Source organism: Sturnus vulgaris, chromosome 22 (assembly GCF_052056855.1).
Source record: "Sturnus vulgaris isolate bStuVul1 chromosome 22, bStuVul1.hap1, whole genome shotgun sequence".
Taxonomy (NCBI): Eukaryota; Metazoa; Chordata; class Aves; order Passeriformes; family Sturnidae; genus Sturnus; species Sturnus vulgaris.
In genome coordinates, this window is record NC_142264.1 from 1,161,046 (window position 1) to 1,232,710 (window position 71,665).

General features: G+C 44.8%; 1 protein-coding gene and 2 long non-coding RNA genes across 6 annotated transcripts; 1 reads left to right on the plus strand and 2 right to left on the minus strand.

Moving 5' to 3' along the window:
• Positions 1-27,257: 27,257 nt before the first annotated feature.
• On the minus strand, positions 27,258-57,909 carry LHX2 (LIM homeobox 2). Of its 4 annotated transcripts, none has more exons than XM_088177325.1 (5): positions 57,889-57,909; positions 43,490-43,692; positions 42,477-42,859; positions 33,792-33,997; positions 27,258-28,057 (listed from the first exon to the last, which is right to left on the minus strand). In XM_088177325.1, the coding sequence occupies exons 2-5, from the start codon at positions 43,687-43,689 to the stop codon at positions 27,770-27,772; spliced, it is 1,077 nt and encodes a 358-aa protein (XP_088033451.1). In that variant the 5' UTR covers positions 43,690-43,692; positions 57,889-57,909; the 3' UTR covers positions 27,258-27,769. The 4 variants fall into 4 exon arrangements, with proteins under 4 accessions (XP_088033451.1, XP_014735493.2, XP_088033449.1 ...); XM_014880007.2 differs by lacking the exon at positions 57,889-57,909 and adding an exon at positions 46,432-47,277; XM_088177323.1 differs by lacking the exon at positions 57,889-57,909 and adding an exon at positions 46,432-47,272 and having other exon boundaries at positions 43,490-43,695.
• Positions 40,601-41,449, minus strand: LOC148221402 (uncharacterized). The gene is made up of 2 exons (XR_015808020.1): positions 41,289-41,449; positions 40,601-40,731 (listed from the first exon to the last, which is right to left on the minus strand). It is a non-coding gene; the product is annotated as an uncharacterized LOC148221402 (long non-coding RNA).
• LOC148221403 (uncharacterized) lies at positions 52,392-57,756 on the plus strand. Its single transcript, XR_015808021.1, has 2 exons — positions 52,392-54,316; positions 57,494-57,756. It is a non-coding gene; the product is annotated as an uncharacterized LOC148221403 (long non-coding RNA).
• Positions 57,910-71,665: the final 13,756 nt, after the last annotated feature.

Here is a 71,665-nt window from a genome sequence, read left to right on the forward strand (position 1 = left end):
CAAACCAATAAATCCCCCCTCGCTCCCCAACAGCTGTAGCCCAATTAAACTCAACAGTTCACAGGTGTTCATGTAATGACTTTAACACAAAAAAAGCACCGCTCCCTTTAGGGGCCTTTAAAAAAATTTAGAGCTCTTTAAATTTTATATACCAACAACATCAAACCAAAGTAGGAAATAATAAAGAAGGAATGGAGATAGAGCAAAGAAAATACACAGTGTCAGCATCAGCAACAGCCTAATTAAACAATAGCCAACAGGAAAATGCTTATTCTGCTCACCCAGCCATGGTCCTTCTGGAGTTGTGCTGGACGCAAAAGCAGTTTCCTTATATTCCTTTCAGCATGGCTGCACCAGCCCTCTCCATTCATGCAGTCCCTCAGCCTCCCCGGAACAGAGCTGTGAATGAGCTCTCAGTAGCAGAGCCAGGCCTGCAGCTATCACTTCTCTCCAACGCTTTGCCTCCCTCCCTACCACGGGGTCGAGCCCGGGCTGGTCTCCCTGGCGCGCAGGGGAGGCAGAACTGCTCACCTCTGGAAGTGACAAATGACCTCACTAAGCCCCGTGGCCTTGCAGCACACGGTGGCTGATGCAGGGAGCCCTGGGGAAGCTGACACCATGGCTGGTCAGGTTGTCTGCACCATCTGTTTGCTGTGTGCCAGCAGCAGGCTCTTGCTAGGTGCCTCCTTGTTCCTGGGTTTCTGTGCACCTGGCTGGCAGCTCTGGCCACAGCATCGTTATTTGCTTTTGTAGTTTTCCCACTGTTAGCAGGTGTTCCCTCTCCTTCTCACTCACCTTCATCCCCCTGGTGCCCACAGACCTGCAGGCACAAGCCCCCAGCAATGTCAGGATCACAGCTAGGAGCTGCCACATCTACTCACTGCAGGAGGGATGAGGAAACAGGAAACACAATTCCCATAAACCCACGGAAGGCTGGAAAAGAACCAGTTCTTGTGGGACCCTGCAGGGGTCTGAAGAGGCAAAGAGTTTGCAGTGCCTCAGCTTTGGGGGAAGCCCAGCACAAGGTTTGTTACTGCCCCTGCTTTCGTTGTGCGTTTGTTTCCCATAGTGAAATACTGAAGCCAAAGGGAAGCTTCTGCTTCTGCTTTGAAGCAATCTTGGTTTCAGCTCTCCATTCTTACATAAAAACATGATGTCTTCTTACAGAGGAACATTAGTGTCCAAAAGACATTTTTAAGACAGGTAGTGGAAAGATACTGCTCTATCATAAGCCAGAAGGTTCTGGGAGGGGAAATCAGTTTCCTTCCATCTTAAGAAAACCTGAGACCTGTGAAGCCAGGAATTTGGACAGGAGCAAAGGGGTAGTCATCCTCCATCCCCTCTGCTTAGTGGGTCTGCAAAATGTGATCTCACTACAAAATAGAGGTTCACAGAGCTGTATGGAGGTCTCTGCTGCCCACGTACCTCATTAAGGCACCTACAGCACCTGGCACACAGGGCCCAACCTGGGAGATTCCTTTAGGAATTACTGTAATATAAATAGTAAATAAGTATGAATAATTATGTGAGGATCATAACCAGTGATTTAGCTATGAAAAGGCCCCAGGATGCAAGTGCTAATCTCCTGAGATACTTAGCCATCCATTCAAGATGCATGAAGACATATAAGTAGGCTAATTACAAAGGAAAATGTCTCTTGTATATAAATCTCATCTAAATTCAGATGTGATGCAAAAAACAAACTGAGAAGATACCCAGGAAAAGTTCAATAATGTTGCTAGGAAAGGTTAATTTTTAGAGATTTTTTTTAAGATAACCCAGAAGATCCTTAAATACAAAAATAGTTAAACCTTAAATAGCAAGTGTAAGTATCACACCAGAAAGGCACTCTAAAATGAATAGAACTATTGAACTGTGGAAGCATCATGGCAAAAAACACAATTTCATTTTCTTAGTTTAGTTTCAATTTATAATTCACACAAGTAGCTTAAACACGTCGATTTGAGATCAAAACAGAACTTCAGGTTACATAGCATCTGTTCTATAGGAGGGTGCTGTGTGCACTGAGATAATTTTAGATGAATGTGTTATAAACAAGATCTGTGGAACATTGCAGAGTAGCAAGTTTTGAGAGAGAAAAACATACAAGTTTAAATGCATAAATTGTTTAGAATGTTTAGCATGTGGTTGTAAAGCGACCAACCAAGTGATGTGTTTCCCAGGGTAGGACAGCTTGCACAGATGAAACAGCCACTTCCTCAGTATTTAATGTAAGACTCGTTCAACACTCAGAGGAACAGCTTCTCACTCTGCAAACTTGGTGATCATAAAGCCTGAGTTTTTAGCCACGCTTTTGCTCTTTCCCAACACCTCCCCAAGCTGTGTATATAGAAATGTAAATCGTGTATTTCTTTATAGTTCTTTTTTCTGCTATGAGAAAAAGACCATGTGTATGTGTAACACAGGAATTTCTGTCATACTGTGCATCAGTTCATGGATACAAAAGTACTCTACATTCCAGCTCCTCCTTAAGTCAAAACTACAAGCAAGTTCATGGTAACGGTGTAGTTTTGGGTAGAAAAGGCATTTCAGATGTTAATGCAAATGATGATGCATGAAAATATTTCTCTTTTTAGAAACAAATCTGAGATTTAAAACAATGGTGTGAAGCAACCTACAAAACAGAAGACAAAATCCATTCAGTTGGTAATGGTAATCCTCTTCAGGCTGCAGTGGAACACTTCCCTGAAATGTCTCCTGCTGCACTTGTTTATTTATGGTTTGCTTTCCAGCCTAACTGCAGCAACTGACACCCTGCCCAGAACCAGCATCAGCAGGAAAGCAGCTCCCCCAGAGACAGCCCCGCCTTCAGGCATCCCTTCCCCACCCATCGCTACCAGGCACTACAGGAGCCCCAGCCCGCTGTGGTGCTCCTGACGAGCTCCAGCTCACAGCGGACCCAGGGCCTGAGGAGAGGGGAGCAGCTCACGGGGGGGCCTCGTTCAGCTCAGCACCTGCACCAGGTGGCTCTGGACACCTGCTCAGGTCTGAGACCTGTGCTGGACTGTCACATCACCTCCAGTGGGTGTTTGCAGGTACCCAGTGGCTCAGAGAGCAGGCTGTGTGAGTGTAAGGTGCTCACCTGCTGTTTGCACTGGCTGCTCCCAGGGCACGCTGTGACCTCCTCACACCCTTCTCCAGACACCAGCCACTTCCATACATCCATCTTCTTGCATATTGAGCCAGTGCACTGTCACTCCCAAAATTTATATTTAAATAAGCCCTTCTGTTGAACTCGAATTAAATATAGCCCTGTTGAATCTGATACCATGAGAGAACCAAGGTTGGAGGCGAGAGAGAGAATGAGGAGGAGATCACAACTGAACAAATACATGTAAAGCTGTGAAGTTAACACTGGCTGCACATCTGACTCCAACGCACACCGGGGCTGCTTCTTTTCAGTTCAGCTATCGTATTAGTTGCAGTGAGGTCACCCTCACATGTCCTTCTGCTTTATGTCTCTTACTAGGCAGACACACACAAATCTTCAAATTTTACAGACAGAATGAAAATTCAGACCAACATTTGTCTCCCTGACCTGTCAGCACTTACAGCAGTGTCTGACTGACAGAGGTACGAGAGGGCAAGTCAGAACCTCTGAAAAGGCAGGTGTCTCAGGACTAATTTTGGAGCCTACTGACAACAATAACAATCAGCTCTTAGTTAATGTCAGAGAGCAACAACAAAGCCCGCGGCAGCCTGTGCTGCAATTCCAGCCAAGGGCTCATTCTGGGCTCTCTCCTGATGTGGGTGGCCCTGCCAGCCAGTTTTCAAACAATGCTTAAAATGTGGTTGGGGAGAGTGGCCTTGGTGGCTGGACCTGAGAAAGGATCAGAACTCGGTATGTGCATATTAGCAAAACTGTAATTAAGGAGCTCAGGCATAAAAAAAATTACCAGAAAATGTGACCATTGCAGTAAAGGAGGCAACTTGTACCATTGTGCTAAGAGAGAGAGTTCACAAGAAGTAATACAATAAAGATAAAAAACATATTTCCAGGCCTGCAGGACTCAAATCCACTGGGTTGTGTCCTTAATGCCTAAAACTTTTCATTAGGCTTCAGGATGAACAGTTTCTAGCAGCAGCAGAGATTTCATCCAGGTCAGTCAGCCACAAAAAGACCCATCAATTGTCATATGATAACCCCGACTAAACCATCTATATATATTTAAGATACCAGTCCCATTAGTTGCACTGTAAGGAACCAAGGCAAGTTGTTCCTATTTCTGTCCCTGTATCCTAAAAGCTAACCCTAAAAGCTAGTCCAGCCCTCCTTTGCTCTGGCTGACTGACTTCCCTTACAGCCACTCGTTGTCTTAGACAGAAATGAAATCCACTAGGCCCAGTTCCAAACTGGGCCAGGGCAAGGAGCAGCAGAGGGAAAAGCCTGTGGAGAAAACCAGCTGGGCTGGCAAGAGTTAAAGCTGCTGTGTGCCTATGGACTGTCTGCAGCACAGATAAAACACTTTGTGGAAACATAGGATAGGCAAGCCCTGCTTTGTCCTGATGCAATCTCTTCAATTATTTTTTGTGTTGTGTATTTTACAAAGGATAAATCAGGGAACATTTCAAGAAATGTTTTCTCATTCTAAAACTTATCAAAATATTGCTGACACTGATCCATGGCTGGGAATGTCATTCCTGAATAAACATGATGTCATTCTCATTCCATTCATACTTCTCCTGGACAGCTGCTGTCAGCCTCAGTGAAGAAAAATGCCACCTCACCAGTGACAGCTGCCACTTGAGGTACTTTGTATATCAGCCTCCATAGGAGTAAAAAAAAAAAAAAAGAGTCAGTCATGAACATGCTATTTAAAGTCTGTTGCATCTTGATGAGAAATGCAAAAGTTAATATGGGGCAGGTTGCTCTGTGTCAAAAGTCTGGACAATGAAGAATAAGCAACTTTTCTGGTCTCACCTTCCTAAGAAGCAAAGCTCAGGCAAGGCCCTCACACCTGTGCTGTATTTGCTTTAAAATAAATTTATATTCTTATATATCATATTACCACAAAACGAATGAAACGATCATAGTAATCCCAGAATGGTTTGGGTCGGAAAATACTTTATAAACCATCTCGTTCCCCACTCCTGCCTGGGCAGGGACCAGGTCACTCCAAGGTCCATCCAGCCTGGACTTGAACACTTGCAGCGATGGGGCATCAACAATTTCAGTTCCAGCACTGGAACTTCCTGCTTTTTCCAGTAACCCAATCACATTTGCAATTTGTTGGCACCCAGCTCTCCTGCAATTGTTGTAGGAATTGTTCTGGGCTGGGGTAGCTCTCCAGTTGCTTTCCAAGCATGGAGACAGACAATCCCTGCCCCAAAGAACAGCCCAGACTAAATCTGTTTTCTGTTCCTTCTGGCCTCCAACTTGCACTGCTGCTTCAGTGTCAAAGGGGCAGATGTATAATCTGGGAAGCTTTCCAGATGCATCTTGAGCAAAGCAAAGCATTGTGAATCACTGGTACTAAGCAGGATCTTTCCATCTGTCACAGTACCCCTGGCAGCACTCACCATGCACTCACAGTACACACAGGATGACAAGCACCTCATGGAGGGGACACCAGCATCCACCAGTGCCAGATTCTCAAAGAACAAATAAGTAAGTGCTCTTGTCTTGCACGCTGTGGTTTTCATCACACAGACTGTGCCCCAACAGCACTACTCTGTCCCCCAAAAGAATGGCAGCAAACCCATGCAGGGCAGGAGCACCTTTGTAGCCATAAATGTTGCATTAATATGTTTCTTTCTAGTACCGGGCCATCACTTTAACTTTTATTACTTCTCCTGTCCCATAAATGCTCTCAAGGTGCTCTTCCAAGGAATCTGAGCAGATTGCCAAACAGAGAAGAATGACAATGACATGGCCTCTGGCTCTCCCCTGAAACAGCAGCTTTTCTGTCATCCCCTGGAAATGCTCCAGTTTCTTTACAGCTCTGGAAACGTGGCTCAAGCAAGGTTGCCAACACATGTTCCTCTGTGTCAGACATGACTCTGATTCTGGAGCTGTGAGGAGCCTGTCAGCTATCATTCTGCCAGGAATACCACAGCCCTGGCTCCTCTGCTTTCAAATTCAGTCTGTGTTAGGTTGAGTAAGAAGAGCTGACAGGTATCTGAAAAAACAATAGCAGCTCTTGCTTTAATTTGCATGCCTAGCCTTGAAATCCTTTGTCACTAACTCAAGCGGGCAGTGGATAAAAACTAAGTGAAATATAATGATGCAATTCACTATACTATACATCTCTGCACCTACCCTCACACTTTTCGATGCTCTGGTGCAGATTTGTCGTGTGAAAGCATCAGAAAATAAGTGGATATCCAGCATACTGGAGTCTCCTGGTCAAAATGAGGTTTACTGAATCTCCTGACAGGCTGTCCAGCTCCCCGGATTTCAGAGTGACATCTCACCAGTCCTTTATTTAACCTGCTCAGCCCCAACCCCTGAGCACCCCTGACCCTGCTGGACCTGGCCAGGCGGCTCTAGCATTTAAAAGACGGAAAGAAAACCTCTGTGCAGGCTTTTTTCGTGCGTGCCTGGACACTGAGATCCTCTGCTTCTTGCCCAGCTCTTCCTGACAGCCGGTGTACGCAGATATCTCCCTGTTCCCTCCCCGTGCCCCGGCACGGCCGGGCGGCCCCCGCACACCTCGGGCAGTGCCCTCACACCCCGGGCAGTGCCCTCACACCCCGGGCAGCGCCCTCACACCCCGGGCAGTGCCCTCACACCCCGGGCAGTGCCCGCACCCCTCGGGCAGTGCCCTCACACCCCGGGCAGTGCCCTCACACCCCGGGCAGCGCCCTCACACCCCGGGCAGTGCCCGCACACCCCGGGCAGTGCCCGCACCCCTCGGGCAGTGCCCGCACACCCCGGGCAGTGCCCTCACACCTCGGGCAGTGCCCGCACACCCCGGGCAGTGCCCTCACACCCCGGGCAGTGCCCGCACACCCCGGGCAGTGCCCGCACCCCTCGGGCGGCCCCCGCACACCCCGGGCAGCGCCCTCACTCCTCGGGCAGGACCCGCACACCTCGGGCGGCCCCCGCACACCTCGGGCAGCCGAACCCGGCACCTGCCAGCACTGCTGGCCCCTCACACCTTGCAGCGGGATGGAAACGAGGAGTGCCAGCACCTCCACATGAAACACAGCCAAAGCCGACCCCACCTCGGGGAGCCACCGAGCATCCACCCACCCACACCTCCAGCCGGTTTCCCCTCCAGCCTTACCTGGTGTCGGCTTCTGGGCTCTGTTTCCTCGCATGGTGCCCACCGCAGGCCGCCTGCTGCTCGGCTGGGTCCCCGCGGCATCGCCTGCGCTGCCCGGTCGTGCCCTCCATGGCACGGGCGTTCGTGAGGGCTGGCGCCTCACGGGGTCCCCGGCACTGCCGCCGCGCGAGCGGTCACTGTGCTCAAGGGAGTTCTCACTGTTCCCCTCAAGCGAGTTCTGGGATTTCCTCCCCTTGAGGATAAATCACTGCCTTTGCAGAGGCCGCAATCTCACCCAAAGCCCCTCGCACCTGAGGAATGCCGCGTCTTCCTCCCGCAGCCCCTCATGGCCCCGAACGCTGTGGGACGCTGCATATCGGAACATGGCGGCCTCGCCAGTGCCCTCAGGAACGCGCCCACAGCCCCGCTGCAGCCGCTGTGGGCAGCCTGTGCTGGGCAACGGCCGCCGGCAGGGCACGGCCGGAACCCTCACGGGTACGGCTGAACCCTCAGGGCACGGCTGGAATCCTCACGGGTACGGCTGAACCCTCAGGGCACGGCTGGAACTCTTCTGGGCACGGCTGAACCCTCACGGGCACGGCTGAACCCTCACGGCACGGCCGGAACCCACACAGGCATGGCTGAACCCTCACGGGCACGGCTGGAATCCTGAGGGCAGGGCTGGAATCCTTACTGGCACGGCTGAACCCTCAGGGCACGACCGGAACCCTTCTGGGCACGGCTGAACCCTCACAGGCACGGCTGAAAACCTCAGGGCACGACCGGAACCCTTCTAGGCAGGGCTGGAACCCTCATGGGCAGGGCTGGAACCCTCAGGGCACGGCTGAGCCCTCACGGGCAGGGCTGGCCGGGGTCGCCGCGGTGCTGTAGGAGCAGAGCGGGCCCCGCAGCCCCCGGCCTCGCAGCGCGCTCTGCCCCGGGGGTGCCCGGATCGGAGCGGCCCCAGCTCCGAGACCCGGGGGGGACAGGGCTCCTCCATCAGCAACGCTGGGCCAGAAAACCTCAACAAAGGAAAGCTCTAGAAAGGAGTTAATTAAAGAGTTCCAGTTCCCTTCGACGCAGCCCCTGGTCCTTTGTGAGCACAAAACGAAGCCTGGGCATTCCCACTGCTAATTATGAATAAGTTGAAGAGCTCTTTGATATTACTGCTATAGTTCAGGCTGGTGCCATATAACACCCACAGAAAACCTCCGGTGTGTTGGCTGCAGCCTCTCCCCTCCCCTGTTCTGGTCATTTACATTGTGTTTTGTTTATCTATGTAGTGTTTTGTTCATGGACTTTGTTTTCTGTTCAGTTTCATGTGTACTGTTCATGTCAGTTGCTTGCAAGTTTCAGCATCAGTCTGTGTATTTCTGGAGCTAAAGCTGTAACTGTTTTCTCCAGAAAATTCTTCAAATTGCTCCAGGTGAAGTTAGCCCTGTACTGGCAACAGGGAAATTACACAGATTTTTTTCCTGTAGAAGGTTCCTGTATTTTTCCCTTTACCAAGTGATTCTGCAGGTGGAATACAGAGCGTGCAAATCCATGTAAGGCCGTGGCTGCAGCACGTGTTCCGTCTTTGGCCAAGGTTCTCCAGAGGCTCTCCCAGCTCCCGGCTGTTCCAGCACAGAGCCAAGTGTTTGAGCAGCTGCTCGGGGATGTGTGACCATGAGGAAACTGCTGCAGAGCTCAGAAACACCGACTGTTCTTCCAGAGCTGCCCCTGCTCCAGGGCTTACTGATACGTGCTCCGAGTGCTGAAATATGCAGCCACCTGCCAGAAGGGGTGGCCAGGTGACACTGGTCACACTAACGCTGCCCCTGGCTGCTCTGTGCCAGGGCATCCAGCATTGCTGGCTAATGCCAGGTGTGTGTGGTATGTGCAATTAGACACGGTGTCAGTGGCCTGAGATGGAAGTCAGCTCAGTACATGGTCAGAGTCACAAAAAAACAGCATTCTGGACTTATTGGACGAAATATTGCAAACACATGATAACCGTCAGCTCCTCTGCAGGCTGTGGGGAACAGCGGGTGACAAAACCGTGTCACAAAGGGGAGAATCCCGAGCTGTTTCCTCAGTGCCATCACACTCAGGACTCGCCCCTTGCAGCCAGACTTGGCAGTTTGTTACAGAGCTGCCCTCACCCCCTGTGGTGAGGCTGACCAAGGGCATGGCTCCTGTTGGGCATTGATTTGCCCTGAAATTCCCCGTGAGAACCCCGGGAGCAGCTGTGAGATGTTCCTCAGGTCTGCTCCGGAGAGGTGACACTGTCCAGCTGTCCACAGGCCACACTGGGCCTGACCTTCCCAGCTCAGCTAATCAGGGCCAGCTGCCACCAGCCCCCAGCGTGAGGATCCCACTGGAGCAGTAAGGGAAGCAGAGAGCGATATCTGTGCAGGGAACGACTGCTTCAAACAGGGACAAAGTCAGGAAGCAGAAAATAAGAGCTTCAACCACAAAGTTCAAAGAACACGGGGAAAAAAGCATGAAAAATAATTTTGACACTTTGAAGTAGAACTCAATTGTTCCATTAAACTGTATTTTTAATAAAAAATAACAATAACAGCATTCCAAATATCTATTTTATAAGCTTTACTAATGTATATTTTTTTAATACATGTCAGAAATTCTTACTTGAGGCAAATGCAATATTTATAGAAAGCAAGAGACTTCAAAACAGCTCCAGAGACTTTAAGCTCTCGATTTATTCACAGATTTAGAATAACTCAGGAATACAAAATGACAAAATGTACATTTTTTATATTGTTTACTAATGTATTGTCTCTTGTCCCTGATCCGTCATTTTCCTGACTGGAGGAAACACATTCAGCTTCTTCACTCCCTTTAATGCTACACATTTCTGGAGGGAAATATTCCCATTTGGTGGAAATCTATCACAATTCTGTCTTGCAGAATATCACTCCCAGAGAATTATGTGAAGATCATTAATAAATACGTTTTTGCAATGACAATCATTTCTTCTTTGGTCATGATTTGTATCTATTATTCGCTTCAGCCTCTCCAGCTCCCAGAGAAAGTGCTGGCTGGAGTGAGGAGGAGCAGAGGCAGCAGGCTCCGGGTAAAGCAGCAGGGCGGTTCTGCAGTGGCTATAAAGGCGAGGAGATGTCGGGTGAGTAAAGGCCCAGGGGTCGCCGGGGTCGGGACAGCCCCGCGGGGCTGGCTGGGCTGGGCAGGAGGAGCGGGGCTGTGCCGGGAGCTGCCTCTGCCCCGAGGGACCGCAGCTCACGGCACCGCGCCCGAGGTCACCTCCCCTGCCAGGGCTCACAGCCTCGGGCCACGAGAGTCACAGCAGCCCTTCTGGCACATTTGTACATCCTTCGTTCTCAAAACACACGATCCACAAAGGGACGCTGCTTAATAAGTACATCTGTGTACAATAAATACCTCCTTCTGTATCCTTGGGACATTCTTCAGTCTGGAGGCACCTCTGCAAGTCCAGAACTTCTGCTGGCTCCTTCTGCCCTGTCAGTCGGAGGTGACAGGTGACAGCTTCACTGTGCTGCCAGTGCTGTACCCAGGAGTGGCACTGTCCCTTCTCATGGGTCTTTTCATGATGTGACAGTGCACCTACATTTTTACAGCCAAACCTAAACACTGCTGGAATGGAGCACTGAGAAATTTTGGAGCAGCCTGTCTCACACCCTGTACACAGCACAGCATCACTCCAAGGAGGATGAAGGGAAAAGCCTCCAGGAGCCTTGCAGCACAAGCTGAACTCTGCTGTCCTGAGCTCTGGTGGAACAAAGCTGTGATGTTCAGTAGCAAATACCTTACCAGTGAAATTTCCTAGCCAACACCCATCTTGTGCTCAAAACCCATAAACTCTTTTTACTTACTTCTTATTTCCACACCATGTAAGTTTCAGAATGAAAATTGTCTGATGTTCTTCGAAAAAGTAATCTGGCTTCTGATTTTGGGGTGTAAATTTATTCTACATACTTCACTGTGTGCCTACCAGAGGACATTGGGAAGCAAAGGAATTTGACCCACATATACAAATAACTACATGTGCAGCACAACACAGATCTGGGCAGACACGGAGTTATTTTTCTTTTCCAGGAAAATCCTAGATCAGAATTAGTCACAAAGACACGCTACCCTGGCAGAAGATAAGTCCAGAGCTCTCCCAAGTGTGCTGCTGCTGAATCAACAGCGAGAGCACTCAGGCAGCTCTGGGCTGTGCTGGACACGCAGCAATAAACTCTGGGTGTTTGCTCCACACCCCACAGCAGCCACGATGTGCTGTGCAAGGTGTAACTGCAGGAAGATGAGCAGCACACACTGCTGAGAGTTTCTAGTCTCATTAGACTTTCCCTAATGTTTCTAACTTCTACCACTGTGTGAGATTTCTTTTACTGTTAGAAATAAGAGCTTTTAAAACTGATGCATTTGCATTCACAAGACCACAAAAGAGTTAACTCAAAGCACTAAATATCAACAACTTAAAACTAAGTGCTGGGATTTTTTTTCCCCATGCTGTCTCAACTACAATTCCTCACACAGTGTCTTGAGTCCAGCAGTTGGGCTTTAAGAAAAACCAGAAATTGCCCAATGGCATGTGACAAAATCATGCAAGTTGTTAGAAGCAGAGCCAGAGGGGTGGAAGAGACTGGTGAGTCAGCTTGTCACAGAAACATGTCTAGGGTTTAACTGGCTGTAAAATCCAACAAGGGCTGTGTGTTCTGGGGCACCAGGCCAAAACATGCCCAAGAGCCTCCAGCTCTGGATGACAGAAGCTCCATCACGCAAACAAACCAGGGCAGTTTCCCTACTAGCACCTGGTACACTCTTTGACCTGAGTTATTTGATTTTTTTTGTCCCAATATACACAAACCCACTGTTTTTCACAAAACCCAAGGACAAAGCCTTGCTGCCACCACAAACACTCCCCATGTTCCCAGCAGGAGCAGTGCTGTCATCAGGTCTCAGTGCAGTAACTGGATGGGGGAGTGGGGCAAGGCTGCTCGTGCTTTGGGCATGCAGGATGAGCAGCTCCTGGGCCAGGGGAGCTCCTTTCCCCCCTGCTACTTTGTCTGAGCAGGAGCTCACATTCTCACATCTTGCTCCAGCGCTCATTCACAAGGCTGACACGTATGGCTGTACCCTGTGTGGCCCCTGCTAATTCATGACAACACTAGTGACTGACAAGAGCTGGCACCTTCCCCATCAACACACACTCTGGGCCAGCATGAGCAGCAAATCTATGGTCGAGGAGTCTCTTAGAGAAAACGCTGGAGTGAGTGCTTGTGGCTGCATCGTGCAGGCACTGTTCAAGAGCCTTGGCTCCTGGGGTTGGAGTATGTGATCTGACATTAATATTAAAGTACAAATATTAATGCTCCAGCTAACACAGCCAGCAGCTGCGTGAGGCCAAGAGGAGAGTTTAGAGCAGAGAAGTCCCTGCAGCCCATTAGTTCTCTGTGAGGAGCCAGCCTGGTCCTTCCAGATGTGTGCCCTGGCTCAGCTCCACACATGTGAGCACTGCAGGCTGGCAGCTCCTCACATGCCAGATGTGTCACACACTGCTGGGAGCATCTGCACTACCCACCCTGCCCTGCCCCATGCTGGGGTGACAGACCAGCCAGGTGCCACAGGGGCACAGCCAGAAATGCCCTGGAACTGCTAGTGGGGAAAAGAGGTCAAGCAAGAAAAGTGATATTTCTACATTTTAGTGTGTACTGATAACCAATAATTAGACCTCTTGGTGTGTTATATATTATCTTCTCTGATGTCACTGTCTGCCCCTAAAAGACCAATGTTTCCTGCTTTTCCTCTCTTTCCATGGAAAGCTGTAAGTGACATCTGTGCAGGTGGGGGACAAATTTTGTTCCACCAACTTCTGATACATCAAACCTGACAAATATACAAGAGATGCAAGAGTAGCTAATGCTGTGTGCTCATTGCCTTTGTGCTACATCACCACTAAGGAACGTATAGAGGGGGCCAGTCCAGAGCAAAACTATTGTTTGCAATTGCCTTTTCCTTTTGACATTTTCATTGTATGTTCTTTTAGGATTGTAAATCTCCTGCGATGTCTTTACAACACAGCTGCGAGGAGGCAACATCTAAAAAGCTGAGGAAGAAAATGTCCTGCCACCTGGGAGCAGCACTCTTCATCTCCCCAGTAACATTCAGGAGTCTTGGGCCGCTCTGGCTCTCTTCTCTTCCACTCTGATATTTTTCAGTCAATGCCTGATTCTTTTTTTGTTCTTTCCTGAATTGCAGGTAGCTTTGAAAAAACACGCATGAACCAGCCCTGCCAGGTGAAAAATAAAGGCTCCTGATTGCTATCATTATTATTATACCACTAGACATTTTATTAACACTAAAGTGTGACATTTCCCTCCAAAGAAAGGCCTTCTCCTGCCCTTCTGCATGGCTACTTTATTGAATCCAAACTCCATTTCCGAGGATCCTCACCTGTTTAAACGCTGCTGTATTTCTAAAAGCAATTTAACCTTTCATCTTTTATGGATGGATCCTTTTTTTAACAAAAATCCTATAGGGCCATTTTTCTCCTCATCTCCTTGTGATCTCAGCGATATTACGTGATGTAGCTTTTGAAGAAGAAATGCCGAAACAGCAGCTTCACCACCTGCAGCTAATGCAGCAGGAAGATGGAAAAGGCAACCTGGAAAAATCCCTTTTCAACATTTCTCTCACAAGCTCCTGGTAAGAATCCCCCAAACCGAGAATGTCTCTTGCATAGAAATGAAGGGCAAGAGCTCAGGAAGGCGAGAACAGCCTGGAGATTTGCCACTTTGTAAAACCCATCAGCTTGTTTTCCAGCCTGCATCCTCTCAATACCTCGATGACTCAGACACTACCCAGCTTTAATTTTTTATTTTTGGCAATGGCTGTGTGTTGTCCAAGGTAACAGGAACTCCTGGGATGAAGAACACAACCAGTGCCCAAGAGGTGCAGTGCTCAGAGACAGAACAGTTTTCAAGGCATTGTTGGATGATTTTACTGCTTGCTCACTGCATGGCTCACATGGGACCCTTGGTTCAATAAAACACCAGACAGACTGCAGACACCAGGACGTATTTTCCTCCACAAAATCCTCTAATCCTGGTTCAGTCCAGAGCACTCGGAGAGATTCAGCCTCTCTCCATGCCAATACCTGTTTCTCCTTCTCCCCGTGCTCTCTGCCAGCCCAGCTGCCCCTGAGCCCATCCCCCGGGCAGGGATCCACCCTGGGGCCATGGAGCCACAGGCAGGTCCCTTTTTCCAACCCCCAGGTTGTCCCTGCTCCTTCCCTCTCCCTTTCCTGTCCCTCTGCACAGCAGGTGCCAGTTTGTAGTTTTGGAGCTTTTGCTTCAGTAAAGCTTCTCCCAGTCACACCTGGGAACATCTTCTTGCTATGGAAGGTGTTACTGTGCCTTTCACCCCCAAATAAAAGCCTGTGCAGCCTCACAGATGTGCCACCTCTAAGCTGCAGTTAAAGCCTACATTTATCTGTAATTTACTTCATAAAACACATTAATAAAAGTAATTAAAGCCACATAGCCAGAGCATCCACCAGCCAAAGAGACATCATTAAGATTCCCCACACCTGAATAACAAGCAAGGAAAAACAACACGGGGATTTAGAGTTCAACTTGCAAAAGATAACACCATGCATTAGAAGCGAATGAGCCTCCCAATGGGAGCAGCACTAGAGAATGGAAAGAAAATAAAGTAGGGCAGTGTGCCAAATTCAGGAGGTTTTAAAAAAATAAGCAGCACAGCCATCACAAAAGAATCCCCATTTCAGCCCAGCATGGGAGGAAGTATGAACTGAAACCCAACGAGGATTTCCATGTTACTGTCTTAATTTGTAAAGGCTTTGAAAAATAACACAATGCTGAGCTGGTCTTTCTTTTTTGGGAAGAGGGGAGAGGGTCAAAGGGAACTGTATTGGTTATCAAATAATGACAGAAAAAGCTATTCTCTCTGGCTCTCCTAAACTCCCAAGTGACTTGAAGGGACACAAAACACATCCAAAGAAACCCTCAGACGGGAAGGCAAAGCAAAGCCCGCACCTTTCCCCAGCGTGCTGCTCTTGTGTCGCCGTGCCCGGGCTCCGTGCTGCGCTGACACACAGCAGCCGCTCCCACAGGGCCGGGGCTGCACCTTGAAACGGAGCCGGCCGCCTTCCCTCCCGCAGCACAGCGGCTTTGGCAGCTACAAAGCACAGGGCAGGAATGGCAGCATCGCACCTTGTGCATTCAGAGCCGCCTCTGGCCACTCACCGCCGCCGAGGGCTCGCACTTTTCATTACTGCTCCAAGCTGGAGGGAGTTTTTGCTCCTCACACCCACAGGGACTGGACACGGAATCTTTTTGTCCATATTGTTGGGAGATGCCACATTCATCTCTAACTTTTTCTTTGCCTCCTGTTTTCAAACCTGTTCAGGATCTTTGCTTTTCCCCATTCTTACTCTGACAATTTTAATTGTACAAACCTAGCTTTTCACCTTTTGTTGCTCCACAGATATAGGAGAAGGCGAAATGCAGGTAGAGCACCACAAAAGCAAAAGGCAGGTGAGCTTTGAAGGAAAAGGGATCTAGGAAAGGGACAAAAAGGAGCATAGAAATGGAGGGTTGATCTCTGTTGTACTCACAGCATGGAGTAAGCCAAGCAACAGCTACTGTACCTTAACTAGGCAACCGGTAGAAAATCAAACCTTCCCTGTGATCAATAGGATAATGGTGAGAGTTTGATTAGCCTTGGAAAAATTACAATAAAGAGAGAATTTTTTTCTCTCCATGGGTTGGGTGATTTCCCTGTGAAAGTTTTTACAAGAATGAGGCTGCATATAATGCGTCTTGTTAACCCAAATTACATGCACTCGAATTCCCTCTCTTTCCCCAAAGAAATCAGAGAAGAAATCAGGCGTGAAATGGCATGTGGGTGGGGCTGAGCCGAGCCAGCACCACTCTCATAATTAAATGAGACTCGCTGAGCCCCCACTTCTCAGAGCCTTTCAGTTCTTCTGCTGGGCTTTGCTCGGTGCCTACAAACACGGGGCTGTTCTATTTGTGTCCAGGTTTTACACACCCTGTGCTGGCAGGCTGTGGGAAAGGGGACCCTCTGGCCTTTCTCCAGGTCAGGGAACCCTCAGACCTGCACGCACTTCATGCTGCACAGGGTTAAAGTCTGCAGGAGTTTTGCAGAGCCCTGGCCGAGCACACAGAGCTGTCACCCCGTGTGGGTGTGACACCAAAACGGGCAGAGCCTCCCGGGAGCCTCCCTATTGCAGCGACACATTCAGAGCTTCCCTTCGTGTCTTTCCTTGTGCGATGAGGCTGCAAAAGCCACTGGGGTTTGGGAGGAGGCAATCCCAGCCTGACCTTCCAGAGAAATGGGAGCATTTTCACCTCTGTTCTTGCAGAGCAGAGAGGGGCTGCATCCCATACTCAAAACTCCCTGGGCTACAAGGAATGGTGATCAGGAGCCACAGCAGTGAGGCTGTGCTATTCCTGTACCCCCCAGCTCCCCGGAGGTTGTGCACTGGGCACTCGTGTGGGCTTGGTGTCAGGTGTGGCTTTAGCTGAAGAGGCCCCACGCTGGCCCAGCACACCCAGACCCCTGCCTCGACTGCTGCAGTTCACTGCTGAGGTGTCTCTGCCTGTGGCAGGGGGTTACAACTATGGACTTGGAAGTCCCTTCCAAGCCAAACCATTCTGTGACTCTGTGATTATAGTTTGAACCACAACCAGATGCACTTGGGAACTGTAATTCCCAATCCCTGGTATAAATCCCCAGACAGCACAGAAAACAGTGTATTAGGTTGCTACTATTACTAACAACAGTAATGGAACCCCTACTAATGTAAACACTACTGGTGTGCAGGGTGGTGGTGCCAGCAGGGCTGTGTGTCACACTGGGGCCACTGGGCCTGAGCACACAGCACAGAAACCTTCACAATCCAAGGATACTCAGACAAATGCAGTGGAAGGAGAACTTCAGCCCTACTCATACAGCTGACAGTGGAGCTGCCAGTAGAATTTAATGGCAAGATGGATGTTTGGCTATCAAAAAAAGATGTTGTGACTCTTTAAAGATGTGTGGCCTGCACTGCTCTGGCTCTCTGGCTCTGCTGGTCCCTGGAGCCCAGAGAGTCCTGCAGGGCTCTGTGTGTTTGTGTCACTGCTGTGCTGGATCCCCGTGAGCCCTGCAGGGCTCTGTGTGTTTGTGTCACTGCTGTGCTGGCTCCCTGCCTGCTGGGGCTCTTTCCTTCCCCGGCTTTGTCTGTGCCGGTGGAGCGGTGCCGGTGCCCTGGTGACGCGAGGCGAGGCTTCGGTTGCAATAACGAGTTTGCAAGAAAAGCCCCGGGGGAGCAAGCTGGGACAATGCACCCCCGGTGCTGCCTTCCCCAGGGAGCAGGGACAAGGGACACGAACAAAGGAGCCCAAGGCACAGAGGCAAGCAGGTGGCACCGGGGAGGCGGCAGGTGGAAGCGAGACAGCGGCACACAAAAGATGAAAAGAGGAATGTAAGGAGAATATGAAGCTCGAAGAGATGCTCGATCTGGGCCAAGGGAACGCTGGAGAAGGAGCCACGTTTTAGGCCTTTGCAACAATAGGTTGTGAGGAGTTCTGCTTAAGAGAGGATCAGCTCTCCTCCTTGACTGGCAGCTGCTAAATGTGTCAGTAGCTCAAAAGGAGATGTTTTCAGTGCGTGCACCTCAGGCTGCCCCTGCTGATCCACTGCCTCAGGTCAGGTATATTTTATACACTATAAAACAGCAGAATTTCCAACAGTTCCTGAGAATCTCTCCTCCTCGGCACTCATCAAAATGCACTCCTCATTCACAGTCTCCTTCTGACACTGGGAATATCTCAACCCTTAGCAACAGGTGATGACAGGGCAAGACATGTTGTATCAGTGTTTCACTCTCTAGAAGATTAGGATTGGATTTTTCCCACTTTTGCATTAATGTCCTGTGAGATGCACAGGGCTCAGCTTGCAAGGAAAGTGTTGTGTTCCCTACACACAGATGTATGGCTGAGCTCTGTACCAACACAACTGATCTGCTGGTAATCCTTTTATGTCATAATTCAGACCTTTATTCGGGGTCGGCAATGCAATGCTTTGACAATCCAGATGCCATGCCAAAAGCACATAAACTCATTTTTCATTCATGCCCCCTTAAAACAGCAGAAATGATCTTGTGGAAAGCACAGGCAAAGCTGCATTTTTAAGAGATATTTTGTACAACGGAGCAGTTGTGAGATGACGTGGGGGTGGGGACCCCCAGCTCCACCTGCCTGGCTGGGGGTCCCACCGTGCCTGGGGCTGGGGGCTGTGGGCCAGGGGCTGCTGGGGCAGCCTGGAAACGTGGCCTGGCTACTCCACTGAACTGATCAGGTGCTCACCTGATAAACCCCCACAACTGTGTGCTCCAGACTACTGCTTTTAGTCTTGGTCTGTGTCCAAAAGCAGTAAGGAGAATAAAGCAGGTGTTTTTTAGGTATTTACTTCTTGTTCTTCCTGTATCCCAAACGTTCCTAGAAACTGTGAGGAAGTCTGACCAGCAGCTTGCTCCCTGGTGCTGTGCCTCTGTGTAGAGGACTGTAAACCCAAAGCAGGAGCTCTGGGAAAGACTGTGTTCAGTAGCAGGAGAATCTGGAGGTTTAGTGTTAATCCAAAGCCATTGCTGCAGCGGGGCCCCATCAGGCCATTTTTGGAAATTAATGGAAGGATGGGGACAGACAGGTTTGGCACACAGGACCCAGACAGGGGGCTGTGTGTGTCCCACCACAGGAGCTTTCCCAGAGAGGTGCCAGCTCTGCACACACTCTGTGTTCCTGAGCACTGCCGATCTTATCCTGCAGAACCTCAGCCTTGCAGCATCCCTGATGAATCCTTAGCTGGATCATTAACAGTGATCAGCCATGCAAATGGCAAAAGAGTAACCAGTTATTAGCAGAGGGCTCTTTTATTGTTTCTAAAAATAGGCCTGTGCAGTGAGGTGTGTTCTTGCTCTCTGTGCACACATAAAGAGAAACTGCAGAGCAATAAACGTTAGTATTTAAAAACACCCAACTTAAGAAGGGCACTTTCACTATAACTTTCCTCTTTATGGAGGAATAACAAAGGATCCCTAAGCTGCTATGGTTCTACAGAGACTATAAAACAATTGTGAGTTTAACTGAATCTTTCCTGGGTTTGAAGGTATAAGATTAGTGTCTGTCAAGGGAATTGGCTTTGTTAATACTTGAGGTTCAGTCCAGCTGCATTTTCCCTGAATTTTATGACATCTGGTTTTGTCACTTTCAACAGTTTGGTAATGCACCAAGATAAGAAACATACCCAAAATTCAACTCTGTAAAAGGAGAAATTGGGTTTAGAGCTTCCTGTTCCAGGCTTTGTAGTGTTGGAAACTCAGCAGCCAGAATCGTGCGGCACCCGTGCAGTAAGTGACATTTTCCTTGTCAATTATTCATATGTAACAACAGATCTGCTGCTAAGTAAATACATTTAATGAAGAGAGCCAGCTTACAGCAGCAAAGAGCAGTTTGGGGTACAAAGGCAGCATGTGCAATAGCTGGGTTTCTCTCCTTCACGTTTCTGACAGAGCACTTGGCAGTGGGAGAGAGAGCACACAGCCTCTGACACTCCTGCACCTCTTCCCTTCCAGAGCTGCCAGGGGAGGGTGGGACAGTCAGGTATTGTTACACACACCAGAGCCAGTTTTCTCCCCGACCTGTGCAGAAGGAGTCTGAAAAACCAAAAACCTCCCTGGAGACCAGAGTTGACTAACACAGTGACTTCTCCTTACCCTGGCAGTGCTCCACTCCTGACCTCCAGGCACACTGCTCTTCCCAAACACTGCTCCCTGGGTTTTGTACAGAAATGGGTCTTTGCCTTCTTTCAGTTGTAAAGCTGCTTGGATTTACCTCTCAGGGAAGGGAGAGGACAGACTGCTCATGCTGTCAGGCATACCTGTGCTGGCTGTGTGCAGTTTCCCACAGCCCTGCATCACAGGTCCCTGCTTCCTCATCTCCAGGTACCATAGTTATGATCTAGTGCCTCCTTCCTGAAAAACAGAGATCCCCTTCGGTACCTTCCAGTATGAATTCCTCTGAGTCTGTTGTGTGGGATTGATTTGTGCCTTCTCACACATCTTGCAAATCCCTGAAGGGAGGTGCAACAGTTTCTGGTTTCTGTTCTCCAAAGTAACCTAACCCAGGCCCTCCTGTCGTCAGCAGGGCCGGGTCAGCAGCAGTCAGGACTCAGAGGTGAGACTGGAGCTGCACACGTATGGTCACACTCATCTGCTGCAGTGCCATTTTCTCATGGCCTCCCATGGGAAGTGTAATGACTTCCACTTTGCCTTTTGCTCCAGTTTGGCACTGCTCACTCAAGGACTTCAAAGCACTTTCTCAAAATAACAGTAAGTAACCTCTGGCCAGCCTCCCTGTGCTGGCCACAGAGCGTCTGTGGTGGAAGCAGGAGGCAGGAGTGCTGCCCTGGCCTCTGCTCCAGCCAACAGGCAGAAAAAGAAAGAACAGAAATACCTGGAGTCCTGCCAGAAACACATTCTTCCCTCTAATGCCTGGCATCAGCTCCAGTATAATTCTAGAATTAAAATGGATTATATTTTTATGCTGATCTCGTAAAAGCAGCCCAGCTTTTGTTCCAAGGCAGCTGATAATGATGGTACCTGTGTGTAAGGCTGCAACACACCTTGTGTTCCCAACACGGAGCCCCGGGAGCTGGAGCTGTTTTGTGAGGAGAAAGTAGTTCTACAAATAGCTGCCAATGTCTTTTCTGAGACTCCTCTTTTGTGCTGGAATAGCCAGAAGGGACTCAGGAGAATCCTGTCAGTGCCAGTGAGTGTTGGTGTGCACAATCTATAATCTCTGGGATAAAACAGAGTGATAGACAAAGAGAGCATGGACACAAAACATGGGTAGGAACTGTCTGCACTCAGGGAACTGAAGAGTAAAGAATAACAGAAAATAGCATTGTACAGCTTTTAGATTAATCTAACATGGACTCTTGAATTCCAAACGCACAATAGGGGCAGAACTGGAAAAGACATTCAGAGAAATGAAGGCCACAAATGGCCCTCGTTCCTTTAAAAAGCCTCTCAGAGTGTGGGTGGCTGGGTTTATTTCTGTACATGAGTGACACTGGCTGTGCTGTAACCTGTGCTGTCATTCTGCATGCTGGGTGAGGAGTCAGCACCAATGGGGATGAAATGGAGAAACTCTGGCTCTGCATTAACCAGAGATGACTGAACGAGGTGGTAGGAACACCCATGACTGATTTTTTAAAGCATAACATCGGCTCCAAAATGCATCAGCAGCTGGCAGGGCCCATCCCAAGGACTCTCCTAGAAGCCCTGGCCAGGTGAAGGTGAGCACTATGGGAAGAGCCCCTTTCAAAGAGAAGCACAAGCTCCTGGCTATGGAACCTCTCCTCACCCAGTCCATGGGCAGCTCACGCTTGTCTGCCAGCTTCTCAAAAACAGTCAGATCATACAGGAACAAAAATGGATACAAAAGCTTTTGGGCTGATTCTAAGGGATCTGTGTATGTGAACTAACAAAGGTGAGTCTGTGGTCAGCAGGGTTAAATCCACCAGACACAGCCTGTGCTCCAGTAGGAAGTGGGAAAGAGCTGAAACTGCCTGTCTGGGATAATCATAAAAGCAATGGTAAATAAAGTGTTCTTCTGCCTCAAAATGCTTCATAGGACCATTAACAAATACTGAGAAGGTCTGGGTTCAAGAGGTGAGATATCTTGGGAGACTTGGTCCAAGCCATGATGTCTCTTTACCCTCTTATCTGTCTGTGGGTGATAGACCAGCCTCTCAGAAAGTGCTCTTCCCACATTCCCAGAATCTCTGCCCAGACTTGGGCGAGACTTGGCATCAGCTCCTTGCTCAAACACAGCCTGCAAAGCCATATTACAGAGTATCTCTTTTGTTAGTCTTCATTTCCAGAGGAAGGACAGCAAAAGTGACTGATGAAACACAAGGAAATTATGGGGGAAGGCAAAAGTAGTTGGTGAAAATGCAGTTTGTGTAGGCTGGAGATTGAAATCAGAAAAGAATACTTGGAACCTGTGCACTCTGCTAAGAACATGAATATGTCCCTTAGTCTCGTTCCTTCCTTCAGCCATCAAGGAGAGCTGTAAGATCTGTGTCTGGAGAGCCACTGGGAGAATTTGGGGGTCAGCTGTGTGCAGGGAAGGATTCATCTCTGGCTGTCTGCTACAGGCTTCAGCCAACACAGCCAGTCCATGGATTAGAGCTCCTTACCACTGATACTGTGTATCAGACCAATATGCCCATGGAAAATCAATACTCTTTTCTAGGAACACTAAATTACCAAAGCCTGAGGATCTTCTCACTGGTTTTGAGCAGTAACCAAGGAACATTGTATTAATTACTGTGCCATGGACAGATAACAGCCTCGATAGTTTTGTGTCACTGCAAGAGAAGCACGCGGTTGTTTCAGTGCTGCAGGTCCACTGTGGCTTTCCAGCACCAACCACCCCGGGATGTGGGGGCACTGGAGAGAGGCATCCAAGAGTTATCAATTAAAACAGGTCACCACATTGTGAAGTCATGCTTTCCAAATATTTGTGTCCCTCTTGGTTTGGTTGCTTTCCTCCCCCCACCCCCTCGCCCATAGTCACTGGGCTGAACTCTGCTGGGGAAAGAACAGATTTCTTTCTTTAACAAAAAGCTTAATTATTTCCTATTTTCTAGATGTTGTTGCAAATGTAACTTCCTGTTAAGTGCTGAATTTTACAATGTAATAAATTGATATAGTGGCATGTAAACAAGCTGTGTAAATATATGTGCAGAGCCATGCCTTTTACAGGGTAAAGAAGAACTTGCACAGAAGTAGTTTTCTCCAGAAATAATAATTTGCACAGTGTTATGCATTAGTACAATAAATGATTTTGCAAGGTCTGAATTTACTGACAGCAGGTTGTGTATTTTAAGTACTATGTTTTTCTCAAATTAAAATAAAAAAAATATTTACTGGCTTTAGTTGCTACAAAAATCCAGTTATTAGGCCAGAAAGAGCTGCTAACATCATACTAATAGGAGCAGAAATCCATTAAATGCCCAGTGAATCTTTTTACCCAGTCCTTGAGAAAAGGAACTGTTGAATTGATAAATGCTACTCACCCTGGTCCAGCTCAGCTCTGGTTTTCCCAGGTGGAATGCTGGTGTGGAGCATTGTTTAATGAGTCTGAAAGGTTGGGAGGAGAGTACAATTGCAGCAGAAATGGCAGTAATATAAATTTCTATCTATTAGTCAGTATTTGCTGCTTCAATGGAAATAATTTTTGGGCTGGGCTCTGTCTCCTGGACATGGACAGGTGTGATGAATTTGCTGGTGCCTGCTCCCCTCTGGGTGCAGCAATGTTTCACCTGCAGCCTGTGCAAAGGCAGCTGAGAGGGACCTCAGAAAGGCACAGGCCACTCCATTTGCAGACTGATCCCAGCTCTGCACAAATTAGCTGCTGCCAGGGATGGTATAAATCCTCCTCACTCAGAAGGGGAAAATCCCCGTGGGAGTAGGAGAAACTCCACGGAGTGTTGAGTGAGTGAGGGGTGGCAGTGCTGGAGCTTGGGCAGTGCCACCGTGGCAGGCACAGAAGGGTCAGCAGGGCAGGGAGCAGGGACAGAGCCATCAGTAACATCAGCTCAGCCACTGCCAGCAGCTCCTGATGCAGCCTGGAGAAGAACCAGGGTTAAAGACGTGGGAAATGGAGAAAAGCAGAAAAAAATCCTCCTTCCAAACTCTGGGCTTACCTCTTCACACTGATGTTATGACCCTTCCTAATGGTAATTTATGTCAAATTGCATTTTAAGAACAGCGACAGTGATGTAATTAGCTCTGGCTTACTGAGGTTAGAAATAAAAAAAATCATAAATCACCTACTTTCAATTCAAATCCCTCCTCTGAGCATTATTAAGTCCCTGAAGACATCAGCATGAGCACACACAACTTCTGCAGTCGCCTGGGTGTCTTTGCCATCCTCACACCTAAGGACGAAGCCTGATCCTTGTTTGGATTTGTGTCTTTTTCTCCTTTTCCTTTGGATGAAGAGTGTTCTCACAGGTGCCTAAGCTTCCTTCCAACAGACAAAAAAATAGCAAACGTTTATAGGAAAGCAGTCTAATTATGTGGGGTTTTTAAACAGCCAGGAGGAAAAGATAGTTTGAAAACCAAAATATCTTGGAGGCCCCTTCTGCATCCATAGTATATTTGATAAATTGACTTTTGCTTCCAGGGCACACATTCAACTTCTCCATTAGTATAATGATCCTTGGTCTTCTCTTCCCAAACTTAGATAATTTGAATAAAAAATAAGTTTTATGAAATGTAGCAATTAACAGAGTCAATACATTTTAAACTGTGCTTACATATCACTTGCAGCAATCTCATCCCTCTCTGCTGTAGATCAAAATATATTCAGCATTATTAAAATACATTGTCCATTTTCTGTTTGACAAGAATAATCCAGTGTGCTGGTGAGTACCAAAGTGACCTGAAAGTTTTTCTAGTATGTAATCCCTTCTTATATTCTGTATTATCTATGAACTCAGACAGAATATCTGCATTATCTTAAATAAATTAGGTAAAATGTATTTCAAAAAGCTTCTTGAGTCAAAAAGTAGCAAATCATTGTATGTATTTCCATATTTGTATAGTTTCATTATATTCTTGTTCTAAGTTACTATTGTCTCTTTCATATTTAAAAAATTAACTACACACCTATCATGCAAAATGTAAAGAAGTATGTTCAACTAGTTCAAATTAGATATACAGTAAAAATACACTTCCAAAGAAATATCATTTCCATTTTTGTTCATGTTTTTAACAGAATTTCAGACTAATACATCAAATGTGGAACTGTACAAGAATGTGAAGAAACATTAGGATTGCAGTAGTAAAAAAATGTACAGCATTCAAAACCAACAAGCTCTAAACAACCAAACAATACCACAGGATTGAAACAGTCATGGGGACAACATAGGTCATTGGAGCCAGAGTGAATCCTAATGCACCTACATAAAGACCCTACATAGAATATTGTCTCTTATTTATATGCAAAATCCCTGATTTGATTAAACCAGACAATTTCTCTAATTGTCTTGTATAGGTTTCAGATAAGATTAACATGAGAGTATTCCCCTTCATGAAGGTCAGGTGTTTGAAAAGGCAATATTGAGAATTGACTTGAAAGGTATTTCCATCACATGGATTCAGGTAGTTAAGATACAAGATCACAAATAATAGCAGTACAATTTTAAAGAACCATGGGAATTGTTCTCTGCTACATCTGCCGTAACAATTCGGATTCAGGATTCAGAATTTTTAAATTGTTCACAGGTTAATACACAGGGTTTTAATTATGGGCTGTAGCCATTTAACAGTGGACCAAAATTGCCTTTTAAATTAAGAAAAGATCCAGCTTAGCATGTACAACCAAAAAAAAAAAAAAATCCAAGGTGATTGACAATGAACAAAACGTTACAAACAGCAGAACGTCTGTGTCAGAACAGCTTTGAAAGGCAGATATGCATCTGTTACAGTCCACCAACCAGCACAACATCCCAATCAGACATTTGGATTATGAGGAAAAATGTCCTGGATAAACCTGTAACATTTATAAATTCAACACAAATGATTTTTTTTAATGTCTCATCACTGTGCATAAACTCAAGGGACCCTGCCAGCCCTGGGTTTGGTGACCAGACCCCAATCCCTCTCCCAGATCTCAGCTAGTTCCCATCTTTGAGGACTGTCCTGCTTTACCCATAGCTCACCTGTGGGGTTTTTTAAGCTGAAGTGTAAAAAAGGTTAATAAATGACCTAATTATGTCAGCTTTTCTATCCCACAGTCCTCACGCTCTGAAATCTCTCCCTGATCTCGATAGGAATTTGGCTTGCACAAGAATAGCAAATTTGCAGCTCAGAAAGCTGAATAAATGTAGCACTTTTAAAACCAAAACAGTGTTAGGAAAAAGTCCAGCCTACAAAATCATCTTCAATGCCCTGAGAAGGGCAAAGAACACAAATCTTGGCACCTATCTTGCTGTTTATTTGGAAAAATCTTTCAGTAATTCTGATCCAGTGGGAATGAGGGATTAGTTTTAGAGAGCTGGCCAGTACAACCCAACATCTGACTGAAAGAACTGATGGGAGCAGGTTTGAAAAGGAACAACCATCTGCATCTTATGTACCACTCCAAACCTCTAAACCTACTGGGCAAACAGCATAGTGTAGACTCGTTCTTATACAGATTTAAACTTTGCTGAGGTATTTCTTTTATTACAGAAAAGCAACTTTAAAAACAATAGGAAAGAACCCTCAAAATATGAGATATTCTGCAGAGATTTTTGGGGAGAAGGAATTCAATTGTATTGAAAGGTCCATAATCATTAAAGGAATAACCACTTTTAGTGTCAATAATATATTCTTCCTTGGCTTTTTATTCCTTCAAAGCATTACAAAAATGTAAGGCTGTGACTTTATAAAACATAATTTTTCCTCGACTTTGCCCACCAGTGCTGTAAAATAGCCTGCAATTCTTCTGTCTTTTCCCTAGGGCAAACCTTTGTCCGTGTCCACCTCCATGATGGCCCAGCTGTGGCCACACAGCTGTGGGACCCCCAGGCCTCCTCCAGGACAAGGGACAAGCCACACCTTGCACAAAAGCAAGATTCAAACATGCTGGCCAAAGTCAGGTTTCCTTCACGTGGCAAAATGAAATGTAGTTCTTCTGTTTGAGTAGTAACATTATCTGATAACTTCTACCTGCAACTAACATCATTTCTCTACAATGAAGATACCTAGACTGTTGTACAAGCTGAATTTCTCACCCATCTACATTTTGGGAACCAAAGGAATGTGCACATCATATTCAGGGGTTTTCCTAGGCAGACACTGTGTTTGAAGTGCATTTTTCTAACCCTTTTAGATCCAGTCAGCCTACCTCAATCGTGACACTAATGTTAAACGTAACTGCAGCCATTACCAAGTAGTTTCCATAAGTGGTTTTATTACTGGTTAGATTTTACAAATTCTGGTATTCGAACAGACTTTGACCTTAAAATTCTAAAACAACAAAGCAACCAATGAAAGGCTTAGGACTATTCAAAGTAACAAACTCTTTAACATTTTTGCCCTGGTCATAAATATACAGAGAGAAAAAGAGAGAAGTGGACATGGAATCCAAAGAATGTAGATAAAACAGTGTATAAGGCACATGGCAGTCTTTGAAAATACAGAAGCTTTAGCCAACTTAAATTAATTGCTGTTTCCCTTGCTCAGTCCACAAAACTGTACAGTTACACAAATGTTGTGTTGCAATAGATCTTCCAAGTTATTCTTCAAGTCCATACTCCATAATACCAGAACACTACATTTCCTTCTGTTTTTTAGGAGAGATCCTAATTGTGGTTAGTCAGTTGCTCAAAGCCTCTATTAAAATACACTTGGAATTTCAGCTAAGAATAATTTCTTTTTTAAAGAAATTATTAAGAAAGAGTCATCAGAAAAGATTTGTAAGAGTTGTCTGTGAAGGACTTCGAGATTCGTGAACCTCAAGACTTCCGGGCACTGATGTCAAGACCGACGTCACAGTTGGCATAGTGGGATTAGTCAAGTCTGTTAAAGTAGTGGGAGTGCTGGATGGACTCATGGAGGCATTGGATATTTCTGAGGCAGGACCTGATGGGGTCCCTGCTTGGAGTGTTGAGTCTGAAGTCTTATCCACCCCTGTGTTTTCTTGACGTAAGAGGTTCCGTCTGAATTTGGCTCGAGCATTTTGAAACCAAACCTGAAATAGTTTAATATAACAGGGTAGCATTTAAAGACCTGCAGTGTTTAAAAACACAAAAGCACATTCACAAATTCATCAGTGCTGGAATTGGGAAAGATGTTTTTGCTGGTTACATATTAGAAAAGTAGTCCTAGCCACGAGAAGTGGCCTCTGCCTGCAAAATATTCCTTCTTCCCTCTCCTTCAATCCCTGCACACAGCCTGCCTGGGCCAGGGCTGGGCTCAGGACAGAGGCTGCCAGTCTGTCTGCACAGGCTGGGTGAAAGGATGTTCAGACATTTGGCAGTGTGCAGAATTCTCAGCAGCCCTCAATCCCCGCAGCATTGGTCTGGGTGAGGCAGACACCACGCACCTGATGAGTACAAAATCAGGAGTTTCCCCCGTTGTATCTCCTGTCCATCTCCCACCAAAGTGCTGCTGGCACAGCCCAGGGCATCCTGCCTTCCCACGGGCTCCTGCTCCCCCGGAGCTCCCTCACATGCCACTGCCTGCCGTGCTCCCTTCTGTGGAAAGGACTGTCCCTCTTTCTTGCTCTTCTCTTATTCTTTCTCAAATGCTTCAGCTTCCTTTGCTATGCCTGTTTCCTTTATCAAGTGTTTTCAGTACTGGAATAACATTGGGAAAAGGGGCTGGAAATGTATTAAAGACCTACATTACATCAAAAACTGTGAGTTCGGTAGGAATAGCAACCACACAGAATTTTTTTGCCAAGGTTTCTACTTCTTGCATTCTTTGCTTATCTGAGTGAAGGCCAGGGAAGGTGTGCGTGTGGGACTGCTGAGGACACAGCAGCCCGTGCAGAGGTTCCGCTCCTGCCTCTGGAGCTGCCCGGCCGTGCGGGACGGGCTCTGAGCCGGGAGGGAGGCACGGAGCGCTGCAGGAGAGCGGCCGGGGCTGGGGGAGCTCCCACTGCAGTCCCGGCTGCCTCGGCCGCTTCACCTCTCTCATCCTTCTTCACATCTAGGCATGCTCCAGCTGCAAATTCTCCCTATCGAGTCCTCTTCCTTCCCTGGAAAGCTTTCTCCTCCAGCCAAAAGTCTTTAATGTGCACACCCTGTCTCTTGCACTCTCTCCAGGGAATGCCACAAGGAAATAATCCTCAGGCACAAATTCGAGGGCCATGCATAAATCGCATCCCCACAGTCATTCTTTCAGAAAGCTCAGTATTTTAAATCAGTTTATGTTGGCATTTGCTTTGTTAAAACACTTTGTTTAAAGGCTATTTATCAGTTTCACATACAAAAGTTCTCTTAAACCAGCACAGGTAAACATATTCCCATGATTTTATAAGAGCCCAGTATAGCAGTGACCCTGCTACAGACCAGCAATGTGGTCAAAAAGGGGCAAACCCCAAAGTGATGTTTTTGCCTGACACGTTCCCAAGCAGTGTCCTCTCCTTGTGTGCAGGGGCTGTGAGTGAAGCCAAGCACTTTGTTCTGGTCATTTAATCAACAAAGGCTCAAGCACCAACTGCTCAGGAATGGCAAAAACAGCAATTGGAACATTCATAGGATTTGTTACCTTTCAGGTAGAGATCATTCCTATTTGTTCCACAAAATAATTCAGCGTCTGGTTTCTTTAAAGTACCTTCTGGCAACTGTATAAAGGACAAGAGCTGTGAAAAGGAGTTTGGAGCTGGCTGCTGTTCCCCAAGCTGGGGGCTGTTCCCTGGGCTGTGGGGCTGTTCCCTGGGGCTGTTCCCCGAGCTGTGGGGCAGTTCTCTGGACCGTGGGGCTGCCCCTGGCCCTGGCCGTTATCCCAGCAGGGACAGCAGCAGGCAGGGCTGCAGCCGAGGTTGCCCCCTGCTCCATGGGCAGCTCAGGCCGTGCACCTGGAAGGGCACGGCAGAAATAACCACCCAGACACACAGAACTGAAAGAATCCTTCCAGAAGGACTTATCTCACATCAATTACACAATTCCTTCAGGACTGAGGAATAAACAAAATCATTGGGAAGTATTTAGTGGGTTTCTGTCCAACTGTATCAGTACAAGGCTGAGCTATTTCAAATCAAAGGGGAAAATACAGACCAAAGCTCCCAGTGAAAAATAAAAAGCAGCTGCAAGACCCAGCACTGCTGCTCCCACACTCCAGTGAGCGGGGCTGGATGCATGGAGCTGGGCACTCAGCAGTTAGGCAGAATAATATTTACTGAGGTGAAAATATTGCACTCCCTCTTCAGTGATCTGTGGAGCAAATTCTTTGTCTCTACCAAGTCAAATAGGAGTAAAATAACATCTCCATATGATAAGGGAGTGTTGAAAATAAACACACTAAGTGTTGTGAGGGACTTGGATGCTGAAGTTAATGGGATCATCACCTTAGATAACTTTATTTTCTGGTTTGTAACACCTCCATTGCTGCATCTGCTACGTATCAGCTGTGTGAACAGCATCTGCTAAAAACAAATTTTTAAATCAGATTTTGCTCATTCACACAACTACCTGGAGACATTTAGGTTCCCTGAATTTCACTAACTAGTAAGTGGAGAAACAAAATAGAGAGGATGTAACACCACAAAGCAGACCACACTCACTCATTGCACACACATTGTGATGACTCTGCTGTAATTAGTAACTGTGCAGTCAAAGAGATGTTTAATGAATGGGGGCTCAGGAAGAGCCTGCAGCCTAAAGCAAACCTTCACCAAAGGGCAGCACAGGTCCCCACGTGGGATGGAAATATTTTAGGCTTGTTGACTACTGGAAACTGGACCAGGAAAATCCAAATGCATGCAGTGATCTCTGTAGGGTTCTGGTAGCAACTTTACTGGGGACTGATTCAAGGAAAATTCAGTGGTGACAAGACACACACTGAAAAATGATGCTTTATGTTCCTAAAGTGCTTAGGCTGTGGATAATCTTATTCCAGAGCCCTGGGAGAGAAGAGGTACATACCTATAGCTAACACACCACACCTCCTCAGGGCTATCTACTTTCACCTTCCTTTTCTAAACTCACTGAAAGAGAGATCAGTTCCCCAGAGAGCAGAGTTTAGCCAGTTAGGTTAGTTAGCTCACAATTAGCTGGGGCTGTTAATTACGAATGATAGCTTATAATAAAGGGCTTGTGTTCCCCAGCTGTAATACAAGAGATATATTAATTAAATCACAAATGTAAACTTAAATTGGAAAGAAACAAAATAAAAATAGGTGTTAAAAATATAAATAAGTTTGTTATGGTTCTAATGTGGCTGCTTTGGGGGAACAGTGTGCATTACAAAGGTGTTGAAGGAAATGCATTGTGTTACATTTCCAGGCCATCCCACCACTGGACATGTGCAGCTGGTGACAAATTGTGTATAAAGCAAAGACATCAGTCAGGGCTTCCAACTCCAGTATCACAAACCATTTAGAAAATCCTCAAATTCTCTGCTCATCTACCAAGTCCTCTCACTATGTGTCATGTGGGGCTGTCTCTATAGCAAGGGCACTACAGCTGTTCCCTAAATCACCAGGAGCTCTGCTCTGTGTGTTTAGGAAGTGCACCTTTCTCCTGATCTGCTGCCCTGCATTTCCCCTTAAAATAAATTCTATGAAATGTGTCCACAGAGCCAGGATCCTTCACCAGCTGAATGGAGATGTGAGCACCCAGGAAACCCCACAGCTCACAAACACCCATTGGGGAGTGGGGCAGAGTTCTGGCTCCTGGCAAGTGTGCCTGTGCACCTCTGGAGTGTGGGACAGGCTGCTGCTAATGGTGCTTGTTCCCACCAGTGGTGTCAGTGAATCACTTTGTGTTCAGTAAGTGACACAGATGCAATGCCAGCCTTTCTGGCTCCAAAGAATTAACAAGTGACACTGTCTCAGTAACCAACATCATGACGAGTCTTCCCAGCAAAGAGCAGCCCTAAAACTCATATATGTGAACTTAATTGCCACTCACAGGTACAGATAAACCAAGTGGGAGAAAAGTTCTAAAGCATACAAAATACAAATTTCTGTTCTCGTGGCCCAAATGAATTTTTCAAACAAAACATCCATGACAAGAGAGTGCTTGTAAGAGGCAGGAAAACTCAAGTGATAGCAGACAAAGTATCACTCCATTTTCTGGCATTGCCTCCAACAGCATCATCCTCAGGGAACAATCCTCACCACCACCTATTGTCTTCCACCACTGCAGCTAAAGGAGCCTGGACATAAAGGAGTATTTAACTCTGAAAGTAATAGAAGTGAAACACCAAACACCAAAATGATAACAAAACTTTGGTGGAATTGTAAAGTTCTGCAAAAAACAAAAGAAGAACCACAAAGCATCTTAAAACTGCAAATTGTGATATGTTGTGAATATGTTGTGATAGGAGTGAAGAAGCAATGAAGAAATTGAAAGAGGAACAGAAGAGTAATGGGGTGGAATCCAATTGTGGAGACAAGGAAATACGCATTGAATAGGAAGAAACAGAGACAATAACTTGGAAAACAGATGCAAGGAAAGACCCATTCAGTAAGAAGAGAGAGATGGAAATCAAAGTTGGTGTGAGTGACAAGAGAGAACAGAAAGATGACCAAGAGAAAGACACTTCCTAGACACTGATGTGAAGTTTCTCAGGTAATTCAGGTGTGAATGGGCAGACCTGGTATTACCAACGTGTCTAAATTCTGAGGGTAAAGTAGAGAAGAAGGGTCAATCTAAGGATAGACCAATGCAGTAAATTATTTCAGCCATGTGTGTGGTTTAAGGACAGCTGCTGGGATGTTCACTCTAGCAGAGGACCCTGCTCCTCCACAGCCTCAGGAAAACAAACCCAATGCAGCTATGAGAACGCAGCCACGAGATTCATTACATACAGTTTGTCATTTTATTGGGAAGCCTACAAAACCTTTGCTCCTTCTTCTGGTAGGTGTTAGCTCTGTAAGCTGCAGGATCCCTGCAGTGAATTCAGTTTTCCTCAGTAGTTGTCTCCTGCCCTCCACTTGCCTGTGACTTGTGAGCTGTCCACGATGCTTCCCAGATGGGGCTCGCAGCCCTACCTGTCTCTAGGAAGGTCACAAATCCTTTTTCTGCAATTGAGACCCATTTAAAACTTTCAGCAATAAATCCTGGAATGCCGTGGCTCCTATATGTCCAAGTTTATCTCTAGGTATAGGCATTTGGGTAAGCATTCATTAAAATTGACTTCTTGAGTCAGAACTATAAATTAAAACGCAGCTGAATCAACTAATACTGTTCCCTTTCCTTCCCACAATACCTCAAATGGAGTGTGTTCCCATGAGCAAGAAAAAGTGCTTTTAAAATGCAGTTTTGTTTCACTCTAAGTTACTAAACTATGAGTAAAAGTTTTTGAAAAATTTCATCTACGTCCACTTCAGTTACGAATGAAAAGCCCTCCACCGTGTTCTGATAAAGTGAATTTAAACTGTTGATTAATTTCTTACAAAGGTAAACACTTACATGCTTTCTGAATTTCTAAGCTAAAAGCTCTCTATTTACAGTGAGTATACTAAAATAAGTCACTTTTTTTTACAGCAGCCTGGAAACTAAAACATGCACCAGAATTAAAGAACTCCAGGAAAACAAGCAGGGCTCCAAACAACTCGCATAAAATTTAGAACCCAAGTGATCTGCTTTAGAGACACTGAAGAGAAATAACTCTTCTCATACTTTCTGGGAGTTAACTTAGTTTCAGAGAAGGTACAAATTATTAGGAATATCTTGAAAACCAGCAAAATCCATGGCTTTTTAAACACAAGATTGATACTTTGACTACTTTTCAAGGCAAAAGGTGCCTCTTACCTGAAGAACTCTTTTGGTGAGGCCAGTTTTCTGAGCTAGCTGTTTCAAGTCCTTGGCATCAGGATTGTGGTTAATAGCAAAGTATGACTTCATTGTCCTCAGCTGGTGGTGTTTGAAGGACGTCCTCATGCGCTTTGTTTTCTGATTGCTGGGGTATTGCTGGTCCCTGTCCAGGTGGTCACCATCGTTTTCATTGCAACTTAAAGCTTAAGGCAACAAGAGGAAAACGTGAATCTCTTGCTCCACAACCAATATTGCTCTCAATTTCCCTGAGTGCAGCGATTATAGTATCACACCAGAAATGTACTGGTACCAGCCCTGCCTGCCTTTGCTCTGTTCCATGGGTTTGCAGAGCAGTTCAGTTTGGAAAAGCCCTCTAAGGCCATTGTGTCCTGCCATTAACACAGTGCTGCCAAGGCCACCACTAACCCATGTCCCCAAGTGCCACATCCACGTGGCTTTGAAACCCCTCCAGGGATAGGGGCTTCACCTCTGCTTTTGGGGAAGTTTCCTAATATCCACCCTGAGCCTCCCCTGGCCCAGCCTGAGGCCGTTTCCCCTTGTCCTGCCCCTGTTCCTTGGGAGCAGACCCCCCCCCGGCTGTCCCCTGCTGTCAGGGAGTTGTGCAGAGCCACAGGGTCCCCCCTGAGCCTCCTTTTCTCCAGGCTGAGCCCCTTCCCAGCTCCCTCAGCCTCTCCTGGGGCTCCAGCCCCTGCCCAGCTCCATTCCCTTCCCTGGACACCTCCAGCCCCTCCAGGGCTCTCCTGCCAGGAGTGGCCCAGAGCTGCCCCAGCACTGGAGGTGTCCCAGCAGTGCCAGCACTGGGGTGAGCACAGCCCACGGACTGTTGGCGTCTTGCCCACCTGGGCACAGCTGGATCATGTTTCTGCACCTTCCAGCCATTCCCTTACAATAACCAGCCTGCAAGGACCCTGGCTTCCCCCTCTGTGGCTTTTAAAATGTCAGTTCTGTTTCCTTTTCCCCCCGCTCCACCTCCACAGAACTTTTGCTCCACTTTCAGTGGGAGGACAGTAGCTGTCCTCAGCTCTGTAAAGGCTTTTACTGTACTTGGTATCGCCATAAACTGCACTGTAACACACAAAGAGAGCTGCACAATACACTCCACTTAAATCTCAATGGAACAGACCAGTTAAAATCATAATTATTTCCTCCATCAAACTAAACCCTGTAGAGTACAAGGGAGACCATTAAATGAAACACTATAAAAGAAATAAAGTTTGTGGCTACCAGACAGCAAATTATGACTATAATCTGACTAGCTAAAGAAATAAAGCTGTTAATACAGCATATTCACTGGCATGCCAAATGAAAAAATCTTTTAAATTATTTATGTGTTTGTATTTCCATTTTAAAAAAAAGTGTTTGCAAACACTAGTTTGAATGATCACTTCTGCCATATCCTTTTGAAATCCAGGAATGACACTGGTTGATACACTTGCAGAAATCAAATACAAGAAGAGAAACGAACACTAAAAATTATTAAATAGTATTAAATGTCGAATGCTAAGCAAAATAATCTTGTAGACCAAAAGCAGTTTTTCATTTATTTGTGCATACAGTAAACCATAGAAACCTTCTTAAAATGACATTAGGGACTGAGCTTAAATCCAATAAAAAAATTAGGAATATAACTGAAAATTAACTTTGACAAACTGCTGTTAATTAGCTTTTCCTGTCCAAATATCTACAAGTCCCTCTTAATTTCCTTCAAGTTTTATGCTAAAAGTAATGAAAAATCGCTATCTCTGTTCTACATATCATGCGAAAAATGACCAAAAAATTCTTTTAAAATGTGAATTGTTGGTAGGTTTCTTAAACACATGAACAGGCTTGTTTTCAATTGTCCACTGTTGCTGTTTAATTACAGCTGAGTACATCTCATGCACCTATCTTTATAGTGTTACTTAAATGTTGCTGTTCATCAGTGGGTCTCAGCCCTAATGAAAACACACATTCTGACAGGCATGTATTAAAAACAGATTTAAAAAATACACATGAAATGCACAGATTCCAAAGCAAAGATGCATACAGGTTCCCTAAGCAGGTTTGCAGCAGCTACAGTAGCTGCTTTACAAACCTCAGCCTTTCAAAACCTGCTAAAAAGCTGTGGCACAATACAGAGCAAGGCCTGCAAAAATTCAGCTCTGAGCCCAAAAGCACGTTTGTTTAACAGACACACCCAAAGTGTCCAAAGCCTTGAACTTTTCTGTATGTTTCTGGACTCCTATAATTTAAAAAGCAGCTAGGAAATGGTGCTGTATACAGAAATGGGAGTGTCTGTGTGCGTGTGTGCGTGCATGTGCATACATTTCTATAAATCCTTTCCAGACTTCCAGATCTTGTGCCAAATTTTGGCCATACGAAGCATTTCTACTTGTTTTCCTGCAGCATGGAAAACTGCAAGCACCTGAATTTAAAAGGTGTAAAGACACTTAAAGGGAGAGAGTAACAATGGAGTAGTAATGGAGCTGTTTGGGAAGTAGCCAAATCTTTTTGGGTTTAAGATCTGAGACCCAGTTGCCCATCTGGAGTCATCACATGTGCTCCAATCTCCTTCACAGCCACAATTCCTGATATAAAGAGCACTGGGATAAATAACATTAATACTCTTAGAAAATTCTGTTATGGAAAGGTAAAACCAAATCATGCTTGTTTGTAAAATGTACACAAAGAATTTTAGATATTAGTAATGGAAAAGACCTTGTGTCATCTTAGAGGCTTTTGAACCCTCCAAGAAACAACAAGACAGACATAGGAGGAAATGCATCAAAATATCTGTCTGCAGGACTGAGGTCTGGTTCCTGTTAATATGCAACGAAACAAAGCCTAGGGCTGCAAGGAGCTGGATTTTAACGTGTCCCACAGAGAATGAGATACATTCAGAATCCAAGGATATAAAACTCATTCTAAACCCTCCCAGAATGCAATGAGGGTGTAAGCTTTTCATCAAGCCCTGATAGGAAAAAGAACAACTTACTCTTGGAATTTCTTATCATTTTACCTCATTATCTACTTAGAAAAAATAATATTAAAATGACAGTAAACATGTACCATTTGAGAGTGGCAAAATGTCCTTGCCTCGATGGAAGTTGCGGAACAGATTTTGGAAGTGCACGAGGGCGTGTGCTGTTCGTTGTCTTGTGCAAGTGGTTTGGCTACTCCCAGGCATCACCCAATATGACATAAATAGTCCTAGCTGATGCCAATTCCCCTCTTGTATTTGGTTGTGGTGCCTGGCACCATCCTCAACAGGCTATTTTATTCAGTCTGATATTATCTGCATCTCTCTCAGAATCTGCAACGTCCATGGGTGTTGCAGGCACAGATACACAGAACAGGCCAAGGGTGTAAGTGGAGATTTTAAGAGCTGAGGAGCTTCTGCAAAAGGCATCAGGGTGTAAAACTAACACTGTACATGCTCCTCACGCAACCCTCTGTTTTTCAGGCACCGTCTTCCCTGTTCTTTTGTGGTGTCCTGTGTATCTCCCAAAGGAATCGCTGAACTATCCATATGTAACATTTCCATTCCATTGCAGCATCTCAGGCTCCTGCTGGGATTTCAGAAATACAATTGGTAGAATTCCAGTCGAATAGAGGAGCCTTAAATTAATGAGTGTTTCACTTCTATTTTTTGATAAAACAAATTCTGAAGCAGTGCCAAGTCTCTTTTCTGACCCTAGAACATTTCTAAGGCCCTGTGCCTTTCCCCAGACCCTGCAGCCAAGCCATTGCCCTCCCATCCTCCAGAGCTGCAGCAGTGGCAGCACATAACCCTCAGACCCATATGGGTCACCTGGTCACAGGATGGTGATGTCCATGGCCAGCACCACTACAGCCCTACAGATTAAGAGGAAAACATTTTGTTTTGATATTGGTAGCTAAAATACCCTTTGCAGATGAATGCATAACACCTCCCTAAACCCAACAACAGGAGCGTAAAGCAGGCTGTGCTGGTGCTTTTGTAACAAAGTCTGTTAGAGGAGAGGAGAACTTGGGAGCATTGCTTCACCCTCAGATCACCAGAGCCCCCCATGGCTTGGGATTCGGGGCAAAGTGTGTGCTTAGTAGCAAGTGGATTGCTAAGGATATGGCACATGAAGATGAGAAAGAGAAATTTCCTTTGGGGGAAATTTTGTTCTTAGTAGCTTGTGCTTGACATGTTAGATTATGCCAAAAGAAAGAAAACTAATCCTGATTCTGAAAGAGTGATGAAACAAGAGACACGTTGTGTGTGCATTATCTCTCAATAGTGGCTCAGGAACATACACCCCTTTCCTGCTGTAATCGGAGTCAAGGGGGTGTTTTAACCTCCTGCTGCCTGGAGAGGGAACTTGTGATTAACTAGACCAGGCAGGGGTGCAGCCGCATTTGTTTGGTCAGAGCATGTGGAAGACTTCGTGGTACCCATATCCTCAAAGGGGACAGAAGTGAGACAGAGCCCTCTGAGCGGTACTTGGGACAGGAACAGACACAGTATTTCTCTTTGGAGGAAGGAGAAGATACTTAGAGAAGGCAGATTCCTGAAATTCTCACCACAGGAATTAAAAGGATTGAAACTGTGGCACTGGGAGCAGGCAAGGTACCCCTGGCTGCTTCTGAGGTGCCTGGCTGCTCTAAAAGGAGTGTGTCTCTGCCAAGCCATGGAGCAACAGACACGACAGCGCTGCCTCAACCTTGACATTTCAAGAAGTGTTCCTGAGGAGATAAAGCCAGTCAGTCTTAAGGAGCCCAGGCCGAGCATCACAAGGCCAGGATGGAGGAGAGCAGGATTAGAAGCCCTCTCTCTTCCCCCGGCCTTCCCCGGCCGCCTCGGACAAAGGGGCTGCGCGTCCCGGTGCCCCCCGGGGCTGCCTGAGGAGCGGGCCCCGCGGCCGGGCCGGGGCTGCGGGCCGGGAGAACAAAGGGGCCGGCGAGGGGCGGCCGGGCCCGGGCCCCGCGGGAGGAACCGCCGCCAGGGTTTTTCCCCTCAATTAAGCCAATTGAATGGCGCTGAATGGCCGGTGCGAGTGCGCGGTCAGTCCCTGAGCGCCGCGATTAACCCGGGCAGCCCCGGCCGAGCCGAGCTCCTCGCTGCCCGGCCCGCCGGGGGAAGGGGCTGGCGGCGGGGCTGCAGCGTCTCCGCTCCCCCCCCTGCCCGAGGGACCCCGGCCCCGCAGCGCCTGGGGAGCGGGGGGCGCTCCCGGGGCCCCCTCGTCCTTCGGGTGGGAGAGATGCGGGTGCTCTGCCCCAGCTCCGACCCCAGCCCCAGCCACGACCCCTGCCCCCTGGGGAGGGACCAGACGCGCCCGGGGACCCCAAAGGTGACCACGGCTCCGGAGGAGGGAGAGAAGGGGGAGAAACAGGAGAAGGGGGGAAAAGGGGTAAACTCTAATTTTTCCTAGGAAATCTCTGCAAGACATCCGATTTTAAGCTGCGATTCCCGTCTGCTCGCCCTGTCACAGTAGTCACGGGGAAGCTTCTTGCGAGCTTTTAGTCCCAAGGGAAACGAGGAGGAAAGAGAGATACGCTCCTCAAAACTTTCCAGGCTTTTCGCATTTTTGTCGGGGAAAAAAACCAAACCACTTTTGACACAGCCACTTGAGAGGGTCAGCTCCAGGCGTCCCCGGCGCTGCTCCGAGCCCTGCCGGGAGCTGGGTCGGCGCCTCCGCAGCCTCCCCTCCCCCGGCAAAAAGCCGCCCCCAGCCCCAGTGCCCGTCCCCGAGTTCGTCTGTCCAGCCTGGATATTCCGTCACCCTCTCAGCAAAGCACGAGGCACCTTCTTGCTAGCAAAGGAAGGAAGTGTTTCTTAATATCTTGGCTGTTTGCACAGATTATGGGTATTTTATCAGCTCGGCATGCCCCAAGTTTGCGCAATACATCTGTCATTTTCCAGGATATTTTAGTGTCTGAAAGCCAGACTAGATACAAATGAATAAAACATAGCAGACTGTGGGAGGTTTGGGGTCTAATTCACAAAGGGAGTATTCAGAATTCTTTACAGGTGCTTCTGTGTTCAGCAAGCTTTCAGCCATTGATTTACTGACCTAAAAAACCCATCAAACTCCATTCCAACAAGTGAAGGAGGAAATTATGATCACAGGAACACACTTAAAAAAAAAAAAAAAAGAAAAAAAGAAAAAAAAAGAAAAAAGAAAAGAAAGAGAAAAGAAAGAAAAAGAAATCTTTTTGAAGTTTCAGCATCCTTCTAAGCTATTTTCCACTTGTCAGGCTCTATCCACATCTAAACCCATCATCCCCTGCAAACGGAGTCTCGTTTAAGTAGGAAAAAAAAAAGTCTAATTCGTGTTGCAGATGAGTATTTGCTGCAATTTACAAAATTATTTCAGTCTCAACTCTGCCAAGTTTATGGGTTCCCCTTTTCCCACCACCTCTGGATGTAGATTTATTTACATAAAGTATTCTACACAAATCACCAGGAACAGACCCCCTCAGAGAACAACATTGTGCATTTCTGAGAAGGAAATGACAAGTTCCACTAAAAATAAAAAGAGAAACCATCTCATTTTTAAATAGTTTCTCTTTTAAAGACACAAAATCGAAAGCTTTGCGATAATTTACTCGTTTGTGGAATTTAACATCAACGAGCAACTCAGTCTGATTTCCAAGATCAATGGCACTTATTACCGCATAAATTAGTCGATTATAGGTCTAGTAAATAGTTAAGTAGATAAATAGCTTAAGCAAAGAAGCCAAAGGTTACTCAAAGAAGATCTCCAAAGTTTCAGTTGCATGCTCTAAACAACGATTAAAAGACAAAAAAGTCGGACGGCAATGATTTTGTAAACGAATTTTTCAAAAAGCAGTTAAAGGCGGTTTATTTAGGAAGTCAGGGAGCAGTGAGACTTTCTCAGGCTGTGCTCCCATCCAGGACAGATGCCGCTGATTCGGTTTACAGGTCCTTTGAATCTGAACATCTGCCCTGCACAGAGAGACAGCGGAAGGACAATTAAAAGCTAATCCCTCCGAAAAGGAAACGTTTTTTAACGGGAAAGATGCATATTTGATGCATGTTTTAAAGCTGAACTGTTACTCGCGAGAACTCTACATCCACCTTTCATCAGCCTTCACCACTGGGACTACTACTGCTTTTTGCACTACTGCCACATTATTCAGCGATTAGTTCAACCAATAATAGGTGGCAATTTTGTTTCCGACGTGCGTTTGCCGGTTAGAGATGCGCCTCTTCTCCCTGCCATTTTCAGCACAAACCACCCCATTTCGCCGCTATTGTTACTCCCTTTAGGCGCAAAACACCCTTAGCCTCCCGTTCCCGGGCTGCCTCCCCCGGCCCGAAGCCCGAGCCCCTCGCCACCTCTGCACTTCTCGGTGTCCCCCCCGCGCCTTCCTCCCCCCGTTCCTCCTCCTCCTCCTCCTCCTCGCGGCGCAGGCGGTGCCGCAGCCGCCCGGCGCAGCCCGCAGCTGTCGGGGCACGCAGAGATGCGGCTCGGAACAAACCGCAGCGAAATTGGCCTTTACCGAACGGCCTCTCCGGGAAAGAAGAACATGATAAAGGCGAATCTGAGCCCTATGGGACACGTCCGAACCCGGTAGGTTAAAAGAGAAAACAGGCTGGAACTGGCGGAGAAGCACAGAGGGCACCGAGGCACAGAACGACGCAAGGAAACGAGTTCGGTGCCAGGGGCTGGCGGGACGGCCCGAGCGCCCGGCTCGGGAAACGCCGCACGGGGGGGAAGCCCACATCCGCCTCCAAGTCCTCCAATAAAACCAACATCTAAGAATTTTGTTTTGTCCAAGCATTTTTTTCCCGTTGCATGCAAGCAGCAGCGCAGGAAGCCCCCGGGATGGCAGCGGTTCTAGGGCAGCTACACGGAGAAGTGGAGGGAAGGGGAGAGGCGAGCGGGGATGGGGGAGGTGGGGTGGGGGGGCAGGAGATTGCTCGAATTCCTTTGCCTGTAAAATTACAGTGCTGTGGCGGTGGGGAGGTTAAACGAGGAAACACGTCGCAAAGTTTGCTGCTGGATGCAGCGAGCCCCGGCTGCTGCCAGGTTCCCGTTCCTCCTGCTGCTGGGCTCGGTTCGGGGGCAGGGGCTGTGCAGCCATGGGCTGCAGAGCGGATGCTGCGAGTTTCCCGACTCTTCTCCGAGTCACGGCTCATGAACAGAACTCCGGCGGGACTTGCCCCCGTGTGAGCAGGCTCTGTGCTGCCCGCAGACACCTGCTGCCCGCGGCCCCTGCCCGGGCACACCCAGCCCTGCACCCCCGTCCGCCTGCCAGTCCAGGCCCTTGGGAACGGCCACTTCCTCCCTCTCTTTCCTTCCAAAACTTTGAGGTGCAAGAGCTCAGGACAGGGCTGAAGAATTCACCCGTCAGCAGCTTTAGAGTGGAGCCACTAAAGAAAATTCACGGGTCTCTGAAGTGCTAACTTAAAATCTCTGGTTTCCAGATTTTATTTCAGGCTGCACTCCCCCTTCTTCCCCCCCTTAACCAGATGACCTTGCTTCAAAACATTTTATTTCCAGCTGAAGTGAAAAATGCTAACATATTAGCTTCTGTAATTGCAGTTTGACAGCCCTTGATCTCAATAATTATGCTGCAGCTAAACTATTATTAACAGTTTAAGCTAAAATAAACGGAAATCCCCCTTTGGAAGTGAACAGAAACAAACCATTTGAACCGTTCTGGGGGAAGTTGGGGGTCTCTTACCTGCATTGTAGGCCGCCAGATCTGCTCCAGGCCCCGGGCTTTTTCTTTTCCTGGGTCTCCCCTTCTGGACAGTCCCCACGCCATTGTAATAAGGCAGTCCCAAAGTGTTGGCAGAGCCCGCTCCCAAAGCCGGGCCCTTCCCAGCGGCTACATCCGAGTGATTGAAATGCACCTGGTACTCCCCCTGGATGAGAGTCTCGAAATGGAGGCGGCAGTACACCAGATTGTCCTTCATGCCAAAGTGATCGCCAGTGGTCAGCATCTTGTTGCAAGTGGTGCAAGTGAAGCAGTTTAAGTGATATACCAAATCCCTGGCCCTCATGACCATCTCAGAGGCAGAAATCCCCAGGTGACATCTCGCACATCTCTGGACCGAAAACCTCCTGCAAAACAGAAAGGCCAGAGGAGACGGTGAGAGGCGCATTCCCCCCCCACCCCGTCCTTCGTCGGTTCCGTCTGGAGGGCGGCAAAGGGCTGCGAGTCCCGGGGCGGCCACTTCGGCCGGGACAGCGGCACAAAGCCGGCACGTTTGCGGAGCGCAGCCGGGCGGGCATCCCGGGACGGGAGCGCGGAGAAACTCCGTCCCGTTTCCCAGCTCGCAGCGCAGCTCCCGCCCCGCCAGACACCACCAGAGAAAGGCACCGACCCCGGCCCTCGAACGTGCCCGCACCCCCGGGCCGCAGGAGGCACCGCCGGCGGGCGAGGAGCGGCGCCGCTGCCGGCCCCGGGCCCGCACCCAGCACAGGAGGCCGAGCAGGGCACGCCTGGTGAAGGCCTCAGTAGCCAAAGCAGGCTGGGGAGAAGCTGTGCCGGGGCCGTGCCCCCCTCCCTGCAACACGGGACTCATCCTCACCACGAGTCTCTCTCCCCATGGGGAGGTTTTAGGAGCTCACAGCCTGCCCCACGCGTGCCCACGGATCCCCTCCGCAGTCTCGTCAGGACGGGGTGTGCTCAGCGGGGGCAGCGGCGGGCGGTGTCCCCGTCCCCGGCTGGCGGCCGAGGGCAGGCTGTACCTGTAATAGTCCTCCTTGCAATAGATGCTGCCGTCCTTGCTGAAACAGGTGAGCTCGGACTCCAGGTTGAGTTTACATTCACAGCATTTCAGGCAGCGCATGTGCCACTGTTTGTCCACAGCCAGGAGGTAATAACGGTCGGAGATTTTACCCCCGCAGCCGGCGCACAGAGCAGCCCTGTCACTGCTGATGGAAGGCATGGTCTGCTGGGGGAAAACAATTACAGACCGTTAGCGAGAGGGAGAAACTCTTGAGCACGGCTGGGCTCCCCCCTCCCCCTGCCCGGCCGGGACCGGGCTGCCGCTCTCCTGGCAGAGGAGCGGGGGCTCCGAGGCGGCCACCCCGACCGGCCCCCGCGCCCGGTCCCCAGGGTCCCGCCGCATCCCACCTTCCCGCGAGGAGGCGGGGAAGCGGGCGAGACAAACAGAAAACCACCCTGGCTCTTAGGGGAGGCGTCCAGACCAGAACCAGAACTTTTTTCTTTTTTTTTTTCTGGTGGATTTTCCAGTCTCAAACCACGAAAAGATGCTGTTCAATAAACAGGCGCAATAATAACAGAGTAGGGCAAATCGCAGATAGTTAATTTTAAAATTTATTATTATGGATATACCGAGAGTGTCTGCATAGTTAATGCTCTGTGAGTGCGTGTATGTGGAGCGTGTCTGTGTGTGTATTTTCCTAGCTATAAAATTCCGAATGAATTACGATCAAACCCCCAGTAGTCACAGTGCTGCAGACACAGCTCTCTGCAAGCTGGTTCCAAACAACACGGATCGCGATCTGCTGTGACCCAAAGCGCTAAAGGGATCAGTAAATAAAGCTGCGGAGGAGATGAGCGTTACTAAATCCGAGGTGCAGAATGTTTTGTCGGGAAAACGAAAGAGTGGGAAACATGTAGAAATGAGAGTGGGTAAAAACAAACAGAGCACATTCGATTATGCTGGGATAAACTTGGAAGCAATAAAACTAAATATAAGCCCTATATAATTTAATAGTTTAGTGTCAAATCGCAATCCAATCGAAACCCTCAAAAACCCCCAAATTCTTACATATCCTGTCAACTTCTACCGAACAATAAAGAGGTAGAAATATCGGAACCGTTTAAGCATGCTTATTTATTTCAGCAGACACCTTAAAACAGCATTCGGGAGAAGAAGCTCGGTGGAGCAGCGTCTGGGGCAGACCTTGCAATATGCTGCTTTCCACTTCGGTCCCAACTTACTCTTACCCGCTTTGCACAAAAGCCCACGGCAGACCTGTTCTTGTGCACGAGAACCCGAAGCGTTTCCTTACGGCTGTGCTCAACACGCAGTTTGTTTTGGTTCGGGGCGGGGGAGAAGTTGTTTGTTTGCTTTTACCTCCTCTAGAGCCTTAAATCCTCGCGCAAAGCAAGAGCAAAGACAGCTAATCGGAGGAAATCGAAAGGAACCGAGGTTGATTTTCCAGCACATGCCAAACCCATTGCTTTTATCCTGTGCTTGCGGGGATCACAAAATCCCATCTCTGTGAGCACTCCCGTTTGCACCGCATCATTCCCACTAGGAGAACTCCACACAAATAAAACCCTGGCACTCCACTGGTGCTAGTCACAGGAACCCACCGGTAGCTTGTTTCTTTAAGGCATTAACGGAACTCCGAGTAGGGATCGTTTTATAACCAAAGTAGTTTCTTGTAAATCCACTTGAAATGAAATAATGTTTTTTTTCCCCTACTTTGCTTTTCCAGTAAGAAAAATATTCTGAGATCTAGAAATGGCATTCAAGGATCCAGTATTCCAACCTACTATTTGTTATATACACACGTGTATGCATCTAGATTACGTATAGTTATATAAAACTATCACACCACAATATTTTTTCCAAAGATCATTGGATGTTGTTTAACTCCACGGAGAAATATTAACTTTCTAAAAGAAAACCAAAACCGTTTGGATTAGAAATCGCATCCCACCCTTATAGTACAAAGGCCGTTTTCCAGCCGGTGTTTCAAGACTAAATAGTCTCACTGTCACCTTTAAGCAAATTTCACATAACATTACAAGAAAGAACACATACTGATGAAGTTTGAAAACCTGAGAACGGATCTTCCTTGCATATGCCTGTATCAGTTTACAAGACAGCATTTAACCGATGTACAAGATAATTTCGCTTCAGAATTGTAATTTCTTAACAAAAAAAAAATAGTATACATAAATTGTTCAATCACTTAAGACACTTTGGATATTTCTTCCATTTTGCCAGCTTAACACTAGTTAGATGGATGCATCTTTTTATTATCTAAATGTATTAATATACAAGGACTACGCATCAGCAGACAAGATAAAATGTGCTAAAGTTATAAAAATTCGCATCCATCCGTCTCCCTGAGACATATCTTCTAGTTCTGCTTTGCCACAAACCCACATATTAAAATTATTTTTAAAACCCCATAACTTAAAGACACTCGTGTTTGGTTTTTTCCTTCTTAAATAAATGCAATAAAGACTATCTCCACGAAGGCATCCTACCTGAAAAATAACACAGAATTGGATTCTTTGGTGTTTGTGTTTCCATTCTGCAGACAAAAAAATTCGCTGTGCCAAAATGTTATCGGTATAAAACCACACTTTGCCTCTTCCTAAAAACTTTGGAAGGCCGGACAGGCTGGGGGAAGGGAAGGAGTTCTTGGACGCTACCAAAAGGCTGGTCTATCTGTTTTCTCACAAGAGCAGTACCGTTCATTTCACCCAAGCGTTACTATTACTATGCATATTATTAATAATTAACAGTTTCATGCCTTTCCCCACGGTTTCATTTAATCTTTTGGGGTGCCTTTATGCTTAATTTTCTTCTGATTTAGTATACGTTTCCCCCCATCTGTTATTTTAGGGGAAAAGCTGTATCTGTGAGGGGTTTGGTATGTTTAGGAGGGGTGCATGACTCTCCCATTCCTTCGGCTCCTACCGTTTCCGTCTCTCCCCTGTCTATAGCCGAGCTGATGGCCGGTGCTTCGCTTTTGGTTCTCCGATCCATCTCGTCGATGACCCCGTGCATCTCCGAGCCGGAAAGACTGTGGAAAAGCATCGCTGAGGAAGCAGAGGAGGAGGGCCCGAGTTGCTGTTGCTGCTGACAGTTGTCGGGGTCCCTGCAGGAGCCCAGAACTTGCATTAACCGGAGCCCTCCCCCATGCATCTAGCACGGCCGCCCCGTCTCTCCTTGGGCACCGGGTTTTTCCCCCGGCAGAGCTCTCCGGAGCGCGGCGCAGGCACTGATCCGAGGTTTCAAGGGATGGGGTGCAGAAAAGGCGGGCGAAAGGGATGGGGGAGAGGGGATAACTGGTGGTGTAAGCTTCGGGGCTTGGATCTAGTCTGTTGCGCGGCCCCGGCACATCTCTTTAGAAGGCTTCTTCAGTGCAGGGCTCATTGCCCCAGGTGCAGTCCCAGGCTTTATGCTCTGGCCCAGCTGGCAAGAAGGCTGGGCACGCTTATGGTTGGGAGGGATTAATAAATAGTAGAAATATAAAAAAAAAAAAAAAAATTAAACCATCTTCGGTGAGAAATAAATAAGAATTAGAAAAAAAAATTACGACAAGCCCCTTACATCGTACTGTGCGAAATTTAGAGGAGGAAAGCAAGGGAGAGGGAGGCTGCAGCAGGCGGAGAGCAGGCTGGTGCTGCAGGGAGGCTGGGGCGGATGCCCACCGTACGCACTCACAGTCCAGAGGGCTGGCAGCGGCGGCAGCTCAGGGGCAAAGTTTGCTCCTTCCCCCGCTCCTCCCCCAGCCCGCTGGAGCTCATTGGGAAAAGAAAAAGCCAAGGGGAAGGAGGAAGAGTTGGACGGGCACCAGATGGGACGGGCACTCGCGGCCCCCCTCTGTCCTTAAAGCGGCGCGGCCCGCGGGGCCCGGGGCGGGAGCGCAGCCGGAGCCGGAGCCGCGGCGAAGCTGCGAGCGGCGCGTCTGCAGCGCGGGGACCGCGCGGGGCTCCGCGCCTTTTCTACAGCCCCTCTGACATCATGTCCTGCCCCGCCGCCATTGGCTGCGCCGCGCCCGGGCCGCCGGCATGTGCTCGGGGCCGGGCGGTGTCCCCGCGCTGTCCCCGCGCTGGCCCCGCGTTGGCCCCGCCGCCCGGCACCGCCAGCGCTGCCGCGTCCCGTTCGCTCCGCGCTCTCGGCAGCGGCCCGGCCCCGAGCGGAGCTTGGCGTTTGTCGCCCGGTGACCGTCGGCGACGTGTCGGGCCATGGCGCATGTGGGGCACTACTCCTCCAGCGCTCGAGAAGGAGGCGTTCAAGAGTTTGTTTCCACTCCGAGATCACGGAAACCCCGAACAATTAGGACTAGTTGAATGCACCCAATAACCCTCGTCATGAAAAATATTCACTGTTAGAATATAATAACTTGAGTCACTCCAGTTTGTGGAGCCTTCCACAAACCAAGGCCTCTCGCATCTCTCGTTTCCAAGTAGGCTGTAAGGAAACCAGGCCAGGAAGGTCTCTGAATTTGAGGAAAAGCTTCAGAAAGTCTCCAGGAAAGACAAAGACTGCACAGAGAGACTGTTCATGATGTCTAAATATTTATCCAGGAGGTGGGTAGTAAGGAAGGACTAATTAGTATTATAGATGTCAAATATCGCACTTCTAATTATGTTAGCAAAGGTAGCACAACGGAAGGTAAATCTGAATGCACATCTGAGATCATGAGACTCGCTGCCTCATCCGTGACTATGAATTATTACATCACTCTGCTCATTCCCATCAGGTGTTGTTTTCTGACAGAGTGATTTGCCTCTTACAGGTGTAGTGCAGTTAAGATTATCCTTGCTAAAATTGGAATTCTTCTGTTTATAGCCAAACTTTGCTGGGTTTATGCATTCCATTCTTACAATAATTGAGGCTTTTTATCATCTTTCTGTTGGGATTGCTCTGAGTAGTTAAAGACATTTGCATGTCACAGAGGAGAACAAAGTGTCTCTTGTAGAAATGCATATGAAATAGCCACAAGACCCCTCAAGAAACCATACAGAATGCAAGCTAATTTGGCATCTGTGGGAACTATCCAAAGTCTGTCCTAAAATCAGACCTTGGAAACAATGGAAGTTGATGTTTGAATTCAGATTAGAATCCTGCAGCACCATTAGTGGCTCTGTATAGTATTTATGTGGATAAAATCATCCTTCCCTTCCTCCGTACAGTTGCAAGAGGTTTTCAAGCCCCGTCTGTGCTGGGAGCTTTGCCTCCAGGAGCAGCTGTGGGTCACTGCTCACCGGACAGCACGGACCCGTGGTGGGACAGCCCTGGCTCACCTTAGCTCGAGCAAAGCTGCAGATATCCTTACTCACAGCTGTGTACCCTACTATCCTCAGACGTTTTCAGACCAGATTAATTCCCTATCACTGAATTGATCGTGTACTTTTTGCAGTCAAGAAAGGTCATGGATTTGTACACTCTATCTGACATTGCTAATTATCAAAAAGATTTTAGGTATTTAACAGAATTAAAATACAGTATTTTATGTTACAGAATTGCCTCAGTGGATGGAACCAATAATACCAAGAGCACTCTGAGAAAGTATGGCACGGCCTCCAGTTCACAGGGTATCTCTGATTATCTTCTAATGGATATACAAACACAAGAAGACATCCAACCCTTGCTACCAAAACACAAGGAGAGTAACAGAATGTAAACATAAAGCTGCTAATGTACACACTGACACATGAATGACATTTACATTGTTCAGAATAAAATCAAGGATACTTTCAAATAATGAGCCACAGAAAAATTGCTGGAGCAAAATCGTCTTCAGAATGAAACGCAGGCTCATTTGAAATGGGAGCTTTTTCATTAAAAAAATGGTGCACCTAATAATAAAGTCTTTTAACCTGTATTTTGTTATAGGTGACAGGTGAACAAATCACAGGTCTTGAGTTTCTCTACCCTGCCTCTCTTGGTAACGTCATCTCCAGTACCATCTGCTACCTACCAGACAAACAGACCAACCACATAATGAGGTACCAGCTTCCACCCAGCTACCGTGACTAAATCAGAACAAAAGATTCAACGCCTCCTTCAACAAAGGAACACAAGTCTAAGCTGTCTTTGCTAATTGCTGGGTTTCAGGTTGTCTGTTACAGATTTTAAGTGAGCTACAAACTTCCATCAAATACTTATAGCTGTTGGATAAAGATACTAAGAATAAAAGATAAATGGAAGCGAAAGGTAAGAGAGAAGAGAAGAAAGCTTAGAAAATAAGTAACTACTTATGGTAATTTAAAGACTGTGGAATAATATAAACATGAAAGACCAGGGGGCAGAGTGATTGATATCTCATATGTTTTCGATGCCCCTACGGTTATTAGACTGCAATATATGGGAACATACAATAAACTATGAATTAAAATGTAATTGTAGCTTCAGGCATCTTCTTCATTGTCTGCTGTGGTGTTATGTCTTCATGCACCGTGATTGACAAGGTGTAATTAATCATCTTACTCAGTTGTAAATATGGGCACCCTTCACAGTAGGCATCAGGAAGTGTGTACCAGCAAAGGAAGCAATAGTTGACGCTGAGATACCATTAAATCAAAATCCGAATGCGTATATGTTCAGAAATGTGTGTTTGGTGTGATGCTGTTACCATTTATTTCTAAAATACTGTACCAACAGATTTACTTGATTTGCAAGTTAACTACAACATTAACCGGTTTTATATATTTTGTCTCTTCTTCATTTTTATAGGCAATGATGTTGTTCTCCTAAAATGTGAGCCAGTTTGCTTCCTGTCAGCAAGTGGAGCTCAGCTCAGCTCTTCCTCTCCCGAGTTGCTGCAGACAGACCAGCAGCTCCGTGGACTGACTTGAAATGGTTCGGGCAAATTATTACTCCATTCATGGATCACCTTCTGCACTTCTTATATACTGGGTTAAACACTTTGGGTCATTTTAAAGTGAAGGAGAATAATGAAATTATCTTAACAAGGAACACTGTTCCATTTAAAAATAGGACATTTCTTGCCACCAATGCTGGCCCCAAATTGTAAATTTGAACATATTTTAAAAGTTTTTTTTCAGTATTCCAGGGTAGGAAACATGTTATATCTATTTCTTCTTGTAAATGATTTCTATCCTTATCTAGTTAGTACAGAAATGGTGTCTGAGTCATGGGAAATTTGAGTGGTTTGTCTCAGGAAAATTTGGTGGTATGCATGTTTTGGATGCACATAGAGCTGTGAATGAATAATTGGCCCCTATTTAATGTCCTCTGCTTTAAAGCTGTCTAGTACATTTGCTATTTAAAAAAATGTCTTTCAAAGCTGTTAAATATGTAACAAAAAGAGGTTGCTCTCCCCATTCTGACACGAACAAAGCCATACAGTGAGCTGCCTGAGGTACTTCCAGCATGGGATTAATTACAAACACAATCATAAATGGAAATTTTCAAAGTTTTCCAATTCTTTTTCTTTACAATACCAGCTGATGAGTGTTTGATAAAAGCACGCAGTAAAAATATCAGTCCAGGAATTAGCTATTAAATATTAAGCCAAGCATTTTTCAGGGAGTATGGGATCAGTTGGATCTATAATTCCACCATTTACCCCTGATGGAGTGAGATCTCTGGCTGTCTTCAGAAGCAAACCGAGCTTAAAACAGGAGCGCACTCCCAAGAAGATGATCGACTAAGAATGTGCTTTATTTTGATTTGAAAAACCGTCAATCATAGATAAAAAAGACCAAATACCATTATTATATGTACTAGCTAACTCTATTTGTCTGGTAAACCAGGCATATGCAGGAAAGAGAAAGAATACAGTTTAAAAGGAAAATATTCTGAAGGTTTTGCCCAGATGTTGTGCTGAAATTGTTGTTCCCTGGTACAAGCAATTGATTTCAGAGGAAAATACAAGCACACATCTATAGATGTGAGAGAGAAATAAGATGTCCAATGTCTCACATATTTCAGTTTATATAGCCACAGCTATTTAAACAATTCCAAAACTGCCTCTACGGGTGTCAAAGAGGGAGGGAAATCTTCAACCACATGATCTTCTCTCCAGAGTCCTGTTAAATCCACTGAACTTAAAACAGAACAAGAAGTGTGAAATATGGGTTTGAACATGTTATGTCAGAAATGTAAAGGTTGGAAGCCTTTTTAGTAACCGATATTAATATTGTATTAAATGTTATGAAAAGGTAGGTGTTGGGGAGAAGGGCTGGGCTCATGTGCAATTTTGTCAAGGTTTTTATCTGTGATTATGATTCCAGATGTATCTATTCCCTGAGGAGAAAAATGAAGTAAAGTTGGCATGTGACATGTGTTTTAAGGTGTTTGGCACAGTTTCCCAAAGTGATGACAAAATGTTCATTTTTATTACAGTGAATTGGTAAAGAAAACACGATTCTGAAGGTCAGTAGCTGTATATTTCAGATAGCTTTGGAGTTTTATTTTGAGGAATATACATTTTTGCTGACGTGCTTAGATCTGATTGCCTGACAAGCATCTACTATAATAAATAATGTAAATAATAACTTCAACAAAATATGAAGTGGTAATTACTAGAAATTCAGTAAACTCATGCACAGAACATGGCAAAGAATGCAAAAATGTCTCTTTTTCGCATCTAGTAGTGTAGCTGCTTCTTGTTTTTTTTTAATGTTTACTGCAGACTAATCTTATTGCTCTACAGTTAGAGCTCAAACAATTGTAACAAAGTCCTTTGTGGGAACACGTTTTTAATGTAAATGGCCAGATTTGAATTTTTTAGCGAACTGGGGACGGTTATTTTTTAGGTGAGGACTGTTTTGCCCTAACCCACGGAAGAGCAGAGCGAAGCTGGCGGCTCCCCCGTGCCGTGCCGTGCCGTGCCGTGCCGTGCCGTGCCGTGCCGTGCCGTGCCGTGCCGTGCCGTGCCGTGCCGTGCCTGCAGCCCGTGTGTGCAGCAGCCGCGCTGGCAGCAGGGCACCCCGGGCTGCAGCGCCAGGCAAACACTCCCTCATAAACATTTTACAAGTTCAGCATCCACCAATCCGCGGGGTCTGCGAGCCTGCCCCGATTGGGTGCAGCAGGGATTTGGTAAACACGGCTGCATAACAAAAACAAGGTTTGTAGAGAAAAGACTCCAATGGTATTGCCTCCTTTGAATATTCAGAGCCTGAGAATATGATTAATTCCATACTTTATAAGTAAACTTCCCCAGTTCTGTATCCATCTGCAAATATTCAGAGTGATGTGCTCGATACATTCCTTTCTGTTCTACAACCACATTTCTTTGTGAATTTAACCACATCAGAAAGCACTTCAGATTTCTAACACGAATATTCGATGCATTTAATGTAAGGAAGCTTCCTTTATTGGAGGTGATTGGGAACATTTTGTATTTTATAGGTATATTTAAGAGGTTAGCAGTAGGGGGGAATCGTCTGTGGAAAATCTGTCTACAGCTGAAATTCTCAGATGCAGAAGTGTTGCTGAAATGCCCAATACATTTACATTCTTTTGTTAAGTAGCTTACAGGACTATCCTCTTAGCTACCAGATACCCAGATCCCTTTTTTTTTTTTTTTTTAAGTCAAAAAACATTTCTCCTCTTTCTTCTTACTTGTTATTTTCAGGAGTATATACTTGGTTTGGGGTTTTGTGTGACATTAGAAGATTTTCATGGGCTTTTTTACTTTTTTAATCTACAATTTTGTTGATCTTTTCAATAATCTTCTGCAACTTTATTTCATCTTTAGTGCATGCAAAGAAGCCCCTCATTGGCTAGTACATTACTGATAACGATTTACAAGTTTTCCCAAATTAATTTTCTATGGGGTAATTTTTTCACCAATATAACATACCTCCAATTAAAAAAAAAAAAAAGAATACCAAAAGGTAAGGCATTTTATAACACAATTTGGAAATTAATTTTTGAAGTCGTTGGGTCTGTATTTTAAATATCGAATCTATTTATACTTCAGAATCAGAAAAACAATGTGTAAAGTGTAAAAATTAGCAGCCTGGTATTTTCCAGATATTGAAATGTGCCTGCCTAATGAAGGCAGAAGACTTGATCATTAGATTTATTTTAAAGCAGTGCTTTTAGATAGTCATAAATGAAAATGGCAGTTTTCAACTGGATACTTGTTATTATTTTATTTGATATTTGCAAGATACCTGACCATTTAATATTTATCCTTTATTTCTCTGAGCTGATCTAATTGCACCTCTCTATTTTGCATTTATTTCTCTTTGCAAACACTACATTATTCACTCTCTCCTGTGCTTATTAAACAGTGCCACCTGCACCAAATGAAACAAAGCTTCTCCATCAATCTATCCCAGCTAAAGAACCCTGACTATATATTATAATTAATTGAAGCTCAATTGAACACTTGAGTCTGAACTAGATACAGTAACCTGAAAAAACATTTAAAAATTAGGATGTACTTTAAAGAAATCTTTTAAATGAAAATGTTCACTCAAAACTGAGAACCTAACCTTGCACCAAGCACTCTTCATCAGCTCTGCACAGTACCTCAAGTAGCAATTAGCAGGTCCTTTAATTAATTAACTATTCCCTGTACATCACAGGGATTTTTGTGGCACTAACGTCATCCTTCATATGTGAATACCAAATGCAGTCAATATTTTGTCACTGCAAGCCCTTCTCTGGACTACCTGAATGGCAGTGCCTGGCTGTGCAGCAGCACTCCCCAGCCCACGAGCAGGTAGGGACAGAGGCAGAGCTGGGGGGCAGCGGGGAGGGGGACAGACACACTGCCACGGACAGGGACACACAAGTGTGCAGTACTGGCAGCAAGAAGGCACGCGAGATGCACCTTGAAACGGTGGCAATGAAATCTGATAAATGGACTTGGGTAAGATGAATTTCTTTGGAAGCTGAGTGTACTGTGAACTTTGCAAGTGCTGCAGGCTGTGCTGCTGTGCTGCCTCCTCACACTGCCCGCTCCCAGACAGGAGCAGATTAATTAAGTGGCAGGTCAGACACGAGAAGGTGAGAGGGCATTTCCCACCAATCCAGGACTTTTTGCCCATTTTATACTTTGCAAACTTTTTATATAAGCGTGGCTGATTCTTTTCGACGTAATTCTCACTTGGAAAATATTAAGTGATTTTAAGGGAATTACCACCTGAAGATGAGGCACAAAATATGTATTGCTGGTTTTAGGATTTCCAAAGATGCAGTATGTAAATTTGTTTATATAAATATGTATAAGATATATCACAGTATGAGGCTGTGTGTGTGTGGATGAACATATGTGTGTGTAACCATCTATCTATTTGCAGATTCAGACACAGACATATGTTATAATTTCAAAGAGGCAAATATCTGCAGAAATAATTCTTTGTGTTCAGTAGTTTTCTTTAGTGTGCAGTAAGTTTCTCATCAGAGATTTCTGTGTTCAGGAAAGACGTGATGAATATATGTAATGTATGGTATTATGAAAGCAAATAAAGTATGCCTTGTATGATTTTGCAAGAATTATATATTAGCATTCTCTTTCAACATGTGTAATATTTTGAATTATGGAACCAACTTTATAGATAATTTAAAAAATAAACCATATGTATGATGAACTTGCAGAAATACATACTGTAGAAATCTCAAGAAAGAAGAAAGAATTATTATTCAAATATTTTGAGATGTTTGCCAAATGAGATTATCATTTTAAAAACCCACCACATTTAATTCGAACTCTTCATGAGGAGCAATAGGTGTTCAATAACTAAAAAATAGTAAAAGATAGTAACTTACTGGTCCCAGTAAGATTTCTTATTTTCTAAGAGTAACAGAAATTTCCATTTTCACCTTATGGATTCTCTTACATCACTGTTATTGCAACTTCAGTTAAAAAAATTTTGGCATGAGCAAAATGTAAAGTAAAATGTAAAGGTCAACTGATAAGCTATGATTGTATCTCTGTTTTTGCTGTGTAAATCTGCTCTTATCAATAATTCACTATTCACGTTCTACAAAGACTCTGTCTTTACATTTTTAATTAGCACTTAGAATTTTACAAAGATAATTAAAAAAGGGAAATACTCTGTGCTTGGAGTCTTTATGTCACAATTTACTACACATTTTTTCCAATAGATTTGGCAAATGAATACTCTGTTTTGATACATCAATCTCAAACAAAGGTGGACTCTGATGCAATTTTTCACTGTTCATTTCCCTGAACCTTTTGGGATATAAAGAATCGTGAACAAATACTTAACAGCCTGATCAATAGCCATTGACCATTTGGAGCCCCTCGTACCCTAACAAGCACAGCTTGATCATGTATATTTGATCATGTAAAATTTCAAAGCACCTTGATACAGCAGAGCAAGGCTTTCTATGGCATCTTTGTGTTATTTCCTAAAGCACATATTTCCCATGATTTAGCTCACCATTAATGGAAACTTATTGCACATATATTTGATGAAGCTCAAGATCATGAATTTCAGTGTTATATATCCACAGTATTTCATATGAATGGCAAATATAAAACACTATCCTAACATTTTAGGATAGGGAACTCTGGATGTGCCTATGGATTCAATGGACCCCAGAGTGCAAATCTAAAAAGCCCTATCGTTATAAATCTTGCATTCCTGTTAAGTGTTGGCATGCACATTACACTGAGGTGTGTTAAGTTTATTTTAGCGGAAAAATTGCAGTAAAAATCTTTCCCTTGATATCCTTTTAAATATATGTTCACATATGTATAAAATAAAAAATATTCACACTTGCAGCTGTGTTACCCCTCAGCCTTATTAATATCATGGAAAAAGATAAAAGATCTAAGCAGAAGATATTTACAGTGAAAAATTTCTCTGCAGAACTTTATTATTATTCATAATTCCACATCCAATGTTTTTCATACAGGAATTTTAGTTTATCATTAAAATATAACACTGATGCTACATTTGTATAGCTGCCTTTTCTGCTTATAATCATAACGTTTATTCTAACTTTCCGGGCTTATTATTTTAGACAGATATCAGTTTAATTAGCTTAAGCTGTCATACTCTAATAAATACAGACGGGTTGCCTGGTCTGGGAGGAGGAAGGTGGCTGCAGATTTCAGAAGCAGAGACAGTTAATGCCTTGTACATTATCATGTAAACAGCAAAAGGACAAAAATAATTACCTGATAAACTTTCAATTTCTGACTCTCCCCTATATGCTTTCTGACCAATTTTTCTATAGAAAATCCATTCAAATTAGGCAAGTCTTCTAAATATCTGCAGCATCTGCTGGTTCAGACACCTTCCTTTATGCAGAGTACCATTTTCATATGATAATACATGTAATATGATATAGAATGACAGAATGCATGACAGTTGCCCATAATACATAGAAAGTCACTCAAAGGACAGAAGCGACATTTGGATAATTAGCATCCATTGGGCAGTCAATCATGCGAATAGAAAAAACTGAACAAAACCCACAATGGAGTTAGAAAACAAAAGGGACCCTAGCCAGTCTCAGGATTAACTGCTCTAAAGCGATCTAAATGCTTTTGTATCTAAAGAACTGAGGCTCCCAGGGCTGCCCTGTTCCCCTCTAGATACCCAGGGAACTAATTGTGGCGATCAAAGTTAAAGCATTCTCTCTTCTTTATAGACTGCTAAATACACAGAAAAATTATTTCTCCATTCGTGTTCATTAAACTATTTTAAAGTTAAAAAACTGATGCCACGTTCTTTTGCCAAGTGAAATGAGCTAGAGCATTGAGATTGTCCTGCTTTTATGAGAACACAACAGACCTTTTAATTTAAACTCTGCCTTTGTTTGATTAATATTTTTTTTGCTGTTGTCCAGTCTGCTATCTCTTTCTTTTTGGATAATGAAGGCAATTGTCATTAGAAACTCCTGTGTGAGAAAAACCTGAAAACAGGAATAGGAATAATAATGATAATAACAAAGCCCATTAACAAAATTAAGCAGGAGAGGTCCCACAATTTCTTAGTAGTTTCCACTTCATAAAATAAATAAAATATTTTGTCACTCAATATATGCATCTCAAAATATTTCCTTTCCCCAGATTAAGTGGAAGATGAGGGCAGCCTCCTTTAAAGCTCCATCTATCAGAAGAGAAAGAGAAAGAGAAGAGATACAGAGAGCCCCAGGATGTGGAAAGTCATGAAAATACCTACCCTGGAGACAGTATTCCCATAGGATCCTTTTCATACAAATTCCAACTTGCCTAATGCCCTTAATGAATGAAATAAAAAGAGAATTCAGAAAGGCCCATGCTGATGGCTCCTGCTGGAAAGTGTGTGGTTTAAGGCATAGCTGCAGCAGTTCTGGGAGGGAGTCAGCTCCGGTCCCCACCAGCCAAGCAGACAGGAATCACTGGGGCGAAATCTTCCCCCTCACACATTTGCAATTGACTTGAAATAACATCACGACACCTTTGGATAATTGACGCCTTCTTACCTTTCGTTGTCCTTTGTAATTAATATTTGTAGATCTAGAGGTTTCTGCCAGCCACAGATAACAGGAAGGTGGAAGGGGTGGGGAGACAGAGCGTGTGTGTGCGTGAGTGTGTGTGTGAGTGTGTGCGAGAGAGACAGAGGCAGGGGGAAGGAGAGAGGCAGAGAGAGGCTTTGGTTGTGTCTCTGCTTGGGGAATGGAGTGCTGGTGTATTTGTGTGGATGTGTACTGGGGGCTTTGCAAACCTCTGGAGCTCTAAAGGCAAGACAGAAAGTGAAAAGTAGGAAGAGCTGGATGTCCCCTGTCAGTCCTTACAGCAGCCGTGACCTTCAACCCTTTTGCTGTGTGTCAGCCCCAGGTGCAGCCCCCTTGCCCAGCTGCTGTGCCAGCCTCCCAGCGCGGAGGAGGGAGAGGGGACAGCAGAGGTAAGGAGGCAGAGAGGGATTGAGATCACAAGGGCTTTTCGCCCAGTCAAATGGGCCTCTGGTGACAAATCAATCACGGCCCTTTCAAACCAATGGTGCTGCCAGTCTCCAGCTCACCAAGCCCTCTCAGCCTCCCCCGGCTCCTCGGGCTCTCCTACATGACACTCAGCTGATGACGGGGGCTCCAGTCAGAGCAGGGCTGCTTTTTACAGGTTGATTTGGTCATTAGCATCATTTCTTCTCTATCTCCCCCTCTTGCTCTGTCTTTACCTACCATCCATTCATTTATTAAATATTGAAAACTAATATTAGAAGAGAGATTGAGATAACCAGAAACATTTGCAAATAAATTGGTATACTACCTTGCTAAAGGAACCCATTTTATCTCTTTATCTGATTTTGTACTCTTAGGAAGAGTATTTTAATGTAATGAGTTGATCTGATCAGTATAATCAGGGACAAAGAAAGGAGGCCTTGCAAGATGCTCACTTCACCTCCTCCTTCCCTTTATTTATTTTACACTAATAGAAAACTGGCTTCAGTGATTTTTCCTGCTACACCCATAGGACAGGAATTCTTTTTCAATTTTCTTTTTTTGCAGACATTTGTTAAAATACAGTATTAGGTCCCTTTTAAAGCTATGAAGAAGTTCCTTATCTGGAACAAATTTGCATTGCCACTGAAATTCTTGTATTTCAAGGAGTGGACACTAATAAAGCTCTAAATGAGGTAGGAAAAAACCCCCCAAAATTGCTACTAAATCCTAATAAGTACTTCTTTCAATGCTGACTTTCTTCTGAATATCTGAAAAAGTGTTTTAAAGCAGTTATGAAAGAAACAGTATTAGAAGAAGAGGACTAAAAGTTTAGGAAGAACGAAATATTCTTTTGCAGATTTTGTGATTGTAGGAATTGCATTCTCTGTTTCCTCCTCTCTTTTCTCCTTGCCACGCCCCCTCCCCCAATTCCTAATACACAGGCGGAAAAAAATCAAAACAAGGTCTTAATAGAGTATATCTTGCTCTGTCTAAATCTTCTTTAATCTTAATCCCTGGAATAAAATCCTCCCACACCCCCCCAAAAAAAGAATATTGCACGCCAAGGAAAAGGGAGCAGTCCCTTCTCATCCTCGCTCATCTCCAGTGCCAAGCTCCTGGCTCAGAGCTACCCTGTCCCTGCAGCCAGGGATGGCAGTGCATGTTTTAACTCACACATTTACATGCTGGCCATCCGAGAGCAACTGGCCAGTGTGGGGTGGGCTGGGAAAGAGGGATGATGGAAATGTGCAGAGCAGAGCCCAACTCTTCCAGGCTCTGTAAAGAGAGCCTGGGCCAGACACAGTGGCATCAAAAATATAACACAATCTACTCAAAAACATCTCCCCTGTCTCCTTTCTACCATGAGTGAACTGTGAGAAACTGAAGTGAAGTGCATTGCAGGCAGCAGTGTGGGGTGCTGAGCAGCCTGTAGCTGGAGAGTGCTTCGGTCTTTATCTTCAAAGCTGTCCTGTCAAATACAAGGTCTTTTAAACATCAGAGGGATAAAGTTTCTGATTCTGAAGGGTTCGTTTTCCTCTTGGTTTTCCTCAATCAGAAGTTAAGCCCATACGACCCCCACAGTAAGCTGGCTCTGGGATTGCTGCCCTGCTACTTGCCCCATGATTTGGGGATGCTTGGATAGAGCAATCTTGATTTGCTCACTGTTTGTTGAGTTCAGTTTTCTTCATGTTCTTTCTTCCATCTTACATGTCTTGAGGCTGTTGCTGTGTGGCAGTGAATTGAATCTTATGAACTTAAAAGAAAATTGTGGCTGGGACCTGGAGAATATTAATCTGTTGCAGAAAATGCTGAAGTCTGAACATGTGAGAATTGAACTAATGAGTTTTCCCCTCATTTCAGTCCCTCAATCTCTTTTTTTACCATACTTTAATTGCAGTGTTTTCTGACAAAATAATCCTAGCTCTCAAAAAAATGTAAATGTGCATCTTCGTTTCATTGCTTGTACTTCCTTCTACCAATATAATAAAAGAAATTAAGACGATTTACAAAATAATGTGCCTTTCTGTCATCTTACTGTCAATACATAAGTACTACACCGAAATCTAGTTGATTTCTAAAATGAAAATTCATTACATTTCTGGAAACTTGAACAATCAGCTGCATGCATTTTAATTAGATTGCCTGTTTTTTCATTTATTACTAATACAGTCCTCTTAACTATGATTTATTTGTTAAACAAAGTGCCATAATCCGTCACTTATTCATCTTAATTTCAGCAAAATTAAAGTAGTCGCTGTTATATTACACCTAATTGCACTTGCAATGAAAAGAACGGAGATGTTAATCAAAATAAATTGAAGATAAACAATAAAATCATTAAATCTTTGCTGCAGTAAGTGTAACTAATCAGTTTTGACTTGAAGCGACCGAACACAAATAATGAATCTGTCAGTGAAGACGCGCTCATTAAAGGCAGCCTGGTCCGCCCGGGTCCTGCAGGCAGCCCCGGCCCCGCAGCTCTGCGGGCAGCGGCGGCCGCGGGGACACCGGGGTGCCACAGCCTGCCCCGCCGCCAGGCGAGGATGCCAATGCCACAGGTACGCAGGAACTCCTGCGAGCGCCGCGCCAGCAACACGGAAACATTCTTTGTTTTATGCAGCCACCAGCAGGGCAGAGATTAGAAAAGAGAGGGGAAAGGGAAATGAAACCCAGAAACTCAGAGGTAGGAAGCACTTGGTTTTAAAACTTACTAGAAGTATCAGTTTCACAGCAGATCAATGTAGTTGGCATCGTGTTAAACGGTATTTGTTACAGAATATGTTTTGCAGTAGTACGAGATACTGATTATAGCCCTCTGCTATCCCCACGGAATAGGGACAATGCCTGGATTAGCAACAGAAGCTGTTCATGTCCTCATTGTCCTTCCACCAGTCACCACTTCTGGCCTCCCTACCTCATTACAAGGGACAAAATGGGTACTCCAGTTATTTCCAAATATATTGTTACACTGGCAAGGAGTCCTGTATCTGAGCAGCCTGGGGAGCTGAACTAGAGCAATCAGCACTTTCTACTTCAGCCTTTAAATTGTTTACTTAATGATTTCAGTTTCCCCAATGGAGTATTTGTGAGTAATCACTGGCTAGCAGGAATTTACATGGCAAAGAGAAATTTATCTTAAAATAGTTTTGCATGATACGCCTTTGTCTGATGTGAGCCAGCAACTCAGTGCAGATATAAAATACAGGCAGTGGTCCTTGTGTTCAGCCACACTGAACCAAGTCATCATTTGCTTGAACAGTTATCAGTTCCTAAACAGAAGATACTGTTTTGTATTTTCATGTTTCCTCTCCTTGCATTTTATCTATCATTTTACTTATTTCCAAATCTTACTGTGCTTTGTCCTAATAATTTACTTAAGCAATATAATTCAGCTTTAAGTGTTGATCAGCACAAAGGATGTCTGCCTGGCTCCTGGGATCAACATAACCAATTAACATTTTACAATGCTAATGCTTTCTCCTGTATTTTAAACAGTGGTAGGTACAAATAAATGATAGTTTAACAGTTAATATGCTCTAGCTCAAGTATATTTGAGAATTACACACATTTTAAAGCTTATTTTTTACTATCTCTGGATAAGAAATGGACAAGATAACCCAGTGCCCTCTGAGCAGGAGGCTAATTTCTTCTTTTTCTTTTTCTTTTTCTTTTTCTTTTTCTTTTTCTTTTTCTTTTTCTTTTTCTTTTTCTTTTTCTTTTTCTTTTTCTTTTTCTTTTTCTTTTTCTTTTTCTTTTTCTTTTTCTTTTTCTTTTTCTTTTTCTTTTTCTTTTTCTTTTTCTTTTTTCTTTTCTTCTTTTCTTTCTAGTTCATATTTGAGTCATAGCAGAAGACAGTAATCATGGGACAACAACACCCCCAATTCAGGGTTCAATGACTACTAAGCAATGTTTTCCCTGTTTTTCTCATACTAGTGTGACTTGATATCTGTGAAAAATTACCCTTTCTTTTTTTAATAAAAAGTCTAGCTGATGGACCTTTTAGTTTCTGTTCTGCATTTTTCCAGCATTTATAATGTTTAACTTGGGACTTGACATCTCTCAAGGTGCTCATTTGGAATGATTTATATGGGCTTTGTTAGTTCAGTGGCAGGTGGGTAATTCTAGAAATTAAATATTACCTGGTTTTTATTGATATAACTATAAGCACTTAACAGAAGTAGTAAACATTACTATTCCTAATTTCCAGGAAAGGTAATAAAAATATAGAATGAAAAGTGGCTAGCAGGATAGAACCAGGTGATGATAAAGAATTACCAAAAGGATGGACCTGATCCTTCATTAGCCAAAAACTCCTATAGACTGCAATCAAAATTTGCCTTGAATGAAAATGATCAAGGGCTCTGGAGCTGTGGCCTGTGTAAAGTTAATCTGAGAATCTTATTCCAGTTGCTTTCAGCAGTCTCTAAAAAATATTCCCCAATACAAGTGGCACTAATTGGACCCCGTGTCGGGAGGCTCCGCAGAGGAGCTCACGACTGAACGGGCCCTGGCACGGGCACTCCCTCTCCTGTGCGGGTGCGGCTCCAGGTCACACTCACAGCCCCCGGGGCAGTGCACAAGGTCGCTTTTCCTTGCTGGTGCTCTGCCTTGGCTGCAGTGAGAATACTGCCATGTCTCACTGTACTGCCTTCTGCTTGCTCCAGACTTCAAATACCCTTTGTGGGTTTATCTTTTGGTTTATTGTTGTTTGGGGGTTTTTTCTTGTTGTTTGTTTGCTTCGTTTACTGTAAAGTGTTTTGGACACTCTTCAAGTTAAATACATTTTCAAACCAGAAGCATTGACCATACATGGTGAGAAGTGGAATGACATGCAGTGTGTACACAGTGATTAAGGAATGAGTGGGGGAAGATTGCAGAGCAGGAAAGAGAGAAGGAATTCTGTTTAGTCCCGTTCTGCACAGCAGATGATGGTGAGGTATCTACGAAGACATTTCAAGAAGACAAAGTAAGATTTCAATTCAAACAGGAGAAGACAGATTCAGAATAAATAAGTGGATCTGACAATTGGGAAGATAGGGATGATAGCTGAATCTGTTTGACTCTGAGATTGCACCAAAGTAAGACTGGATTGGAAGGGGGAAGACAGCAAAAAATTTATTTCCTCTAAATATCTTCAGAGAGTTTGAGATGTGATGTCAGGATGAAAGATAAGTGTAGAAATTATTACAGAGGCAACTGGAGAACCATGAAAAGACAAGGTCAGGGAAATCAAGAAAGACAAGATGTCAAAATCTAGAATTCAGTCAGAAATTCTGAATGATGAAATGTAAAGGCAGACAAATTTGGAATAGTATTTGCCAGCTTTACCAGAGAAGCCTGTGCTGTACACAGAGCAGCCTACCTTAGGTATTCACTCCTAGAGAAAAGGTTTGTGTGCCTGTAACACAATTCTCATTCTAGATCCCTGAGCCCCCTGCCACAGGCAGACTCACTGCCTTGTGTCTGTGCCTGTGTGCAGCACCTCCGTTCAATGGGCAGAAAGCGACTGCAGAGAGCAGCACAACTGCTACATCCACTCTGACACAAGGGAGCAAAGAATGGGAAATAGAAGAGATTCTCTGGAAATAGAAACATATTCATCTGTATCAGAATGTAACTTTGAGCATAACAATGTAACATTATAATCTTGACAAAGAAATACAATTAATTTGAATGCCAGGACCTCAGTTATGGAAAATTAATTATGCAAACTTGAGCAACATGTACTCTCCCCAAAAAATTGCAGGTTCCCTTTCCTCAAATGCTTTTTAGAATTTGGTATGCTTTATTTCAATAAGCTATCAGACTTGCTACTGGTTTTTTTTCCATTTTCTGTTTCTTTGCTGGTCACTTTATAACATCCTTAGATTTCTTTCCAACAGTTTTTAGTTATCTAATAGATAGCCAAGTTCATGCAAAAACATCAGTCTCCTAAAGGTTCACTTTACAAACCACAGAATTTTGCCAGTTACTTTACTGATTCTGGAGACATTTCAGTCTAGAAGAACAACATTAGATAATGTTCAAATTGCAATCTTCTAGATTATGGAAAACAGTGTCTTCTGCAGCAACCCAAGAAAATATAAAATGTCCCACTCTATCAATAGCCTATCTAACCCAGTGGCCTCTTCCCAGAAATGATGAGTCCTGTCAGAACCCTCAGAATGTTTCCCAAGCAAACCCCTCCTTAGCTCCAGGTTGTTGGGACATGGCTCATTTCTCCTCACATGTGAGGAGTTAGCAGCAGTTAACATCCTCCAGCTACACTGAGCTCCCAACCCTAGAGAGAGAAAAAGGGAGAGGGATACAGAGAGGGATGAATCCCTCCCATTTTGGGGTAAGATCCCAGGCTATGAGGGCTGCCTGTTTCTCCTGGCCAGTGAGCCCAGGCTGCCCTGGCTCTTTATTACTGCACACCCCAGGCCAGGCCAGAGCACCCCCACACCTCTAGCACACACGTACCTTACATTTACATTACATTACATTACATTACATTACATTACATTACATTACATTACATTGCATTATATACTTCTTATTCTACTACTTGCTTCCCGTGAGACCATTTTGAGTTGGAAATGAGTACATTTTAAAACTCTGAAGCAGCTTTGTAGATTTGCTGTAGGTCACTATACTGGAGGGCTGGAGAAGCATGTCCTTTCAGAACAGGCCTCTGAATTCTGATCACTTCATTCTAACTTAAGGGATGGACAATTTTGTTTTAACTTGTTTATATTTCTTAAGTACGTGGATCTCTGTGTTGACATTTCCAGAACTACCCTTCATATCTTTTAGGGGATAAATGCTTTCTACTTTACTATGTGTACTGATTTTAATCAGACTGTCTGTCCTTGTTGGTAGTTCAGAAATTTGTTTGAAATCCCCTTAGAATTTATTTATTTACTTTCCAGTCTTAGGAGCCTGTTTTTATTTAATTTATGAATTTGTTCCAGCACATCTTTTAATTCCTGTGTTTGACAAAACCTCTTCTCTATTACATAAGTGGAGAAAATTTGGTATGTCTATTTTACCCTAAATTCTGTGTGGAAATGCTAATGCACACAAGTCATTTACCTTCATTTCAGTGTCACTGTATTCTCATTAGTTTTCTTACTTTTCTACCAAATAGCCCACTGGACTTATAAAATGTCTTGCAGACTTGCTGCTTCTTAATACTTGAAAAAATCTTATTTTCATGTCAGGCTATCTGCTCCTCAAATCCTCTGTCATCCTTCTAATCTCCACTGGGTATCTTAGCCACTGTGTTTTATCCCTATTGACTTCACAAGTTATAATTCCACCTTCAGAAAAATACATGTTTGACTGTACAGTTTCGGTGAACCTTCCTGCAGCCCTATGGCTTGTTTTTGCTTGTCAGTGTCCGTGTTTGTTTGGGATTATGCGTGCCTTCTGCTGCCCTGTTATGGTTGCTCAAGTAGCCTCCATGCTGAGTCGAAGGATTTTAATTTCCTCACTTCTGACTTTAGGGTCTTTTTAACTAGCTTCCTCATTTTTTGTACAATCTCTCCCCTGAGGATGTTGAAGTTAATTATATTGTGGTCACTATTACTTAGTGGTTCAGCTTTACTTACTTTATAAACTAACTCCTGTGTATTACTTGAGAGGCTTTTCTTGACTTAGTTCTTTATAGGTCTACGATTAAAACAACTAACATACGTATCAAAACATTTTTAACATCCTGCAGGACTAACTGGAAAGTCTAGAAGAAGGCGAGTACTTCCAGGGGAATTAATAACAAGGACCAAGAGCATTAACCCTGGTGAAATACCACCCAGTCTTCATTAACTGTAAGAGCAGGACAAATCAAACCACATTTAACGACGGCTCCATTTAGAGGCAGCAGGACAGGAGCATACCGGTATCCCCACCTTATAATTTTAAATTATACCACAAAAGTGTCAGAACTAGACTCAAAAGAGCATTTCCAGCAGGATGTTATCCCCATTTTAGAGAAAGGGAGCATATTTGCTGGCTTGCAGCACTGCCTATTTAAAGTTTCTCGATTGAATTCAGAGGAGGTTGGTATTTGCTAGCTCATGGTATCACCTCGTTATATCTTTATCATGTATAGTTGCAGTAATTACACAAATAAAACTGACTTTTTGTGAAGTATAAAGTAAGTCCCAGTGTTTAGGTAAGTGCACTTTGGGTTGTGTTTGGTTTTTACCCCCCCCCCAAAATGTAATGGGATCATTAGCATCAAAGAACTAATTAAAGTAACATCTAGAAATAAAGCACCATTCTTTTTTTTTTCTTAAGCAATGCCTACAGGTTCAGAAAAAAGCTCTCCTGTACTGTGACACTGAGGAATAATGTTTTAAAAAATTAAGTAAACTACAGACACCAATAATGACAATATAAAGACAATCCCCAGGTCAGTCAAGAATCCCTGAATTCTTAATATGACCAGGCTTCTTCCCCCACCAGGTACAGGACATCAGACACATTTAATTTGAACTTCTTGAACAAAAGGGGAGTACAAACAAGAATGGACAGATCTGGAACTTACCCTAGTATCAATCAGGGGTAATATTACTGATGTCTTCTGAACATCAAAGCAGGAAAATCAGTAAAAGAAATTTGTAGGCCATCAAATCCATTTTATATATTTAAGTTCAGAACAGCCACTGCCTGCCTAGCACTAGCTGTTGCCAGAAAGGTAAGTTGGAATGTCATGCTTCAGCGATCATATGGAATTACACTTGTATAAAATGAGTATAAATTACATAAGACTCAGACCCCTACTATTCAATCACTGTTATGCTTTTGAACATCATAGAAATTCGAATATTTGATCGATTTTCTACATAGCAACATGAACTAAACCTTGATTTTAACATTATATAGTACAATTTTGATACCAACACATACCTTCCCATTGTTCAAACAACCAGTTTACATTACAGAAGTGCCATTTGATGTTTTCTTAATAACAATTTAAAAATAATAGCTTATGACAACATGTTGTCTGATGACAACTTAATAAGTGGTGAGCCATCAATAGTTATCATGTTGCCCCCACCCTGTGGCAGAAAGGATAAGCGATTCCTCCTTAGAAGGGCAGTGAAGCTGACACTGCTAGTGGTCTTTTGATTTATGGTGATTGTAGCAATTACATTTGAAGCCTGGCTCAAAATACGCTTTAATTTGATATTAAAAAGTTTTTTAATTGCTACTAGGAACTCTGAAATTAGGATCTCATCAGCTCTGTAAGATGAGGGAAACACAAAGAAAATAACACCGCCTACACCAATGCTTCATACCAAGATTTTGTTATTCTTATTTCTAGAATGAGTGCAACAAAATATAACATCATCTTTCAAGTAATGAACATCAAGTTAGAAACATTGCATTTTATAAATTCCTTGTTCTTTTGTTCATTCATTCATTTGTTCACTTCACACCTTCCTTTCTTACTTCTTTTATCTCTTTCTTTATCCTTCCCTCCCTTTCATGCTCTTACCAGCTTAAGTCAGGCACTACTGTACAAGAGTTTAGTATCATCTGAAGTAAGTACTTCCCTCTGCTCCAACAACTTACGTCTTGCTGTTCTGGATTTCTCCTAAGAATCCTTGTTCTTCCAGGCTCATTAGTAACTTAGAGGGACTTGAATGTAGCAGTCTGATTTACATCAGTGATCTTATTCCTTTCAGCTCAGGAGGGTTATCTTTTCTGTGACAAAGGCTATCACAGATATGAATAACTATTTTCATACTGGGCTTTTTTTCGTCTAGCTGGAATCACACCATCATAGATTTTGCCTCATAAATCTGACTTCACTTTATAGAGCAATAACGGTACAGTCAGCACTCTGCCATCACAGCAAGGTGAACAGAGAAGAGTAACTTAGGTCAGTTGCTTCTTTATTATTGGCAGATGAAATAGTGTCTTCAACAGCTTCAGAGCAAGAACCAGGCAGGCAGTGTTTGTGCTGGGGAGGCAGAGCCAGAGGATTTTTGCGACATGCAAGGAGGGGTCTATAAGCCCCAGAGTAAAGCAAACAACTGAGTAGGCAACCTAATGTTATTACATACCTACCTAGGTAGGTAATAATTACCTACCTAGTGTTAATTTAAAGCTGCTTGGGTGAAAATTTGGAGAATGAAATATGTGTGAGACAAAATCAGGTAGCAAAAACAGGAGTTCTGCTAAATCTGGTAGACTGCAGGAAGAGAAGGATAAACACTGCAAAGCCTAGTCTAGTTAGAACTGCATTAAAGGAACATTTGGGACCAACGCTGCAGAACTTTGTCCCTTGGAAAGATGGGCATTTGCTGCTTTTCAAAAGATTGGAGTGTTTCACCATAGTTTACTGCACCTTTCCTATATTTTTTCTTTAGTTCACCCCCTGGTGTCTTTGGTAACACACACAGGTATGTTCATGGTGAGCTGGATATATTTTGGGTGCAAAACTGCTCTTGGCTGGAGAGTGCCCTGAAACGAAGGTAAAGGTAAAATCCTAACACATAATAGGAAGAATTTCTGAAATTAGAGAAGGGCTATGTTAGATGATACAGGCAAACACATCCAGCAGGTGAGAACAAAAGTGATTACTGGGAAGAGCTGCTGGTAGGAGACAGTGTAAAATTGGTCTCTGCACACACCTAACATGAAACAACCAACCAAAAGTACCCACTCTTTCACCATAATACTTTTCTAAGCACTGACTTCCTAATGCCAAATTGGCTACTTCTCTCTTATGCAAACAATTGAATCAGTAAAGGGAAAACTCCATGTTTCTGACAGAAAAAATCACTGCACAGTTAAAGACAAAACCCAGATAGTTTTCATAGATATTTTTCTAGTTTCCCCCTAAAATTAAACAACCAATTCTGTTAATCATAAGAGATTCTGATGAGGAAGATGTCTGTTGAGAGACAGTAGGACAGGGAAATGTTTGCCATATTTAGATCTCCTTTCATTAAAAAATGAAGAGGCCATTTCAGGTCAATCATCTTGAGCTCTTTTCTTTAGAGGAATGACTCTCCAGCATGGCTCATTACATTAAAGGATTTCATGGGCCTGAGTTATAGCTATTGGTATAATCACAGGTATCAGAAATAAGAATAGTTATTTCTTATTTCTTTGTGAATGGAAAATGAAAAGGTCATTCAGTGTATGGTACTTCAAACACTTGAAAGGGAAAGTATTTTATTGCTTGCTTAGCTTTTAAGAGGAAGCCTACAGAGTGTAGAAGCAAGGACAGGTAGACTGAGAGGAATATAGAGAAATTGTCTTAACAGCCAACTATCAGGTTAGGAAAGCTAAACCCTGACAGAATTAGTTCTGGCCAGGGATGTCAGGGGCATCAAGAAAAGCATCTGTAGATAATAGGAAGAACAGGGAAATAGTGGGTCTTTTCAGGAAGGGGAGGGGGTACCTGGTTACCCAGGACATGGAGAAGGCTGAGATACTCCATGATGGTTTTGCCTCGATCTTCACTGGCACAGGCTCCAGCCACACTGCCCACGCTGCAGAGGCAAAGGCAGGGAGTGGGAGAATGAAGAGCCACCAGCTGTGGGAGGAGATCAGGTCTGGGACCACGTAAGGAACCTGAAGGTGCACAAGCTCATGGGAGCATCCACAGGTCCTGAGAGAACTGGTTGATGATGTTGCTGAGCCACTATCCATTGTATTTCGGGAGTTAGGGCAATCCAGTGATATTCCCACTGATGGGAAAGCAGGATGATCAGCCTCACCTCTGTGCTGGGCAGCAGCATGGAGCAGACCTCTTGGAAACTGCTGAGGGGTGTGGAAAATAAGGTGACGATTGGTGACAGTCAGCACGGAGCTGTGGTCAATGGCTCGGCTCGATATCCAAGCAGAGCCCAGTGCCTGATCCCACCAAAGCTATTGTTTTGAAGCAGCATCTGTGGCTGAGAAAACGCACTAATTTATTGGAGGCTGTGAGAGAATTCTACATTCTACATTTCACATTCTTACACTTTCCTTAAACATTTCCTAGTGTCCAGTTTTGGAGACAGAATGCTTTTGATTTAACTCTTTGGTTATGTTCATATAACTGAATTTTGGTGGGGATTTCCCCCGTTTTTCCTGTTTTTATGTTTTCTTCTGTATTTTTAATGATCCGTTCTACTCTGTGCAATTACAGATTATTCTTAACTTGTAATGGAAAACTAGTCAATGTGACTATTTCCGTCCATACAAATAGGTACACAGGCTGATTTAAACACCTCTCTTGTTTCAGGGCATAAGTGAATGTCTCTGAGGGTAAACAGCTATCCTAACAATGCCTGATGAATCCCAGTCTGGGAGCATTAAGAACAGGCTTTTTTTCTCAAGTAACATATGTGAACACTTCTGGAGGCTGGTTGCAATGACCTGATCCATAACTCATGAGGCTCATTGTTTGATAAAAACAAGAATTACAAAATTAAGGCTGATGAAATAACTGCTGCTTCACATCTAAAAAATATATTTTAAAAGCTTTTCATTGGTTTCTAAACATGGGTAGAGATTTTCCTAATATTCATCCACTGAGAAATCAGGAAAAACATACATGAAGGTTATAATCAATATTAGTGAGATAGCAGGATATTCCCTTCCAAGGAATAACCTTTTGGATGAAGCTTTACTATTGATCTCTGAAGTCAGCGTTTTTCCCCTTGCCATTCTCATTGGTTGAAATGTAGCAGGGAGAATCTCCCTAGTAAATTCAGGTTACATTGTGCCTGAGCAGGATTGTCACTGGGGGAGCAGAAACAGTAACTGTTCTCATGTACATTTGTTGCTGTGGGTGTGTTACACATTAAAACACAGGCTCAGCCACATTCACCGAATCCATCCTGGACTATCAGACCTCTATTTCTATGGTATTGAACTTAGACTCTCAGGTCAATCTGGAAGCATCCTAAGGCTTTCACCAAGCTTTTAATTCCTGGATTATTTTCTTCTGCCTGAAGTTTCCCTTCTGCTTCCCTTTTGTTTGCTATTAATGCTTCATCTCTTCTGGGAGGGTGATTCACAGTTAATCAGCTCATCTATTCTGAGCCACTCACACCCAGGGCTCCGTGGCCAGGCCAGCAGGCATTGCTGGAACCCCTGGCTCTCCTCGGGGGCTTTGCTGTCCCTGCTGCCCTGTCACTGGGACACAATTACATCAACCATTGGGCCAGCTGCAGACGTGGGGGCCATCGACAGTTGCAGAAAATGGGATTTGGGGTATCTAATGAGCAGCTTATTTACATAAATACACCAGGTAAAGCAGGGGAAAAAAAAGTTCTACAGCTTGGAACACAAATTATTATTAGGCAGATAGAGAGAAAAATTTCCTGCA

Bases quoted from the DNA above. Each gene is read 5' to 3' on its own strand.
- LHX2 (XM_088177323.1), bottom strand. From the start codon at position 46,659: ATGCATGGGGGAGGGCTCCGGTTAATGCAAGTTCTGGGCTCCTGCAGG. The intron at 42,860-43,489 runs GTACAGCCTGCC...TCTGTTTTGCAG, and splicing joins TGCAAGGAGGACTATTACAG to GAGGTTTTCGGTCCAGAGAT. The intron at 28,058-33,791 runs GTAAGAGGCACC...AAACTATTTCAG, and splicing joins TCACCAAAAGAGTTCTTCAG to GTTTGGTTTCAAAATGCTCG.